General features: G+C 44.1%; 3 protein-coding genes across 4 annotated transcripts; all 3 read right to left on the bottom strand.

Moving 5' to 3' along the window:
* Positions 1 to 17,481: 17,481 nt before the first annotated feature.
* On the bottom strand, positions 17,482 to 18,620 carry cmlc1 (cardiac myosin light chain-1). The gene has a single exon (XM_042102313.1). It carries the CDS (start codon positions 18,493 to 18,495, stop codon positions 17,902 to 17,904), a length of 594 nt encoding a protein of 197 aa, XP_041958247.1. The 5' UTR covers positions 18,496 to 18,620; the 3' UTR covers positions 17,482 to 17,901.
* Positions 18,621 to 32,741: 14,121 nt separating this feature from the next.
* On the bottom strand, positions 32,742 to 58,021 carry ak5l (adenylate kinase 5, like). 2 transcript variants are annotated; one of them, XM_042102301.1, is made up of 8 exons: positions 57,011 to 58,021; positions 50,358 to 50,544; positions 49,817 to 49,996; positions 46,380 to 46,552; positions 45,689 to 45,802; positions 44,473 to 44,664; positions 33,222 to 33,312; positions 32,742 to 33,099 (listed from the first exon to the last, which is right to left on the bottom strand). In XM_042102301.1, the coding sequence occupies exons 1-8, from the start codon at positions 57,068 to 57,070 to the stop codon at positions 33,089 to 33,091; spliced, it is 1,008 nt and encodes a 335-aa protein (XP_041958235.1). In that variant the 5' UTR covers positions 57,071 to 58,021; the 3' UTR covers positions 32,742 to 33,088. The 2 variants fall into 2 exon arrangements, with proteins under 2 accessions (XP_041958235.1, XP_041958234.1); XM_042102300.1 differs by having other exon boundaries at positions 33,226 to 33,312.
* Positions 58,022 to 58,490: 469 nt separating this feature from the next.
* On the bottom strand, positions 58,491 to 63,474 carry gpsm1a (G protein signaling modulator 1a). Its single transcript, XM_042102316.1, has 3 exons — positions 63,282 to 63,474; positions 61,936 to 62,341; positions 58,491 to 58,766 (listed from the first exon to the last, which is right to left on the bottom strand). The coding sequence occupies exons 2-3, from the start codon at positions 62,263 to 62,265 to the stop codon at positions 58,542 to 58,544; spliced, it is 555 nt and encodes a 184-aa protein (XP_041958250.1). The 5' UTR covers positions 62,266 to 62,341; positions 63,282 to 63,474; the 3' UTR covers positions 58,491 to 58,541.
* Between the last annotated feature and the right edge of the window lie 8,615 nt (positions 63,475 to 72,089).

Raw genomic sequence — 72,089 nt, 5'->3', positions numbered from 1 at the left:
TACTGTGATGACTGGGGGAAACCTCTGTTCTTTCTGCAGTGAGCCCTTAGCAATTAGTCATAGCAACCAGCTAATCTGTTGAATGCTGGTTCATCAGTATGCATTGGTCACTGTTAATATTTTATGACTATATTGTATGCATGCCAATGTTAGCCTACTGGAGACTATTGCGGTGAGAAATAATTATTAACTAGTTGTGATGGACTTGTTGGGAAGGGCTAACTACAAGCAGAACGGAGGTTTCTGCGGTCATCACAGCAAATGAATGCATTTCAAAATGTGAGAGTACTTTTTTGTGTATCTAGTGACAACCCAGTCATGAACTCTCTCTCTCTCTCTCTGTCTCTCTCAACTTGGCACACACACCTAGTCAGTGTAAATAATTATGATAATTTTCATAATTTGCAGACAATCATGGCTCCAATGAGTAATGCTGAACGACAGTGACTATTCTGTGCTCGCCGCAATGCTGATCCAGAGAGGAGGCAGCAGTATCTAGAGATGGAGCGGCAAAGATGGAGACGAGATGTCGAAAGAGGGAAGAAGTTAGGGGCAGCCGTGGCCTACTGGTTAGCGCTTCGGACTTGTAACCGGAGGGTTGCCGGTTCGAACCCTGACCGGTAGGCCACGGCTGAAGTGCCCTTGAGCAAGGCACCTAACCCCTCACTGCTCCCCGAGTGCTGCTGTAGCAGGCAGCTCACTGCGCCGGGATTAATGTGTGCTTCACCGCAGTGTGTTTCACTAATTCACGGATTGAGATAAATGCAGAGACCAAATTTCCCTCACGGGATCAAAAGAGTATACTCATACTAAGTTGTTGATCAAAGATCTGAGTGAGAGGACCAATGACAGTTAAGGAAAAAGTGGAAGGAACAGAATGAGGCCCCGTCCATTTATTAGGGAAGTGCGGTGTAAGTTTAAATGTTACTAACGAAGGTATTATAGCAATATTATAAATGTGGCGACGGAATAGCCTAGAACTTGGGTAGGCCTAGCGTTCAGTAGCCTATGCACTTGCGGTGATAGCCAAAACTAATGTGAATCGCGGACTATCCTACAACCAAAGAAAGTAAAGCAGATTATTTGTACCTGCGTTAGCCAAATAAAGGACGGGACTGCACCCTTCACAAACCGTAAAAATGAAGTTTATTAGTTTTACAGTTGACTACAGTTGACAGTTCACTATCAGTCCACACAAACAATTCTGGTTTCCTTGCACTAGCCATTTTCGTCGTAGCCTATTCTGTCTGTTTGTATAGCCTACAGCATGCAAGCTTTGGTCAATTTCTGTAACAGAAACAGTGCCACCTCTAGGCCTGGGATATGAAGTAACGTGTTGAGTCGTGTTGAGATGGATCCGTTTGGACGCAAATATTCTTGATACGGTTCCAGGGAAGACGGAGGAAAAAAAGATCGGTTTGGTACGTGTGGACTAGCCCTGAAAGGAGAAAGCAGGCAAAGGCTAGCCTGGAAAATCCACACCCTGATAATCTAGAAAGATTAAGGGTCTGGCCACGAACAATCATGTAATGGCCCAACTCGAGGGGTGGCACCAAGCATGCATTTGAAAATCTCACTGCACGCAATTGGATAACACCAGACCAATGTTTACTCTGAATGATTCCGGACTTTGACGCAATTGGTTTTCCAACGTTGCAGCGCTGTCGTCATCAGTTTAGCGCGCCTCTGGCCCGCCTATGTCAGATACGATTTGATTGGTTCCACGGGATGCAAGGGGAAAAAATAACGTGCATTATTGCTCATTGCCAGAGTGTCTCGCAGAGACAATTCCATTGTGCTCTTGCGAGAACTCTGGATTTTCAGGGTAGGCGAAGGCTAGAATGAAGGCTTTTGACACCCCTCCTGAGAGTACTTTATCTTGTTCAATGTACCCAATTTTATGATCATATTTAAAAAATGAATGTACTCAATCTTCTGAAATCTATCCATGTTGAATGTAGTATTTCATGACATAAATTTGCATTTTAAACTTCATATCAATAAATATGTTTATATATACTTTGGATCTTGCCTTATTACGACATTAACAGTCCACACATATGTCCAGAACTAATCAAATTATTGTTAAATTATGGAAACAAACAAAATTAACCACCCCGTAACAGGATTTACCACCCTGTAACATGACTTACCACCCCATAACATGTGTGTTTTTTTTTTTTAAAATACTAGAGAGTGAGTGAAATAGCCCATAAATAAATGTTTGATCATAGTGTGATGAAGTGGGCCTATTTACACATGTAACTTTAATTTGACAATAGGGAGTAAAATAGCCAATATTGTTCAAAACACCAACCAATGGGCATGCGGAATTCACAGTTTGAAGATTAGAATCTAAATTCTGCAAATCTCCAATTAAAAAACAAACCTATAACTTTTAATATCAAATTAAGGACATTTCTATGACAGGAAAACATGAAATGTTCTGAATTCAATTTATGCATTATGTCTAAATGGAGCGCATCTTGTCCGTTACGGGGTGGTAAAAAAAAAGACACCTGGGCTACAATAAAAAGGAAAATATTAATAGGGATTTAAGCCTGAGGTGGGAAAATATTTTTTTATGCAGGTCATATATGTCTTATATCATGTGGATGTCTTAAAATATGGCTTGTCCTACATGATTTTTTTTAAAAATGTCAAAGTGAAAAGGCACCGGTTTCGTAGAATGACCCTGCTCCAATTAAACAAAGCTGCTCATTTTAAAGGTTCAGCGCACTACACTCACACGGACAAGCAAAAGAGAGAGAGATAAACAAGAGAGAGAGATAGACAAGAGAGAGAGAGATAAGAGAGAGATAGACAAGGAGAGATAAGAGAGAGATAGACAAGTGAGAGAGAGAGATAGACAAGAGAGAGAGATGGAGAGGGAGAGAATAAAAAAGTATATGAGCGAAAGGGATAGATAGAAAGAGGGAGGATGCTCTACCTTTTCCACCATTCACACCATATTCCTGTAGGAATCGATATTAGGCATATTCGATCTACGTAATAATCAGGCAATAACGTTCACCACGGCCATTTTGTTGATATAGAAAATGCGTAGGTCTCTACTGTACATCACTTTATAGCAGACTCCAGTACACCATATGCATTCTATACTGTCCTGTGCACCATATACATTCTATACTGTACATTACTGTATAGCAGACTCCAGTACATCATATACATTCTATACTGTCCTGTGCTTCTGTACTGTGCACCATATACATGCTATACTGTCCTGTGCTTCTGTACTGTACATCACTGTATAGCAGACTCCAGTACACCATATACATTCTATACTGTTCACTGTATAGCAGACCACAGATAGCACCGATGTATTGTCCTGAAAGGGGAGATTGCAACTGACTGGAATCCGATGGGAGAAGTTGGGAAGTGCCCTAACAAAAATCCTCTTTTATGAAAATAGTTTTGTTCCATATCGTGTGTTTGTGTGTGTGTCTGTTGTGAGTGTAAATCTGTAAATATTTTCCTGTTTCATGACCACACTTCTTCAGTAAAAATAAAGAGACCATTTGAGTGTGAGCTGCTGGATCTGCGTCCGTGTGTGGAACCGTGATGTGTGTGCTATGCCATGTTCCTTTGTGCTCCGGCATGTTCTATGTTCTTACACGAGCCCCCCCTCCTAACCCCCACACAACCCCCTGCTAACTCTCTACTGACTCTCTAAGGAACATGCTGTTTGTCCTCCTCTGGTAAGCCAGACTAAATCTGATGAGCACTAGCACCACTGCCAGACATCTCTCTCCTCTCCTTCTCGTCTTCCTCCTCTTCACCCCCTCCTCTTCTCCTCCTCTTCACCCCCTCCTCTTCTCCTCCTCTTCTCCCCCTCCTCTTCTCCTCCTCTTCACCCCCTCCTCTTCTCCTCCTCCTACCCTCCTCCTCCTCTTCTACAAGCTAGCATTGTAATGGGAATTCCTATAAGTAAGCTAGAGTAGCCTTGGCCTACTCCACTACAATAGTGATCAATTAGCTACTCATGTAGAGAAGCAATCAACACAAAGAAAAACACACATCTAAATGTCTACTCTCTTGAGTAAAACACATACAGTATCTAAATGTCTACTCTCTTGAGTAAAACACATATCTAAATGTCTACGTTGATTTAAAACATATCTAAATGTCTACGTTGATTTTCTTGTTTGGTGTTCTTTTCACAATGACTATTGTAGTGGTCTAGGCTACTCCAGCACAAACTTATCCTACATAGTATGGACACATTGTGGACATAGCCTCAGTGCCATCATAGCCTCAGTACCATCATAGCCTCAGTGCCATAGTGGACAGAGCCTCAGTGCCATAGTGGACATAGTCTCAGAGCCTCAGTGCCATAGTGGACATAGCCTCAGTGCCATAGTGGACATAGCTTTCACTGGTACCAGGCAGCCTCAGTACCTTCAGCAATCGGAGCGCTTCAAAGAGCCGTGTCTGCCAGTTACCTGTCTTTATAATCACCGATGCCCAGTCCCTCTCGTTACCTGTCTTTATAATTACCGATGCCCAGTCCTTCTCGTTACCTGTCTTTATAATCACCGATGTCCAGTCCTTCTCGTTAGCTGTCTTTATAATCACCGATGCCCAAACGTAGCGAGGAAAGCAAAAGTGCTGAGCTGGACGAAGCTCTCAGAGTGTAATTCTATTCATTAATGAGTGGAGCATAAAGCCAGGGGTCATTATATTTTACAAGGCTGTTTTCTCACGCTGTGTGATGCCGTTCCATGGACGACATGGTGTAGTGCGCTGTGGCGTGCGGGAGACTTGGATTGGGCCGGAGGCATCTGGGTTCAGGTTCTCTCAGATTTATGGCTGATTTTTATTTTACTAAACACACAGTCAGAGGAAATCTCATGAACACATCTGTGACTGTAAATATTGTTTATATATATATATATATTGTTTTCAATATTATTTTTTATGAGAGTTATGGGGCAAAGCTTCAATAAGACTGGTGTGTTGTTCTGATTCAGTTCAGATGGTTATGTCTATATGGTTATGAGATGTGTCTCCAGGCAAACAGCCCTGGGCCTCATTACGTCAGGAGAGGAACCTCACTGGGCACCATGGCACAGCCCACCGTGGAGAGGAACCAGATGCCCGGACAGGATGAGGACATGCCTTGCCCCACCCACTCTCTCTCGTAACGAGCCCGCTGCTCCTCCTCTGCATGTGCATTTAACACATTTTTCACGATTGTTGAAGGATTGTTGTAGCCTAGAAATCTAGACGCACCCTAGCGGCGGCAAATTAATTTGCTCAGCCTGTACGTCTAGTATCAAACCATAGGGATTTCTATTGGCTGACGCCGTGGACTTCATCCAATCACAGCGCTCTATTTTGTTAGGGAGTCTTAAGGCGGGCTTAACAGGATAACGACAGTCCTGCGACGGTGAACAACAAGGAGGGTGGCTATGGCGAACGAAGAGCGGTTGTTTGAATCGGCGTTGGCGTCAACTTTGGAGGAGTTGGACTTGTGCTTTTCTTTGAAAGTTGAGCAACACAATGCACTTAAGTCATTCTTTTCGAAGAAGGATGTATTTGCCGTTTTGCCGACCGGATACGGATATGGTCGTAGCGCTGGCCTATTGCATGCCTAGGCAGTTTGAAAGACAATTCTCTGCCCGCCCCTTGGATTAAGCGAGGTGAATGGTTAGATTCCAGACTATACATTTCAATGATATAGGATGGCCCGCCAAGCTAGGATTGTTGTTGCCACATAGAAGCATTGCATATAGAACACGGCGGGCTAAATTGCTATTAAATCCGCTTAGCATCGTGACCATGCTGCGCAAATTTGTTCAAAACTGCTAAATTAAACTCTGCTAAGGTCTTATCACAACATAATACATTGAGGAGACTAAACTAAGTTAAGTTATGTAATCAAGCAGTATCTCAAAGCTAACGTTAGAATACTGTTTGGATGTCAAGTTTAGCATGTTTACTTACAGCTGCTTGTCAATTTCGTTAGTCAAGCGGGGCTCATTTTATTGACTCTGAATGTTTGCAAAATCCCGATGTAAATGGAAGTGTTTTCCAAGACTCAAAAGTGCTTGTCCCAAGGAGAAGTATGAACCGTTATTTGAACTAACTATGTTACGAATTGCATCCACACATCAGCAGCCTTTTAACTGTGTTAATGTTAATTGCAAGGATTCCCTCACAAATGTCTTAAAGTGACAGGCACTCAATTAGACCTATACACTACTGAACTTTATTGAATGCTACCTCTGACTAAGAATGCATTACTTTGCACTTGTATAGTCTTTTATTTTGGAATCTTACGAGCTATAAACATATCATTTCCTACCAATCAATTCCTATCAGGTCCTACCAATGATAAATCAAGGCGCTGTCCCAATGATCAATCAAGATGCTGTACCAATGATCAATCAAGATGCTGTCCCAATAATCAATCAAGGCTCCAGACAACTTGGCAGCGCGTGTCTCCCCAGAGCCCCGAGCTCAGGAACACATTCTGACCTCGCCCTGACCTGGCTCTCATCCGGCTCAGCTAGGGCCAATGAGCCATGGCTACCAGTCTACCGTTCTCTGGGCTCCTCATTTGACAGCAAGTCAAGCACATGAGATGTGGCCCAGATGTGGCCCAGAGGCTAGTAGACATCAGGGCAATGGCTACAGGAGAGTGTGTGTGTGTGGCGTGGATGGGACGTTACAGGAGTCAGCTGCCCTCTGCCGTCTTTATATGACAGACATCCTAAACAGCCACTGACCCTGAAACAGGTTCTTCTCTCCTCTCCTTTTCTCTCCTCCTCTCTCCTCTTTTCTCCCCTCCTCTCCTCCTCTTTTCTCCTCTCCTCTCCTCCTCTTTTCTCTCCTCCTCTCCTCTTTTCTCTCCTCCTCTCTCCTCTTTTCTCCCCTCCTTCTCTCCTCCTCTCCCCTCCTCTCCTCCTCTTTTCTCTCCTCCTCTACCTCTCTCTCTCCCTCTCTCCTCCTCTTTTCTCCCCTCCTCTCCTCCTCTTTTCTCTCCTCCTCTCTCCTCTTTTCTCTCCTCCTCTCCTCCTCTTTTCTCCCCTCCTTCTCTCCTCCTTCTCTCCTCCTCTCCCCTCCTCTCCTCCTCTTTTCTCTCCTCCTCTCTCCTCTTTTCTCTCCTCCTCTCCTCCTCTTTTCTCCCCTCCTTCTCTCCTCCTCTCCCCTCCTCTCCTCCTCTTTTCTCCCCTCCTCTCCTCCTCTTTTCTCCTCCCCTCCTCTCCTCCTCTCCCCTCCTTCTCTCCTCCTCTCCTCCTCTTTTCTCCTCTCCTCCTCCCCTCCTCCTCTCTGCGCTTGCTCATGCCCAGCTGTTTGGTGTTAGGCAGGAATGTTGTTTTGGGAGAAAAACATGTTATGGAGAGTGGTGCACTTTCTGTTTTCTCTCCTCAATGGAAACCTCATGCGCGCCATCAGGTGAACCCTGGAGACGAGTCGCAGAGACAGACGTCCACGTGGGAGAGGAAGGACGACACGGGCAGGAGGGAGAGGAGGGCAGGAGGGCAGGGGGGAGAGGAGGGCACGAGGGAGAGGAGGGCAGGAGGGCACGAGGGAGAGGAGGGCAGGAGGGAGAGGAGGGCAGGGGGGCACGGGGGAGAGGAGGGCAGGAGGGAGAGGAGGGCACGGGGGAGAGGAGGGCACGAGGGAGAGGAGGGCAGGGGGGAGAGGAGGGCAGGGGGGCACGGGGGAGAGGAGGGCAGGAGGGAGAGGAGGGCAGGGGGGCACGGGGGAGAGGAGGGCAGGAGGGAGAGGAGGGCAGGAGGGCAGGAGGGCAGGGGGAGAGGAGGGCAGGGGGGAGAGGAGGGCAGGGGGAGAGGAGGGCAGGGGGGAGAGGAGGGCAGGAGGGAGAGGAGGGCAGGAGGGCACGAGGGAGAGGAGGGCAGGGGGGAGAGGAGGGCAGGAGGGAGAGGAGGGCACGAGGGAGAGGAGGGCAGGAGGGCACGGGGGAGAGGAGGGCAGGGGGGAGAGGAGGGCAGGGGGGAGAGGAGGGCACGAGGGAGAGGAGGGCAGGAGGGAGAGGAGGGCAGGGGGGAGAGGAGGGCACGGACGTGCATGAGGACGAGGGACAGACGTCCAGACAGGGAGAGGGAGGACAGAGGAAGGGGACGGACGTTGTGAGCCCAGCAACATGGACATATGCACTCTTAGTATACAGAGCAGTGAGCCCAGCAACATGGACATATGCACTCTTAGTATACAGAGCAGTGAGCCCAGCAACATGGACATATGCACTCTTAGTATACAGAGCAGTGAGCCCAGCAACATGGACATATGCACTCTTAGTATACAGAGCAGTGAGCCCAGCAACGGAGCCCTTCATGGACATGCAGCTTCTTCACTTGGGGGTGAATACACACACATACACACACTCTCTTTCTCTCTCACACACACACACACACGCTCTCTCTCTCGCTAACACACACACACACTCTCTCTCTCTATCTCACACACACACACTCACTCTCTCTCTCACACACGCACACACACACACTCTCTCTCACACACACACTCTTTCTCTCTCACACACACACTCTTTCTCACACACACACCTTTCAGATGTTGATCCATCACTGAGCTCTGTGTCCCTGATCGACCTCGTAGCCCAGCATCCCCGGATCTCCACGTTAACCAGACGAGAGCGATCTTACCTCTCGTTTCCACAGCGGTGAGGCGATGGTGCAGCCAGACAGACCCGGGTCTCCAAACCCCCGACAGCCAGGTGAGGACATGACCGAACTCATGTCTGGTCTGGTCTGGTCTGGTCTCGTCCTCACCACACCTTAACACATGGTAAAGGTGGGCACATTTATTTATAGAGCACTTTTCCCAGCACAATGGCCACTCAAAGTGCTTTGCACAAAATCAAGGACAAAGACAACATTTAAACTATCAATAACAAGACGAGGGAGAGCGAGGTGCTGTGGTCACCCCAGACTGAAAGGAGGTTTGTGTGACGTGTGTGTGTGTGTTTGTGTGACACGTGTGTGTGTGTGTGCGACACGTGTGTGTGTGTGTGCGTGACGTGTTACAGCAGCATGAGAGAGAGGTGCTGTGGTCACCCCAGACTGAAAGAAAGATATGCAGCTTTCAAGTGACAAAAACGGCAAATTCCCAAGTTCACATTAAAGAATCCCTATGCAACAATTTTAGCAAAAATGACCTTAATTATGCAGGTTGAGAGTCATTCTGATGGTTCTACAACACTTTCTGGGTCATTTGGTGGGTGCTTCGTCTCCCCCTATCGCTTCTCCGCGGATAAAACGAATATGCAACTTTCTGTTCCCGGACTCGGTAAATCCGGATGTGACTCAGTGGAAGTATCAAATCGCGCCTCGAAAATGTAGTCAGATTGTAGTTTCTAAGAAGACTGCAAAACGGACACCGACTTGGCTTTGCTGCTGTTGAAATTGTAAGTAGCCGACCCTTGGGTGAACTGTAAGTAGCCGACCCTTGGGTGAACTGTAAGTAGCCTACCCTTGGGTGAACTGTAAGTAGCCTACCCTTGGGTGAACTGAACTGTAAGTAGCCGACCCTTGGGTGAACTGTAAGTAGCCTACCCTTGGGTGAACTGTAAGTAGCCTACCCTTGGGTGAACTGAACTGTAAGTAGCCGACCCTTGGGTGAACTGTAAGTAGCCTACCCTTGGGTGAACTGTAAGTAGCCGACCCTTGGGTGAACTGAACTGTAAGTAGCCGACCCTTGGGTGAACTGTAAGTAGCCGACCCTTGGGTGAACTGTAAGTAGCCTACCCCTTGGGTGAACTGTAAGTAGCCGACCCTTGGGTGAACTGTAAGTAGCCTACCCTTGGGTGAACTGTAAGTAGCCTACCCTTGGGTGAACTGTAAGTAGCCTGCCCTTGGGTGAACTGTAAGTAGCCGACCCTTGGGTGAACTTCGTTTTTGTAATGGGGTTTGATAGTCTCTTGAACAATGTGTTTGCTCAACCATTTTATTGTGAGCCCTGTATGTGTTTAGCTCCCCTGAATGGCTGCCTACATGAAAGGCCACATGGACTACAAACGAACTACAACATGACGACAAAAGTGATGACGAGCCCCTAACTGGGCAACTCTGTTAGCAAAATCTAGCCCCATGGGAGTGAGCAGCAGCAGAGAGGATCATGGGAGTGAGGAGCAGCAGGCCTCAGCCCAGAGAGGATCATGGGAGTGAGCAGCAGCAGGCCTCAGCCCAGAGAGGATCATGGGAGTGAGCAGCAGCAGGCCTCAGTCCAAAGTTGTGTTCGCTATCGACCTCCTCAGCAATGCTCCAGCCAGTAACACCGGCACTGGGACCTGCCTCCACATCTTACGCTGTCAAAACAGCAGCAGAATCAAAACAAATGCACCTGATAGGGTTGGAAACAGCCATCAACGCCATACGGATCCACTGCTGGAACACCCGGCCCTGTCGAACAAGCCAAGCGCATTAGCAGCATATGAACATGCATTGTAAGCATATGGTGCATGATGAACTCTCTCACTTGTTCAATGTTTTCACATTAATCTACACACAATACTACACAATAATATTATTAGGATTATGAGGATTCCGGAGTCTTTTTGTTAAATCATAAAATATTAAGAAACTGAAATAACCCATCTTCATAAGCATTCAGATCCTTAGTATTGACACTTGTAACTGAGTTGTGGTGAAAACTAAGCCATGAGCTCAATAGAATTGTCCATACACCTGCAGTCTTGTGTCAAGGCACCCATCTGGGGAAGGATAATCTACGATAATCTACAACAACAAATGACCGCAGTGCTCAAGAGCAGGACAGCCTCCATCGTTCTCAAATGGAAGAGAATCAGAAGAACACACACAGGCGGTTTGGGGAGAGCTCTTTGAATGTCCTGGAGTGAGCCAGCCAGAGTCCAGACCTGCTGGAGCGTCTCTGGAGAGACCTAAAAATGGTTTTGAAAAGACCAGACTCATCCAAGCAGGTTGAGCCTAAGCTAAGTCATTGCTACGTGTTGTTCTTGCTTGGCCATTGTTACGTGCTGTTCTTGCTTGGTCATTGTTACGTGTTGTTCTTGCTTGGACATTGTTACGTGTTGTTCTTGCTTGGTCATTGTTACGTGCTGTTCTTGCTTGGTCCTTGTTACGTGTTGAAGACTGATGAGTCCAGTCTGAAATGCAGGAAAATGAACGTTCCAAACTGTACCTCCTGCGTGGACGCCTGCCAGACTGATAGCCTATCAGATACAGTAGGTACTTATACTCTCTCTCTATCACTCTCTCTTGCTCACTCTATCACTCTCTTTCAGTTTTCTCTCCCTCTCTCTCTATTACTCTCTGGGCCAGGTGTACGTACATTTGCGAACGTAGCGTTATCAGCCACTTGGACAAACCGCAGATAGTGAACGCTATAATACGTGGTATTTATCAAACTTTCACTTCATCGGCTAATCTGCGCCTTTCTCTGGCCTCTACCGCAATTTACGAACGTCCACAACTGAAGGAATAACCTGCATACAAGCGCAGTTGAATGAAGTTAACAGATGACAACATTAAAAAGAATCAAACGTTTAGCGATCATGAAATAATACCATACATGATAAGATGTCAACAAGCAGGGAGATAATGAAGATCAGTAGTTCTACTCAAACTACTTGTGCAGGTAGGCTATGGAAGATCTATCTAGATCTAGCAATCTAGATAACAATAAAAGTAGGAAAGTTTAAGTGGATGACGTGAAAGTGAAAGTAAGACATTCGAAAGGCCAACGAAAGTTAAGGTTGCTTTTGATATAGTACAAAGACACAAAACTGGTGCTCTAAATAGCGATTCTGTTGTCTTTGAAAGGTTCTCTTATTGGCGCATTTAACTGCAATTTGGTTTAACACCTGCTTTTACAAGGCGGAGATATTTAGGCGCAGAATAGACGTGCGCTTTCACAGGCAGTTTTTGTACATACCACGGAATACATAATTAGGTGCTCTTTACTCTTCCCCTCCCATCTTTTTACGCGCCATGATTTTACGTGCATGTTGCGAAACAAATACGCCTGAAATGGGCGCAAAAGCGTTAGTACATCTTTCTCTCTCTCCCTATCTCTCTCTCTTGCTCACTCTCTACCACTCTTTCTCTCTTGTTTCATTATTCTCTCTATCACTCTCTCCCTCTCTCTGTCTTCCTCTCTCTCCATCACTCTTTCTGTCTCACTCTGTCTCTCACGCACAAACCCACGCATGCATTTATATACACTATCCACAGGACAGCGCCTCGATGGAGGGAGGGCATGAGGGAGAAGGAAAAGGAGAAGATGAAAGAGAAAAAAAGAAATAAAAGATAGAGTGAAATAGAAAGATGGAAGGATAAGAGGGCAGGAAGGAAAGGAAGAGGAGAAAAGGACAGAAGAGGAGAGAAGGCAAGTACTGAAGGAGAGAGAGAAAAGAGAAATGAGGGAAAGAGAAAAATGCAAGAAAAGAGAGAGAGAAGAGTGAGTGAAGGTTCCGTAAAGAGAGAGAGAGAAGGTTCCGTAAAGGGAGAGAGAAGAGAGAGTGAAGCTGGCTCAGTGCCCGCGCTCCAATCTGCTGATGAGGGAGAACCTGGAGCCATTTTTAGTGATGATGTCATCCTTTAACAAAGAGAGAGCAAGACAGAGAAGGGAGAGCAGAGTGTGTGTGTGTGTGTGTGCCGTGCGCCGTGCGAGAGACAGGGAAGGGAGAGTGTGTGTGCGCGCGAGAGACAGGGAAGGGAGATTGGAGAGTGTGTGTGTGTGCGCGTGAGAGAGTAGCTGCAGTAAAAAGTGTAGACAGTCCCAGTCTGCCGGTCATCCTCCAGCAGGTGCAAGAGCTGCTCTCCTCTCTCTGGACATCCCCTTAGCCATGTCCACTCCACTGCACTCTGGACATCCCCTTAGCCATGTCCACTCTCCTCTGAACATCCCCTTTGCCATGTCCACTCTCCTCTTCTCTCTCTGGACATCCCCTTAGCCATGTCCAAATAAGACCACAGACACCAAAATAAGACCACAGACACAAAGATAATACTGACAATTATTGTAAGGGCTGTGGGGATGTCTGCCGAGAGAAAGAAATGACACCATTCTACTCATGCTGATTCGGATTAGTCTTTAATGTGAAGGCTCTCCCATCAAGAGCAGTCTAAAAATGTAAAAGTACATAGATCAGCAAGATAAAATAAGCTCTGTTTTTGTGAAACTGCAAATAATTGATTATCCTATTTATAGTTTGCTAGGGGGAGACGTAATGCCTCGCTGCCCGGTGTGTAGCGATAGCCTGGGTGTACAGCTCCATCTACAGGTGACTAGGTGACACTACAGGTTCCAACATGCAGCTGAAGTTCATTGTGTTCAAGTATAGCCTGAATCAAACCTGAACCTGATTGGTCAGCCCGATTCAGACTCGATCAGTAGCAGACAAGGCCCATATCCATCCCCAACTGAGCTGTTTGATTTGTGTGGTTATGTTCAGTAATATATACAGTATCTCAGGGTATCTACAATATCTCAGGGTATCGGGAGTTGTATTTTATTTGTTTGGTTATGCTCAGTAATATATACAGTATCTCAGGGTATCAGGAGTTGTACTTCTGCGTGTCCCATATTCCTCCTCAGAAAACAGCCCTGAGTTTTGTCCTCATAGCGGCTGAGCTGACCGTTGTCTGGATTTGACCCTGATCTGTTATGGATTTGATCCTGATTTGACCCTGATGAGCTATGAATTTGACCCTGATCTGTTATGGATTTGATCCTGATTTGACCCTGATGAACTATGGATTTGACCCTGATTTGATCCTGATTTGACCCTGATGAGCTATGGATTTGAGAGTGATCTGTTAATTTGACCCTGATCAGTTATGGATTTGTCCCTGATCTGTTATGGATTTGATCCTTTGACCCTGATGAGCTATGGATTTGACCCTGATCTGTTATGGATTTGATCCTGATGAGCTATGGATTTGACCCTGATCTGTTATGGATTTGATCCTGATTTGACCCTGATGAGCTATGGATTTGACCCTGATCAGTTATGGATTTGATCATGATTTGACCCTGATGAGTTATGGATTTGACCCTGATGAGCTATGGATTTGACCCTGATCTGTTATGGATTTGATCCTGATTTGACCCTGATGAGCTATGGATTTGACCCTGATCAGTTATGGATTTGATCATGATTTGACCCTGATGAGTTATGGATTTGACCCTGATCTGTTATGAATTTGACCCTGATCTGACCCTGATAAAAGTCTGAGGCGTGGTGCTCTAGATCAGTGGTTCTCAAATGGGGGTACGTGAAGGCACTCCAGGGGGTACGTGAGATTTTAACCTAGAAGCTAATTGACGCAAAGTGCGCATTCTCTGTTACATTGCTCCGCAACTGTTCATAGCAGCGAGAAGCCTTCATTGTGTGACAGAGCAGAAGTGGGGCTTTCCAACGATCATGCACTTGTCTGTACGTAAGTATGAAGATTAAAATAAATCATGAAATTAAATCAAACTGCATCATATTTACAGTCTCTGCGTTCACCTGCGCACCCATGACTCTCGTTTGAATTACCCACGAACCCGTGAATGCATAGATATGGCATATCAGATGAAAGAGGAGACACAGGGCTATCCATTGGTTCCAAGTATGTCGATCCTTCTGGCTTATGAAAACAGACGAAGTGACTGCAAAATAATAACGTCATGTACAAAAACCAACTGCACACCCATTACTCTCGTTTGAATTACTCACGGACCTGTGATCGGATAGATATGCCACACATGTCAGATGAAAGAGGAGAAACAGAGCTATCATTTGATACCAAGTACATCCTTCTGGGTTATAAAACAGATGAAGTGACAGCAAAATAATAACTTCATATAGCTCGACTTACCTCACGTTTTTGTCTGTTTTTGTGGCAAAGCATGTTTATAATCCAATGCTATTGTGTGTTTCTCTATGGCAAAGAATGTTCATAATCCGGTTTTGAGATCCTAGCAAATTCCTGCTTGGCATTCAATTCAAGGCTCACATTGCATCCCAATTTGTTCGACAAAGAAACACCGTTTTTGCCTTTACTTTGTTCATGGCAATGCAGTAAAAAGTTGTAAAGAATCATGAGTGCAGACAGGCACACACAGGCTAACACGTAAACTCGGGTCAAGTCAGGTCAGATCAGTTCGTGTTACAGATATGGAGCGCAGAAAGGTAATTTTTAATCACTAAATAAAAAATGTATTTCTGTAAAGCACACACCACATATGTCTTTAAATTGCTCAGCCCCAGAGAATCCCTCCACCGTGGCAATGATATTGCTAGATTCAGGACAGTCTACCCTACACACATATGAAATGCATGTAGAGCTATGAGCTTGCTGTGGTGAGATACATGTCAAAATATAATATTTTGTATAATACGCTTTTTATATTTTAATTCTTTAAAAATCAAAATAAAATCAATGTGCTACTAATACATGAAATGATGGCAGATCTGGATAGCCTAGTCTCTGCCGGAAAAAAAACAAAAAAAAAACCAATATATAATATGTGTGTGTAGCACTTAAAATGACCAGAATAAATCCTTATGAATAAAGGTAGTGAAAATGCCCTAAAAACAGCTTAGGGTACTAAGGGTTAAAATATACATATATTTAAAAAGTAGAATCCATGCAAAAATACTTAAAAACAATTACTTAATAAATATTTCAGGAAAATATAAGTTGTATGTGTTTATTAGTTCTAAAGTTTAATCAATTAGACACTGATGGCACAGTGCTCTGTTTTAAGTCTTTTTTTCTCAACTAAAAACTGTACTTGGCTGAAAAAATATTTCACAGGGGGTACATCACTGAAAAAAGGTTGAGAACCACTGCTCTAGTGGTCCAGCAGCAATGGTCCTCCCACTCAGAGCCTCCTCTCTGTGTTGGGTTCTAAAGAGCCTCCTCTGTGCTGGGTTCTAAAGAGCCTCCTCTCTGTGTTGGAGTCTAAAGAGCCTCCTCTCTGTGCTGGGTTCTAAAGAGCCTCCTCTGTGCTGGGTTCTAAAGAGCCTCTTCTCTGTGCTGGGTTCTAAAGAGCCTCCTCGGTGCTGGGTTCTAAAGAGCCTCCTCTCTGTGCTGGGTTCTAAAGAGCCTCCTCGGTGCTGGGTTCTGGGAAGTGTTACCGCTGCCTGAAAGCCAGAGAGAGGCTGAGGAAAAGCTTCTACCCGCATCTTGAATGAGGATATGATACACATGACATGATAGCATTACTTGTGCATGTCACAGTACTTATCTTCTAGCTTATCTTCTTGTTTCCTTTGTTAGGTTATACTGTATGTATAGATATTGCATTGTTTAGTTTATACTGCTGTTTTGCTGCTGATGGACAGCAACTCACTCTCTCCCAGGCAGTTCTATATGCTCTGCTCTCTCTCCCCCCCTCTCTCCCTCCCTCCCTCTCTCCCCCCCCCCTCTCTCTCCCCTTCTCTCTCTCCCCCCCCTCTCTCCCTCTCCCCCCCACCTCTCTCTCCCCTTCTCTCTCTCTCTCTCCCCTCTCTCTCCCCCCCTCTCTCTCCCCCCCTCTCTCCCTCCCTCCCTCTCTCCCCCCCCCTCTCTCTCCCCTTCTCTCTCTCCCCCCCTCTCTCCCTCTCCCCCCCACCTCTCTCTCCCCTTCTCTCTCTCTCTCTCTCCCCTCTCTCTCCCCCCCTCTCCCCCTTTCTCCCTCCATGTCATTAGTGGCGTAAAGTGAGTCCCTCTGACGGCCAATGGCAGCCAGTACGCTATGAACTCTGCACTTTGTAGAGACGACATTATGCACAGTATTCCCAAACCCAGTTAGTGTCTAATTGGAATCTGGACTGACGAGGGGAACGTAGCAGAGCAGAGGAACATGGGGAACGTATGGAACAGAGCAGAGGAACGTGGGGAACGTTGAGAACACTACGTCAGGGCTGGATGGGACACTGAGCAAGTATTCTCGCTAACCACAGGCCACGCCATGCTACGCAGCAGCAGACACATAGAGAGAGAGAAGAATGGAGAGAGAGAGAAGAATGGAGAGAGAGAGAGAAGCGTGCAGCTATTCGGAGAGGAACTGTCACGTCTGATGTCTGAGTGTCTTGATGTTAAAGACTGACACAGAACTTGTCTCACGCCTGATGTTAACTATTCATGATTACTATACACACATCACATCTGGCCCAGATCAGGCTCATGTCTGGCTCAGTTCTGGCCCTGATCTAGTGCAGGTTGTAGCTGGCTTGAATCTGAGTTCTATTCCTCACAAGACCATCTGCTGTTTCACCAAAGAGCTCTGGATACTGATGAACTTCAATTCATAAAAACTAATTGCTAAAACACCCCAGAGATGTGAGTACGGTCCCTTTATGAAATGAAGGATGGGATGGGTGCCACACTGCCAATAAGCAACGTCCTCAACAAATCCCTCAAATCCTTTTTTATTTTAAAGAACCAACTCCTGCTTGACTGACTAATATTATAGTCATGAAATGACTTAAGGAAGTAATGGAAAAGCCACCAACTATACTTTTATCAGAAGTTTTATTCAGAACATTTCAGAGTAGAGAGATCACATCTTTTCTTGAGAGTTGAGGCAGACTTTATGTCACATCTTTTCTTGTTTCATTATTTCTTTCTTGTATGATGAGTTTTTAATGTTGAAACACACAAACATTTACATTTTTCCACATTGTATTCATTTCTACAAAATCCAATTCATAATTATAATTCTTTTTTTTTTAATCCTGCTGATTATATTGCAAATATGACAGAGGAGAAATAGCCTACGATTGTTGTTCTTCCAGTTAACTGATTTCAGGGCATGTGCGGACAATATGCTCTGCTGCGTCATGGTCACCTCAGCGTGAGTCTGTGGGTCGGAGATGACGTCTGGCGTGTGGGCAGCGGAGGCAGCTGGACGTCGCCGCTCTGGCATCTGGGCCCTTCAGACGGACAGGACGTGCTTGACGAAGGAGGTGTAGTTGATGCAGCCGTTGGCGTCCTCCTGACCCTGCATCAGCCGGTCCACCTCGTCCTCGGTCATCCTCTCCCCGAGGGTGGCCAGCACGTGCCGCAGCTCGGCGCCCATCACCGTGCCGTTGCCCTCCTTGTCGAAGACGCGCAGCCCCTCCACAAAGTCCTCGAAGCTGCCCTGGTCCTTGGCGCGGGAGATGTGCTGGAGCATGGGCAGAAAGGTCTCGAAGTCCAGCAGCTCCACGTGCATCTTCTCGGGCTTGGGCTTGCCCAGCACGGTCAGCACCTCGGCATTGGTGGGGTTGTGTCCGAGCGCCCGCATCACGTCGCCGCACTGCGCGTACGTGATCTTCATCTCGCCCGCCGGCGTCTCGTCGAACAGCGCGAACGCCTCGCGGAACTCCTCGATCTGGTCCGGCGTGAAGTCCAGTGGCACGCTCTTCAGGTCCAGCTCGGGCTTGGGCGGCTCTGGCGGGGGCACTGGGGCGGCCGGCGCCGGCTCTTCCTTCTTGGGCTCCGGCTTCTTGACCTCGGCCTTCTTGGGTTCCACCTTCTTGGGCGCCATGGTGTGGAGAAACGCTACTACGCCGCGTAGAGAACCGAGGGAACAGAGGAAGGACACGGACGGAAGGGCAGAAGGAGAGAGAGAGCGAGAGTGATGTCTGCACGGAGGGAGAGAGCCATCCCCACGCTCTTATACCGGGGAGATAAGCTGTGTGTGTAGGGAGATCAGCTTTATCAGCCCGCAGGCCTTCAGCACTATAAAAGGAAGAAAACAGAAATAGAGTAACAGGGTTCTCTCCTCACGGTCTAACACAGCAGGCCCACTCCCGCACACACACACACACACACACACACACACACAGACAAACACACACACAGACAAACACACAAACACATTCCAGTGCTGCCCTGTCCACCACTGACTGATAACACAGCAGGCCCACTCCCATAAAGCTCTCATGAAAGGGAAGGTTTTATCAAGTCCGCCCTCTCAACTGACCTTCTTTTTGTTTTCTGATTTTCTTCATTGTCTTGCCACAGAAAGTGTCCATGTATCTGTGTGTGTGTGTGTGTGTGTGTGTGTGTGTGTGTGTGTGTGTGTGTGTGTGTCGTACTGGAGGACATGGGTGTATGGAGGCGGGGGGTTGTCTGGGTACTTCACAGAGAGATATGAAGTATACGTCTGGCATCTAGCGCTCAACACGCGCACAAGTTCATTCAAAATGGACACCAGGAAGCCAACCCAGCATGCATTGCCCCATTGAGAGTTTAGTACCAAAAGACGACTTTGAGAGCAGTTTTTTTTCTATGATGGCATTTTCCAACTACATAAAAATCCAAAGGATTCTTATCACAGTTAAGACACACACACAGGTACACTCACACACACACACACAGCTTCCCGCTGATTGGCTAGCATGCATTGTGACAGCTCTTTAATTAGTTACTCAGAGGCATGGCTGACTGGTTCACTTGATAAGGTTCAGATAGTGGATGGAGGTTATTCTCAGGACTGGCACCCCAACCTGCTCCCCACATAACTGTGACGCAGTCGCTAAAGTGAGACTTAGTGGCCATTTCACTTCTCAGAGCCATTTAAGGTGACCAGTGGCAACGGCATCCGAAGACAAACATTTTAAACACATGTTTTTCAAACATTTTAGCAGCCACTGATTGATATATTTAACTCCCAGGTGTGTGCAGTTTTCAGATCAGTTCCAAAGTCAGTAGTTTCTTCCTTTAATATACTGAGGACAACTGAGCTGATTCACTGTGTAGAATTGTTTTATAATATGTTACACATCTCAGTGAATATCTTTTAAACTTTTATTTATACATATTATTTATTTTATTATATGTTACATATCTAAGTGAATATCTTTTAAACTTGTATACAGATTAATTATTTTGTAAGATGTTACACATCTAAGTGAATATCTTTTAAACTTTTATTTATACAGATTATTTTATTTTATAATATGTTACATTATCTAAGTGAATATATTTTAAACTTTTATACAGATTATACAGCAAAGCTAGCGAAGCGGTCATATAGGGATTGTCAAAGTTTTTTTTTTTCCCCGTCATCTACTTCCTGAATTTTTGGTCAGCGATACCCGGGACACCGAACCACCGGGGCACATGAAATTTGGTGGGTGGGTGGATGACAAATAAGCCTGAAAAAAGGAATTTAAAAAAAAAACTTCAAATATCATCCCTAAAAAGTGTTTATATGTGTTGCTGTGAAATATATATTTATATGTGAATTTGTCATGTTAGTGCCTAAAATTGTCATATGGTGTGACGTGAAAATAATTTGAAATAAAATGAAAATTAGATACTTTTTTCTACTTTAATTTATGTCACTGTACATTTTAATCATGTTTGCTTTGATATGCAACATTTCCTTGTGAATATTTAGAAGAAAAACCTAACATTTAACAAGTTATTTTGTCAAGGTGGAGAATGCTCCTAAGTGTAACTAGATATTTTAGCTTAATTCTGATATTTCTTGTAAGAACTCACTCAAAATTCTTGAGGTTCTTGCAGATACCATTTCCTTTGTGTGCTATTGATGTTTTAATGATTTTTCAATTATAAAGTCTTTTTTTTTGTGACATTATTTAATGACCATGCCAATTACTCCTGACATTCTATTGTTACTTCCTGGGCCCCCCGAAACCCAAAAAAAGCAGTTTTTCCTAAATAACTACTTGAACCGTGGCACCGAGGATGAAGACATTTTTATGGTATGTTGGTCTCAAGGGCCCACATCAACCTAGCCCATAATCACTCATTTGTGATTTGCCCCCCCCGGTAAAAAATGAAAATGAAATATCATTCTGCTGCCCCTCTCTTCAGTTAAGATGTTCAGAACTGCACCAAATTTTATGTGTATGATTAACCTGACATTCTCTGGGGGTATGCCAAGTTTCGTAGAATTTCATCCATGGGGGGGTCTAAAAAAATTAAGTTATGTGTACATTTCACTCATTGGCCTGTAGATGGTGGAATTAAGTTAGTGACTGTTCACTCATTGGCCTGTAGATGGTGGTGCACACATATACACACGCACACACACACACAGGTACGCACATATAGGGTGACCAGACGTCCCGAAAAATTCGGGACAGTCCCGATATCCAAGCAGTTGTCCCAAATCCCGAATTCTGCCCTAATTGTCCCGAAAATTATACTCAATCAGAATACGGAGTAGTTATTTTCTGATAAACATTAAAAACTGTCCGTAGAGAGTCTGAGTCGACTGCATGCAGCCCCCCCCCGACGGCAGCTAAGTGTCTGGATGCAGCCCGGCTACTTTGTTTCTTTTTGACGTTCTATAATTAGGCGCGAATATGCACTGATTTCGCGAAGCCGAGGACATTGTGCAGGCAGCGCAGCAGACAGAGCCAGCGTGTGTGCAAAAAAATACGTCGGCAGTTCGGCCTAATGTCCATGTCGTTTTAACATAATCTACTTAATCTAACAATTATTTTGTATTCTTACTTAATGACCCATAATTTTGGCAAGGCTTGTTATTAGCGTTAGGCTATTATCCTTATTCTGAAAGGTCTGATTTGCACTGTTACACAGTCATTGTTTTTTTTTTTCTTTCCCACAATGACATTTTGAGTTCATGATTTCTCTGTTGTATTTTGAAGCAGACTTGATGTTTGAATAAAAATGTGTTTTGGTACAGGTTTGAAAATTCGCTGTAGGCCTACCCCCCCCCCCCGCGCGAAAAAAAAAACGGTCCCGAATTTCAGCCAATCTCATCTGGTCACCCTACGCACATACCATCAGTATCAACAATCAACAATTACAACGGCCGATACATAATTACAAATTCAGTAGGATTAAAGGAAAACCAAATATCCATCATAATAATTTAGCTGCATTTCCAGTATTGGCGTCACATAGTCGTTTGTCCACCAGATGGCGCATCGTTGCAGTGAGACGTAATTTTGTTGGAAGTTAATCTAAAGTGGGTTGGAAAGACACTACGCTTCCTACAAGGACAAGACTGTAGTTTACCGCAGAGAACGTCTAATAAGGGTAGGATGATTTCTGCATCACATGTAATTCCCAATTCTTCTTGAAGCCGAAATAAATCTGCGAATGTTTATCGGACATGCTTGGTTTTTACTGCAGGTAGGCTACGTTAATCTTAAGTTATATCAATAACCTAGAGTAGGTAAAATAATGTTACCATTAGCATTGGTTGAGTGATAGAGGCCAATTTCATTATTGATGTATTTGTAGAAAACCATAAATGCGGTTATAGGCTACCAAGAAAAATTGATAACAGCACTAATTGCATCTTTCGACTGTCATCTCATTTGCTTATAACCATAACCTAGGCTACTAACAGGAGCTAAGTGGGTTAGCCACAACACGTTCGCTACGTGATGGTTTTCTAATGGAAAATATAGGCTACCTGAAAGATAACCTGATGATGCAATCCTCTATTTTCAAAGGTGATTCAAGTAAGGAAGAGCATGGCTCACAGTGTGTGTGTGTGTGTGTGTGTGAAAGTGTATTTGGGCTACAAGATGGCTGTTTGGGATTGTATGCGTGTGTGTGTGTGTGTTTGTGTATGTGTATGCCTGTGTGTGTGTATGTGTGTGCCTGTGTGTGTGTGTGTGTGCCTGTGTGTGTGTGTGTGTATGTGTGTGTGTGTGTGTGAAAGTGTATTTGGGCTACAAGATGGCTTTTTGGGATTGTATGCCTGCATGTGTGTGTGTGTGTACTGTATGTGTACAGGCCAGGCCAGGACAGCTTCCTAGGCTTTAGGAGGAAAAGCAGCGGGAAACTGGACACACAAGCTGCAGGCTTTGGAGTCCGATCAGACTGGCCGGACCTAAATGATCTGTGCAACAGAATGTCAGTCAAACTGGAATGGACACGACACAACTCAGACACAGCACCACAGGCATCTGATGCAGTTGTCACAGACCCATCTGTAACAGCAGAGGCTACTGTATATCACAACGAGGCACAACACACACTACAGAATACAACAGCAAGGAGATTCCTTCTTAACATAAAACAAACAGACACCAAACAACACTGGACTGGACTCAGAATGCAGGGAAAGTTGGCATGTCTACACTTTGTCGACCACTCTGTCTCACACTCCATGTTTACAAATGCCGCTGTTGGGGAGGACATCCTCTGTTTCACTGTCAAAGCCAGACTGCAGGTGTTACCCACCAAATACAACCTTGCACTATGGGACCCTGCAATACCTTGCACTATGGTACCCTGCAATACCTTGCACTATGGGACCCTGCTCCTTCTGTACAAAAGCATAGTCCAGCCCATCCTCCTCTACTGCCTTCCCTGCTTTTTCAACATGCTAACTGCTGCCAACAGAAACAGACTCACACGCATCACTCATACCGCAGCCAAAGCAATAGGCCTCCCCACCCCTAATCTATCAGATCTCAACAGTAAATTCACCAAGAACAGAGCACAGACCATCGCTCATGACCCCACCCACCCCCTCAATCCCTTCTTCATTCTGCTTCCATCAAGACGCAGATACAGGGCTATGGGGTGGAAGCGAGTACGCTTTGGGAAAATCTTTGTGCCCTCTGCAATAGCAGCACTGAACAACACACAGCGGTGATGGATCACTGTGCCGCCCTCATTCCTCTGTAATGTCAACTGGTGATGGTTTTCCTGTTTGTATCGGTGTAATGTGATGTATATGTGCTGTATGTGTGCTGTTGTGATATATGTGCTGTGTATGTGCTGTTAACATCTATGTGGGTGGGGTATGTGGTAACAGGGTGGTGGGTGAAGAACCGTAACTGTGTGTATCTATGTATTTCATGTCTGTGAGGCTTGTATGGTATGTGAAAACAAATTTCCTATGTCTGGACAAATAAACAAACTACCTAACTAACTAACTAATCCACCATCCACACTGTATAATGCACTCAGACTCTGACCATCACCTCGAATCAGTTGCCCATATTGTCAATGGCTGTACTATGTACAAAGGACTTTATACTGCACGCCACGACCGGATTGTTGACCTTATTGCTAGCACTGTTAAGGATGTACTTCCAGATAATGTGACCATACAAACATTCGCGTATTATGCCAGAATGGTTTAACAGCTCCGCTGATGTGTTTTGTAACATCCCTAACACCCCTGATGTTGTGTTTTTAGACCGAGACAGAAGGGAAGTACTTATACTTGAAATAGGATGTGTGTACGATCTCTACATGGCTTTTAATGATAAAATCGTGAAGTACCAACCTATACGGACAAAACTATGTGATCTAAGCTATCAATGCAAGCTAGTGGTGTTGATCTTTGGCAGCTTGGAGCATGTCCACAATCTTGTTTCCAGTGGGTTAAGGCTGACAGGGCTCTCCAGCAGAAAAATAAAACAGCTAGCAAAGTTTTGCTCCATATCTGCAGTTATAGGCAGCCTTGCAGTATGGCGCAGGAGATGATTTTTGTACCCCTGAATACCGAGTGACAAAGCCCTATCTTATCTCTTGAAATATTTGAATCCTGTCTGTTGTAATATGATTTGTGGATTTAAATAAAGAATTAAAAAGTGTGACAGATGGCTTTTTGGGATTGCAAATTCCATACTGGTCAGCAGGGGGGGCTACTTGCTTGCTTAAAAAGATCTCCTGCTTGTTTCAATCTATTAGCACGAGAGAGCACGAGAGCCATGCATAAAAATGATATGATAATGAAATGATAAGTCATTTATCAGCCATTATGCACTGTTACTAGTACTACTAAAGTACTCTATAATAGACGCCCATGCATCCTAATTAGGCTCATTCCTGACATGTCTGCTGTTTGGGATTGTGTGTGTGTGTGTACATGCATCCTAATGACTTCCCATTCTCTGTGAAAGAGAAGGGAGTTCACAAATGTAATTAATTATTAGAGTGATTTGAATACATAATGAATACAAAAGTCATGTATCAACAAACTATAACAATAAACATTTATGTATATGTTATGCATGTAAATTATATCTAAATGTACACAGTTAAACTAAAAGTGTGTAGTTAATTTGAATTCAAATGAATAATAAAGTGGATATTTCACATTGCTTATTTTCACGCTATTAATTTGAGTGCAAATTCCACGACTGCAGGCAGAGGTGGCCGACTGGACCGTGTGCCTGAGGTAACTATCCTGAAATGGGGACGCAGGAGGCTGAGCACATGGACACAACTCTCAAGAACCCCAGCATTCCGCTCAGGAACCCCAGCAGGGCCCAGCGTTCCGCTCTGGAACCCCAGCAGAGCCCAGCGTTCCGCTCTGGAACCCCAGCAGAGCAGAGAAACATTCCGCTCACTGCAGCACTTCTGCTTCAAACCTCTCAGATTTGCCAGTTCATACATTTTCCTTCAGCCCCTCAAAGGTTTTCGTGGAGATGTGTGTGTATGTGTGAAAAAGAGAAAGAGTGTGTGTGTGTGTGTGTGTGTCCCAGTTGCCCTGGGAAAGATAGGTGGTTTCCAAAGATGGTTGATGTGTGTGTGTGTGAGAGAGAGAGAGAGAAAGAGGGAGAGAGAGAGAGAGAGAAAGTGTAAGTGTTTAAAGCGTAACTTTCGCCAAAATGCATCCTAGGGTGTTTTTGTGAATGTACCCGAGTCAAACTTTCGTTTAAAAACATAATTATGTCTGAAGCGCCACTTTTAAGCTCGTCCTGTTGTCCACGTTGACGTTTTCGGGTCAAATGGCCTTTTGAATGGGAATCGTAGGGGCACTACTATTTTGATACAAGATCGCGTCAAAATCGCTATTTTTAAAACACTAAGAAGGCTCGACATACATGTAACATAAATCGAAGTATCATCAGTGTCTCTACACATGAGCATTGAGAACATTGTTCGTGTATACATAGTTTACTAAAAAGAAAGGTTTTGGACAACTCACTCCTTGGCTGGCAAGATGGCGGTGAGCAGAAAAACCAAGTGAGTTGTTCAAAACCTCTTTTAGTGAACTCCGTGTACACCAACAATGTTCTCAATGCTCGAGTTCATGTGTAGTGAACTCCGTGTACACCAACAATGTTCTCAATGCTCGAGTTCATGTGTAGAGACATTGATGATACTTCCATCAAAGTTTCATGTTGTGTCGTAATTATGCTTTAAACAAAAGTTTGACTCGGGTACATTCACAAAAACACCCTAGGATGCATTTTGGCAAAAGTTACGCTTTAAAAGAGAGAGAGAGAGTGTGTGTGTGTGTGTGTGTCCCAGTTGCCCTGTCTAAATGACATTGTTGGTTCCCCATTAGCAGTGAGCAGGAGCAGCTCTCATAAGTGAGTCAATGACTCAATCTCTGGCTTTTAGTACCCCCCTTACACACACGCACGCACACACACACGCATTTAGTGGCTTTCAGTGAAATAATCAGCCGAACTCCTCTTCAGTTCGGCCCCATAAACTTCCTCACACTCATTAACACACACACTTAGCACAGCAGAGTCACTGAGCACACACATACACACTTAGCACAGCAGAGTCACTGAGCACACACACACACACACACTTAGCACAGCAGTCACTGAGCACACACTTTTTCCCGCAAGTTTTTCCCCTGAAGTATGACCCTTAAGGCTTAATTTCTTCTTAGGTAAGGGGTTTATTTACGGGTGTTGCACAGAATACCTTAAATTGTTTCTTTAGTTAAGGGATTCTGCATTGAAAGGGATTTACCGTCACGAAAATTCTATTGAGATTGTTCAACAGCTGTAACTAGCTGGCTAGTAGGCTACTGTAGGTGATGTCGTTAGTTAGCAATCCACCGAACACAGTGAAGTTTAATGATCTTACCATTCATCTCACCTTAAGAAAATTCGCTGAAATTATCCAGGTAGCAAGTAAAGCATGTTATAGACATGAACTGAGCAATACTAGCTGGCTAGTTAGAAATTATTCTGACTGTCATCAGTGCGTCATGTAAACCACACAATAGAGCTGGTAAGTCCCGCCCCTTCCGCTATCCCCGCTGGACCTCTAGATTGAAAAATTGTTAATGCAAGTGAATGTGAGAAAATAATTATTTTCTGGTCCCGTTTGAATTTTGCCATGAATGTCAACATATGTTGTCTGTGAAATTTTAATATAAATTTTCGTGTAAAGAATGCTACAATTTAGCGGGTAGAAGTTTGATGCGGTTAAACTTTGTGTGAGAGCACTGTGGACTACAGCTTTCCCCTGTTAGCGATTAGCTCACGTCACATAGGCGACATGTAGTCTTTCTCGTTATGTCTTTTCCACAACTGCTAGCCGAAGAATCATATAATATACTGTCAAACACGTAACATGAAAAATTATGTTAAAAATTCACAGACAACATATGTTCACATTCATGGCACAATTCAAACGGGACCAGAAAAAAAATATTTTCTCACATTCACTTGCATGGACGATTTTTCAATCTAGAGGTCCACTGGGGGTTTAGCGGATGGGCGGGACTTACCAGCTCTATAACAATAAGGCGTGTTTCTGATAGGCCTATTTGACAGAGTAAGCATATTAGCAGAGAGGTTTTATTTTAAATTGTATAATTTTCAAAAAAGTATAATTATTGCAAGTTGCACTACTTTTTGTATTGGTTTTATACAAGATGTTTGAAATTTGCACAGTAAAAGTTCGGTATTTTGTCTTTGCATTCTGATTAGATTCTTCAATAGAATCATGAGTGGCTCTTTGTAAACAGCATAATTTATTAATCTGGGGCCATGCAAAACTGCATTACCACTAGTGTGGAGTTATTCTACATCATGACAGTAAAATTGACTATCCTTAGTCAATCTACTGCAGCAATTCCTCTCTAAACCTGTAGAAACACACACACACACACAATACACCCTTATAGAGCCTACACATACACACAATACACTCTTATAGAGCCTACACACACACACACACACACACACAATACACCCTTATAGAGCCTACACATACACACAATACACCCTTATAGAGCCTACACACACACACACACACACAATACACCCTTATAGAGCCTACACACACACACACACACACAATACACCCTTATAAAGCCTACACACACACACAAACTACACCCTTATAAAGCCTACACACACACACACACACACACACACAATACACCCGTATAGAGCCTACACACACACACACACAATACACTCTTATAGAGCCTACACACACACACACACACACAATACACTCTTATAGAGCCTACACACACACACACACACACACATTACACTTATAGAGCCTACACACACACACACACTCTCTTATAGAGCCTACACACACACACACACACAATACACTCTTATAGAGCCTACACACACACACAATACACCCTTATAGAGCCTACACACACACACACACACACAATACACTCTTATAGAGCCTACACACACACACACAATACACTCTTATAGAGCCTACACACACACACACACACAATACACTCTTATAGAGCCTACACATACACACAATACACCCTTATAGAGCCTACACACACACACACACACACACCAATAATCTCTCTGTCCTTGTAGTGGCTTTACAATGCTCATACACAAAGCAAACATTCCCACTTCCCGTTGACAATAATCAACAAGTCCATCATTGTACATTTATGAAGATTTACATAACATCACAACAACCAGAATCAAAACAATACTCAGGGGACACAATCAACTCTGTAAGGCAACGTATCGGCGTTTGTCCGAATTATGACCTAAGACAAGCTTATTACTTAATCACTGTGGTTGATTGCGCAGGTTATACCACTTCATCCACAAAACAGTTATGTGAGTTACATACAAATCTAAACTGGCAAATTATCCAAATCTGGACACATAAAATGCAGCCTGTGGGTTTCTAGTGAGGGTTTGGAGTGCTAGCTCAAGGGCATTAGTCTGAGGGAAGGAGATGGATTCCCCTCGATTGGATCTGCTGTTCTGCTGGGGTGTAGGTGTCCATCCCTCAGACAACTCAGGTGTACTGATCTTAAATTTCCCCTTGGGGATCAATAAAGTATCTATCTATCTATCTATCTATCTGCACCAATGGGCTCTGGACATGGGACTAACTAAGAGCTGAACCTCTGACTGTAGAACCCTTATATGTCTATCCTTGGAGGTATCCTCGGTGGTAAACATTCTGATCCTATTCTAACATTCTTACATTTTAAAATAGCCCTATAGTTTTGTTTTTCAGGGAGAATGAGGAGGAACCATGGGGCCTATGCAGCCACACATGATTCATACCAGGCAGCAGGGTGGGCCGGCCCAGCTGAGGGCCTGATCTGGCTAAGGGTCCATGACTACCATGGAGATATTATATGGAACTGGAGAGAGGGAAGAAGTGCTGTCCCTATTCACCTCAATGGCCCATACTAGGCTAGTTAAGTCAATGGCAGAGGCTAGGCTAGTTAAATCAATGACCGTTGCTAAGCTAGTTAAATCAATGACCGATGCTAGGCTAGTTAAATCAATGACCGATGCTAGGCTAGTTTAATCAATGAATGATGCTAGGCTAGTTAATTCAGTCAAATATTAAAATGGCGGCAAACTTACTTACTTCCAGCCACATTTTCAGAAACATGGCAATTAGGTGCCACATTTTGGATGATCACATGATCATGATGTCTCCCATGTGAATTAGCTGATCCTCCGCGCCCTTTTGAATGGGAGTCGTAGGGGCATTACTATTTTGATGCATGATCGCATCAAAATGGCTATTTTTAAAACACTTAGGGCCCTATCATGACATTCTAAAGTGCATCGTCACTCGTCAAAAGCTTATTCAAATTTAGTAGGATGTCCAGTCCACATTGGAAGGGGTTTCGTTATCAAACGTGGAGCGCATGGCGCAACAAGGTGTTCCTAGGTTTTTTAATCAGTCATATGGGTGTGTTTGGGGCGTAACATCATTTAAACCAATGAGACTGACATCTGTCATTCCCTTTAACAGCGCAAAGCGCGATATGTCAAATAAATGCATCGTATTTTGGCATTCAACGGCGCATTTGAAGGAGGCTGCTTGCGAGACCGTATGGAATAATCATTCCACTAAACCATGCTTTACTAAAACTTAGCATAGCCTTCACACATTTGCACTCGTCTATAATTTGAACTCATTGGCAAAGTGAAACTAACTTCACCAAGGTGTCAGTCAACGACAAGACGCAGTTATATGCAGTTACTTTCAATATTGACTGACAATGGGTTACCATCGAAAAAATAGGCTGAAAAAAGCAACACTTACCCAAATATTACTCAAACGACTGAACAAAACAACATTTATCCTGCAGAGGAGTTGCTTATATCTTGTGACAGTGCTTCTTCAGCTGTGCTCCATACGTGTCTCTCGCCTCTCCCCTAATCCCTTTTAACCGTCATTACAAATTTGCAAATGATGGTGAATAACTACTCATCATGAGCATGGACGTGCACTGGTGTGCGTTCATGAATGATAGAAGGATGGTGCGTGCACCTGACAATACAACTGTTGACAATGCGCTCTTAAAATAACATATAAACAACTCGCCATAGACTTCTGACCAGGTGTACAATAACGATTTTTAGACAATGTGCCAGGCCCCTCCCTAGATTGTTAATTGCCACACCCCTGGGCGCATTGTTTAAAAAATAAACGTGCAAAATACCAAATTAAACTTTGCGCGGGTGGAAAACGAGTTTTACGCCATGCGCCAGTGTGCAAAATACAGCCCTTAGAAGGCTTGACACAACATGAAACTTTGATCTAAGTATCACCTTTGTCTCTACACATTAACTCGAGAACTCTTGGCTGGCAAGAGAAAAACCAAGTGAGTTGTTCAAAACCTTTCTTTTAGTAAACTCTGTTCACACAAACAATGTTCTCAATGCTTGAGTTCATGTGTAGAGACACTGATGATACTTCAATCAAAGTGTCATGTTGTGTCGAGCCTTCTTAGTGTTTTAAAAATAGCCATTTTGATGTGATGCGATTTTGATGCATTAAAATAGTAGGGCCCCTACGACTCCCATTCAAAAGGCCATTTGACCTGAAAACGACAATACGGTCAAGCTTAAAAGTGGTGCTTTCGACATAATTATGCTTTTAAACGTTTGACTTAGGAACATTCCCAAAAACACCCTAAGTTGCATTTTGGCGAGAGTTACGCTTTAAAGTTGGTGGTGGCTAACAGGGATGCTAACTGGGCTAAAGCTAATCCTCTAAACACTGACCCCCTAACTGGGCTGAAGAATAATGCTTGTTATGGTTCACTGCTGGAATAGGGAGCCACATCTAGGGGCAGGTTTGAGAATCACAAATGACCTCTGTGTCACCACCATACCAACAAGATGTGTTGCGTGTGTGTGTGTGTGAGAGAGAGAGAGAGAGAAAGATAGTATGTGTGTATGTGTAACTATGAGTAGGTGTTTATGAGTATGTGTGGGTTTGTGTGTGTGTAAGAGAGAGAGAGAGGAGTGTGTGTGTTTGCGTATATATGTAATTATGAGTGGGTGTCTATGAGTGTGTGTGTTTGTGTGTGTAAATGTAATTATGAGTGGGTGTCTATGAGAGTGTTTGTGTGTGTGTGTATGTAATTATGAGTGAGTGTCTATGAGTGTGTGTGTGTATGTAATTATGAGTGGGTGTCTATGAGTGTGTGTGTGTGTGTGTGTATGTAATTATGAGTGAGTGTCTATGAGTAAGTGTGTGTATGTAATTATTAGTGAGTGTGTGTGTTTGTGTGTGTGTGTGTGTATGTATTATGAGTGGGTGTCTATGAGTGAGTGTGTGTGTGTGTGCGTGTATGTATTATGAGTGGGCAGGCGCAGGTGTGAGCCACACTGGCATCCTTGGCCCCTCCTTGATCATTATCCAGGATGCTGCAGGGCATTCCATCCGTCAGACTTCTGGTGCTTCAGTCTGACAGGAGCCAGCTGACCAGCACACCAGATAATGAGGCTCTTACACAAGCGTGTGTGTGTGTGTGTGCAATTATATCAGTGTGTTTGTATTTGTGTTATTGTATGTGTGTGTGTGTGTGTTGGTGAGTGCATGCATTGCGAGTGTGGTTGTGTATCTGTCTATGTTTTAAACCAGAACTAGTGAACTAGTACATCTTTCACTTCCACATCTTGTCTTTCACATTCTTATCTCTAATTGCTAAGATGTGTTAGTAGGCTTGTGTGTTTGTTGTGTGTGTGTGTGTGTGTATGTTTGTGTGTGTGTGTGTGTTTTCTAAGATATTAACAGTGTTGTGGTGTTGGTGTTTCTCCTGGGCCCGCACGGTTCAAGGAGAATCTCTTTCTTGTGGTCAAACGCTGCCTGAGGGGCCCTGAGGTGAGAAAGAGGCACTGGCTGGACCCAAACACACGCACACACACACACACACACAGCAGCTGGGTCCAGGGAAAAACACGCTGGCAGCCTTTGCTCGCTTGTTGGCAGCCCTGATTGGTGACATTCTCCACAGGCCAGTGCTATGCTATTAGTGGTAGGATTCTCCACAGCCCAGTGCTATGCTATCAGGCCAGTGCTATGCTATTAGCCCAGTGCTATGCTATTAGTGGTAGGATTCTCCACAGCCCAGTGCTATGCTATCAGGCCAGTGCTATGCTATTAGCCCAGTGCTATGCTATTAGTGGTAGGATTCTCCAGAGCCCAGTGCTATGCTATCTGTGGTAGGATGCTGAAGGATTCCACTGACTAACTGAACACTAAACACATTGTGTCTGATGCACTGACTCAGAACAGAAGAGATGTTGAGACGTGTGTGTGTGTCTGTGTGTGTGTAGATGTAGCTGTTCTTCCACCATGTGAAGATAGTCTTTAATTAAAGCCCGAGTCAGTTCCACATTCTCTCCAGCATTCAATACCGAAACAAAGCACCCTTAAGCAGGAAGAATATGCAGAATGAGTCATCCTCTTGATCCCACCCAACCCTGCTGTTGAGCACAACCCTGCCCGCAAGATTAGATGGCTTAAAAGGTCATGCTATTAAAAACAGAAGAAGAGAGAGAGAGAGAAAGAGAGAGAGAGAGAAGTGAAGTTCGGGAGACAGAAGGAAGTCTGGAGGTTGATGGTGAAGCTTCATGAGGTTGCTGGTGAAGCTTCATGAGGTTGCTGGAAGCTGCTGTTCAGATGCTCCCACACAAGCATGTTCAGCTCTGACCTGCGCAAACAACAACAACAACAACAGAAGTCATCAGGGCACAAGCCATTACACTCACCCTCTGTCAATGATATTAGTTACGTGTGTTTGTGTGTGTGTGTGTAATGGATATAAGGCGTTACCTACAGCCTCCTCATCATTAGGGAAGAGTCTCTCTTGTACGACAGCACGGATGTCTGTGAAGATGTCATCCTCTCCGCGATCTGCGTCAATCTGCAGCACAAAACAGTGAAGGCCTCAATCCTACTGAGTACGCACAGAGCAAACACCATGTTTATTACACACACAGAGCAACATAAACATGTTTATTACACACACAGATTTATGTGCAAATCATAAGTACTGAAAACAATAAAACAGCAGGGGACGCAGGATGAATTCTAACGACCATAATTACAGATGCAGTTAAAAGCCAATCATTTGCGAACTAATAAATCACGTGAAGTCGTCACTCTGTGTGGAAACTCAAAAGAAGAGTGTGTTCCATCCAATGACCATGCACCCACTAATGGTTTCAATGGACCACAGGGTTTACCAGTGCAGCAAATCACTTGTTTTGCCTTGATTAATCAATCAGTTGTTTGGTCTCAAAGAAAATTGTGAAAAATGTTGGCCAATTTGTCTCCAAAGCCCAAATGTCTTTTTTTGTCCATAAAAACCCTCAAGACATTCAGTTCACTGTTATTAAGGAGTAGAGGAACCAGGCAATCTCTGTCTTCAGGGCTGGTTCTGATCCATTTTAGGGCCTGGTCTCTCTGGAACATTCATGACCAAATAATGTATTCCAACCAGTGGAAGCAGGCCTACAGGAGCATTCATGATCAAATAATGTATTCCAACCAGTGGAAACAGGCCTAGCAGGCCTACAGGTCTAGCCCTGGGAGCATTCATGACCAAATAATGTATTCCAACCAGTGGAAACAGGCCTAGCAGGCCTACAGGTCTAGTCCTGGGAGGCAAATACACGTTCAGATTTAAAAGGATTTAATAATTCAGATCCACACCGTCAGGGACACGGTCAGATGAGGACCAAAGGTGGCTCAGGGACACTGGCCACCTGGCCTTGTTGTTTCTGGAGAGTTCTACTGACAGTCCTGCACGGGTCATGTTATCATGACACCTCGGCCACCTCCAAATGCCAATGAGATGCAACAGGCTCCATTTTACACCAATGAGATGCAACAGGCTCCATTTTACACCAATGGGACACATTGTGTTCATTAAGCACCAGAAAGGCCACGTTTCATACCGCATTAATATAAAGCTCAGAGACACATGGCACTGTGCACAACACCTATCTCCTGACTGCAGTAAAACCAAACCAAGTAGCGTTTCATACTGCATTAATATAAAGCTCAGAGACACATGGCACTGTACACAACACTTATCTCCTGAGTGCATTAATATAAAGCTCAGAGACACATGACACTGTACACTACTTTCTTGAATTTACCCTGGGGATCAATAAAGTATCTCTCTATCTATCTATCTATCTATCTATCTATCTATCTACAACACCTATCTCCTGACTGCGGTAAGTAAGTTAAGAGACATAGAGGGGAGTGAAGAACATAGTCTGAGGCATCCGACAACCAATATGCAAATACCGCTATACATTATGCCATATACATTATGCCACACAACTAATATGCAATATAAATTATGCAATATACATTATGCCACACAACCAATATGCAATATACATTATGCCACCCAACTAATATGCAATATACATTATGCCACACAACCAATATGCAATATACATTATGCCACACAACTAATATGCAATATACATTATGCAATATACATTATGACACACAACCAATATGCAATATACATTATGCCACACAACCAATATGCAATATACATTATGTAATATACATTATGCCACACAACTAATATGCAATATACATTATGCAATATACATTATGCCACACAACCAATATGCAATATACATTATGCCACACAACCAATATACATTATGCCACACAACTAATATGCAATATACATTATGTAATATACATTATGCCACACAACTAATATGCAATATACATTATGCCACACAACTAATATGCAATATACATTATGCAATATACATTATGCCACACAACCAATATGCAATATACATTATGCCACACAACTAATATGCAATATACATTATGTAATATACATTATGCCACACAACTAATATGCAATATACATTATGAAATATACATTATGCCACACAACCAATATGCAATATACATTATGCCACACAACCAATATGCAATATGCATTATGCCACACAACTAATATGCAATATACATTATGTAATATACATTATGCCACACAACTAATATGCAATATACATTATGTAATATACATTATGCCACACAACTAATATGCAATATACATTATGCCACACAACCAATATGCAATATACATTATGCCACACAACTAATATGCAATATACATTATGTAATATGCATTATGCCACACAACTAACATGCAATATACATTATGTAATATACATTATGCCACACAACTAATATGCAATATACATTATGCAATATACATTATGCAATATACATTATGCCACACAACCAATATGCAATATACATTATGCAATATACATTATGCAATATACATTATGCCACACAACTAATATGCAATATACATTATGCAATATACATTATGAAATATACATTATGCCACACAACCAATATGCAATATACATTATGCCACACAACCAATATGCAATATACATTATGCCACACAACTAATATGCAATATACATTATGTAATATACATTATGCCACACAACCAATATGCAAATACCGCTATACATTATGCCACACAACCAATATGCAATATACATTATGCAATATACATTATGCCACACAACTAATATGCAATATACATTATGTAATATACATTATGCCACACAACCAATATGCAATATACATTATGCCACACAACTAATATGCAATATACATTATGCAATATACATTATGTAATATACATTATGACACACAACCAATATGCAATATACATTATGTAATATACATTATACAATATACATTATGCCACACAACCAATATGCAATATACATTATGTCACACAACTAATATGCAATATACATTATGCAATATACATTGAGGGTGTAGTGTATAGTGATGAGGGTGAGTGTAGTGCATAGTGATGTGGATGAGTGTAGTGTAGTGTATAGTGATGCAATATACATTATGCAATATACATTATGCAATATACATTATGCCACACAACCAATAAGCAATATACATTATGTAATATACATTATGCAATATACATTATGCCACACAACCAATATGCAATATACATTATGTCACACAACTAATATGCAATATACATTATGCAATATACATTATGGCACACAACTAATATACATTATGCAATATACATTATGACACACAACCAATATGCAATATACATTATGCCAGACAACTAATATGCAATATACATTATGCAATATACATTATGTCACACAACTAATATGCAATATGCAAATATACATTATGCCACACAACCAATATGCACTTCAGCCGTGCCTACTGGTCGGGGTTCGAACCGGCAACCCTCCGGTAACAAGTCCGAAGCGCTAACCAGTAGGCCACGACTGCCCCCATTATGCAATATACATTATGCCACAGAACTAATATGCATTATGCAATATACATTATGCCACACAACTAATATGCATTATACATTATGCAATATACATTATGCCACACAACTAATATGCATTATACATTATGCAATATACATTATGCCACACAATTAATATGCAATATACAATATACATTATGCCACACAAGTAATATGCAAATATATATTATGCCACACAACTACTATGCAAATATACATTATGCCACACAACTAATATGCATTTATGCCACGCTGGACTATGGCATTGCATTGTTAGCTGGCCAACCTGCTTGGGCAAAAAGACGATTACTGATTATTTAAAATGCAGCAGCACATTTGGTCTTTGAGCCAAAGAAGAGACATGAAACTCCTATGCTTATCTTCAGTTGACTTTCTGTAGCAGCCAGAAAAACTGCAATGCCAGTTGGATGATTTCCTTGTTTCCTGAATTTCCCAAGCTAACAGGCAAACACAGCCACTGCATCTGGCCCAAAGAACACCCTACTTGCCCTACCTGGCCCAAATAACACCCTACCTGCCTTACCTGGCACAAAGAACACCCTACTTGCCCTACCTGGCCCAAAGAACAACCCACCTGGCCCAAAGAACACCACCTGGCCCAAAGAACACCCTACCTGGGACTGAGAGAAAAATGTGTCTGAGCATTTCCTGACTGAAGTCAAATAAAATCAAGTATGTTGAGTATAGTGACAAGACAAGTGAAGTAAACTAAAGTAAAGTGAAGAAAACTAAAGTAAAGTGAAGTGAAGTAAACTAGTAAAGTGAAGTGAAGTGAAGTGAGGTGAAGTAAACTAGTAAAGTGAAGTGAAGTGAAGTAAACTAGTAAAGTGAAGTGAAGTGAACTAGTAAACTAAAGTAAAGTAAAATTAACTTAAAAATGTATGGATTTATTTACAAAGCAGGAGTGTTCCTCATTCATGGTAGTGCATAGTGATGAGGGTGAGTGTAGTGCATAGTGATGAGAGTGAGTGTAGTGTAGTGTAGTGTATAGTGATGAGGGTGAGTGTAGTGCATAGTGATGAGGGTGAGTGTAGTGTATAGTGATGAGGGTGAGTGTAGTGCATAGTGATGAGGGTGAGTGTAGTGTATAGTGATGAGGGTGAGTGTAGTGCATAGTGATGAGGGTGAGTGTAGTGTAGTGTATAGTGATGAGGGTGAGTGTAGTGCATAGTGATGAGGGTGAGTGTAGTGTAGTGTATAGTGATGAGGGTGAGTGTAGTGTATAGTGATGAGGGTGAGTGTAGTGTAGTGTATAGTGATGAGGGTGAGTGTAGTGCATAGTGATGAGGGTGAGTGTAGTGCATAGTGATGAGGGTGAGTGTAGTGTATAGTGATGAGGGTGAGTGTAGTGTATAGTGATGAGGGTGAGTGTAGTGTAGTGTATAGTGATGAGGGTGAGTGTAGTGTAGTGTATAGTGATGAGGGTGAGTGTAGTGCATAGTGATGAGGGTGAGTGTAGTGTATAGTGATGAGGGTGAGTGTAGTGTAGTGCATAGTGGTGAGGGTGAGTGTAGTGTAGTGTATAGTGATGAGGGTGAGTGTAGTGTATAGTGATGAGGGTGAGTGTAGTGTATAGTGATGAGGGTGAGTGTAGTGCATAGTGATGAGGGTGAGTGTAGTGTATAGTGATGAGGGTGAGTGTAATGTAGTGTATAGTGATGAGGGTGAGTGTAGTGTAGTGTATAGTGATGAGGGTGAGTGTAGTGCATAGTGATGAGGGTGAGTGTAGTGTATAGTGATGAGGGTGAGTGTAGTGTAGTGCATAGTGATGAGGGTGAGTGTAGTGTAGTGCATAGTGATGAGGGTGAGTGTAGTGCATAGTGATGAGGGTGAGTGTAGTGTATAGTGATGAGGGTGAGTGTAGTGCATAGTGATGAGGGTGAGTGTAATGTCTCATAGTGATGAGGGTGAGTGTAGTGTATAGTGATGAGGGTGAGTGTAGTGTAGTGCATAGTGATGAGGGTGAGTGTAGTGCATAGTGATGAGGGTGAGTGTAGTGTATAGTGATGAGGGTGAGTGTAGTGCATAGTGATGAGGGTGAGTGTAATGTCTCATAGTGATGAGGGTGAGTGTAATTACTCATGATGAGGGTGAGTGTAGTGTATAGTGATGAGGGTGAGTGTAGTGCATAGTGATGAGGGTGAGTGTAGTGTAGTGTATAGTGATGAGGGTGAGTGTAGTGCATAGTGATGAGGGTGAGTGTAGTGTAGTGTATAGTGATGAGGGTGAGTGTAGTGTAGTGTAGTGTATAGTGATGAGGGTGAGTGTAGTGCATAGTGATGAGGGTGAGTGTAGTGCATAGTGATGAGGATGAGTGTAGTGTAGTGCATAGTGATGAGGGTGAGTGTAGTGCATAGTGATGAGGATGAGTGTAGTGCATAGTGATGAGGGTGAGTGTAGTGTAGTGCATAGTGATGAGGGTGAGTGTAGTGCATAGTGATGAGGGTGAGTGTAGTGCATAGTGATGAGGGTGAGTGTAGTGTAGTGTATAGTGATGAGGGTGAGTGTAGTGCATAGTGATGAGGGTGAGTGTAGTGCATAGTGATGAGGGTGAGTGTAGTGTAGTGTATAGTGATGAGGGTGAGTGTAGTGTAGTGTATAGTGATGAGGGTGAGTGTAGTGTAGTGTATAGTGATGAGGGTGAGTGTAGTGTATAGTGATGAGGGTGAGTGTAGTGTATAGTGATGAGGGTGAGTGTAGTGCATAGTGATGAGGGTGAGTGTAGTGTAGTGTATAGTGATGAGGATGAGTGTAGTGCATAGTGATGAGGGTGAGTGTAGTGTATAGTGATGAGGGTGAGTGTAGTGCATAGTGATGAGGGTGAGTGTAGTGTAGTGTAGTGTATAGTGATGAGGATGAGTGTAGTGCATAGTGATGAGGGTGAGTGTAGTGTAGTGTATAGTGATGAGGGTGAGTGTAGTGCATAGTGATGAGGGTGAGTGTAGTGCATAGTGATGAGGGTGAGTGTAGTGTATAGTGATGAGGGTGAGTGTAGTGTATAGTGATGAGGGTGAGTGTAGTGCATAGTGATGAGGGTGAGTGTAATTACTCATGATGAGGGTGAGTGTAGTGTATAGTGATGAGGGTGAGTGTAGTGTATAGTGATGAGGGTGAGTGTAATTACTCATGATGAGGGTGAGTGTAGTGTATAGTGATGAGGGTGAGTGTAGTGCATAGTGATGAGGGTGAGTGTAGTGTAGTGTATAGTGATGAGGGTGAGTGTAGTGCATAGTGATGAGGGTGAGTGTAGTGTATAGTGATGAGGGTGAGTGTAATTACTCATGATGAGGGTGAGTGTAGTGTATAGTGATGAGGGTGAGTGTAGTGCATAGTGATGAGGGTGAGTGTAGTGTAGTGTATAGTGATGAGGGTGAGTGTAGTGCATAGTGATGAGGGTGAGTGTAGTGCATAGTGATGAGGGTGAGTGTAGTGCATAGTGATGAGGGTGAGTGTAGTGTAGTGTATAGTGATGAGGGTGAGTGTAGTGCATAGTGATGAGGGTGAGTGTAGTGCATAGTGATGAGGGTGAGTGTAGTGTATAGTGATGAGGGTGAGTGTAGTGTATAGTGATGAGGGTGAGTGTAATTACTCATGATGAGGGTGAGTGTAGTGTATAGTGATGAGGGTGAGTGTAGTGCATAGTGATGAGGGTGAGTGTAGTGTAGTGTATAGTGATGAGGGTGAGTGTAGTGCATAGTGATGAGGGTGAGTGTAGTGCATAGTGATGAGGGTGAGTGTAGTGTAGTGTATAGTGATGAGGGTGAGTGTAGTGCATAGTGATGAGGGTGAGTGTAGTGCATAGTGATGAGGGTGAGTGTAGTGTATAGTGATGAGGGTGAGTGTAGTGTATAGTGATGAGGGTGAGTGTAGTGTAGTGCATAGTGATGAGGGTGAGTGTAGTGCATAGTGATGAGGGTGAGTGTAGTGTATAGTGATGAGGGTGAGTGTAGTGTATAGTGATGAGGGTGAGTGTAGTGCATAGTGATGAGGGTGAGTGTAGTGCATAGTGATGAGGGTGAGTGTAGTGCATAGTGATGAGGGTGAGTGTAGTGTAGTGTATAGTGATGAGGGTGAGTGTAGTGTAGTGTATAGTGATGAGGGTGAGTGTAGTGTATAGTGATGAGGGTGAGTGTAGTGTAGTGTATAGTGATGAGGGTGAGTGTAGTGTATAGTGATGAGGGTGAGTGTAGTGTATAGTGATGAGGGTGAGTGTAGTGCATAGTGATGAGGGTGAGTGTAGTGTAGTGTATAGTGATGAGGGTGAGTGTAGTGCATATTGATGAGGGTGAGTGTAGTGTAGTGTATAGTGATGAGGGTGAGTGTAGTGCATAGTGATGAGGGTGAGTGTAGTGTATAGTGATGAGGGTGAGTGTAGTGCATAGTGATGAGGGTGAGTGTAGTGTAGTGTATAGTGATGAGGGTGAGTGTAGTGTATAGTGATGAGGGTGAGTGTAGTGTAGTGTATAGTGATGAGGGTGAGTGTAGTGTAGTGTATAGTGATGAGGGTGAGTGTAGTGCATAGTGATGAGGGTGAGTGTAGTGCATAGTGATGAGGGTGAGTGTAGTGTATAGTGATGAGGGTGAGTGTAGTGCATAGTGATGAGGGTGAGTGTAATGTCTCATAGTGATGAGGGTGAGTGTAGTGTATAGTGATGAGGGTGAGTGTAATGTCTCATAGTGATGAGGGTGAGTGTAGTGTATAGTGATGAGGGTGAGTGTAGTGTATAGTGATGAGGGTGAGTGTAGTGTAGTGTATAGTGATGAGGGTGAGTGTAGTGCATAGTGATGAGGGTGAGTGTAGTGCATAGTGATGAGGGTGAGTGTAGTGTATAGTGATGAGGGTGAGTGTAGTGTAGTGTATAGTGATGAGGGTGAGTGTAGTGTATAGTGATGAGGGTGAGTGTAGTGTATAGTGATGAGGGTGAGTGTAGTGTAGTGCATAGTGATGAGGGTGAGTGTAGTGTAGTGTATAGTGATGAGGGTGAGTGTAGTGTATAGTGATGAGGGTGAGTGTAGTGTATAGTGATGAGGGTGAGTGTAGTGTAGTGCATAGTGATGAGGGTGAGTGTAGTGTATAGTGATGAGGGTGAGTGTAGTGTATAGTGATGAGGGTGAGTGTAGTGTATAGTGATGAGGGTGAGTGTAGTGCATAGTGATGAGGGTGAGTGTAGTGCATAGTGATGAGGGTGAGTGTAATTACTCATGATGAGGGTGAGTGTAGTGTATAGTGATGAGGGTGAGTGTAGTGTATAGTGATGAGGGTGAGTGTAATTACTCATGATGAGGGTGAGTGTAGTGTATAGTGATGAGGGTGAGTGTAGTGCATAGTGATGAGGGTGAGTGTAGTGTAGTGTATAGTGATGAGGGTGAGTGTAGTGCATAGTGATGAGGGTGAGTGTAGTGCATAGTGATGAGGGTGAGTGTAGTGTATAGTGATGAGGGTGAGTGTAATTACTCATGATGAGGGTGAGTGTAGTGTATAGTGATGAGGGTGAGTGTAGTGCATAGTGATGAGGGTGAGTGTAGTGTAGTGTATAGTGATGAGGGTGAGTGTAGTGCATAGTGATGAGGGTGAGTGTAGTGCATAGTGATGAGGGTGAGTGTAGTGCATAGTGATGAGGGTGAGTGTAGTGTAGTGCATAGTGATGAGGGTGAGTGTAGTGCATAGTGATGAGGGTGAGTGTAGTGTATAGTGATGAGGGTGAGTGTAGTGTATAGTGATGAGGGTGAGTGTAGTGTATAGTGATGAGTGTGAGTGTAGTGTAGTGCATAGTGATGAGGGTGAGTGTAGTGCATAGTGATGAGGGTGAGTGTAGTGTATAGTGATGAGGGTGAGTGTAGTGTATAGTGATGAGGGTGAGTGTAGTGCATAGTGATGAGGGTGAGTGTAGTGCATAGTGATGAGGGTGAGTGTAGTGCATAATGATGAGGGTGAGTGTAGTGTAGTGTATAGTGATGATGGTGAGTGTAGTGTAGTGTATAGTGATGAGGGTGAGTGTAGTGTAGTGTATAGTGATGAGGGTGAGTGTAGTGTATAGTGATGAGGGTGAGTGTAGTGTAGTGTATAGTGATGAGGGTGAGTGTAGTGTATAGTGATGAGGGTGAGTGTAGTGTATAGTGATGAGGGTGAGTGTAGTGCATAGTGATGAGGGTGAGTGTAGTGTAGTGTATAGTGATGAGGGTGAGTGTAGTGCATAGTGATGAGGGTGAGTGTAGTGTAGTGTATAGTGATGAGGGTGAGTGTAGTGCATAGTGATGAGGGTGAGTGTAGTGTATAGTGATGAGGGTGAGTGTAGTGCATAGTGATGAGGGTGAGTGTAGTGTAGTGTATAGTGATGAGGGTGAGTGTAGTGTATAGTGATGAGGGTGAGTGTAGTGTAGTGTATAGTGATGAGGGTGAGTGTAGTGTAGTGTATAGTGATGAGGGTGAGTGTAGTGTAGTGTATAGTGATGAGGGTGAGTGTAGTGCATAGTGATGAGGGTGAGTGTAGTGCATAGTGATGAGGGTGAGTGTAGTGTATAGTGATGAGGGTGAGTGTAGTGCATAGTGATGAGGGTGAGTGTAATGTCTCATAGTGATGAGGGTGAGTGTAGTGTAGTGCATAGTGATGAGGGTGAGTGTAATGTCTCATAGTGATGAGGGTGAGTGTAGTGTATAGTGATGAGGGTGAGTGTAGTGCATAGTGATGAGGGTGAGTGTAATGTCTCATAGTGATGAGGGTGAGTGTAGTGTATAGTGATGAGGGTGAGTGTAGTGTATAGTGATGAGGGTGAGTGTAATGTCTCATAGTGATGAGGGTGAGTGTAGTGTATAGTGATGAGGGTGAGTGTAGTGTATAGTGATGAGGGTGAGTGTAGTGTAGTGTATAGTGATGAGGGTGAGTGTAGTGCATAGTGATGAGGGTGAGTGTAGTGCATAGTGATGAGGGTGAGTGTAGTGTATAGTGATGAGGGTGAGTGTAGTGTAGTGTATAGTGATGAGGGTGAGTGTAGTGTATAGTGATGAGGGTGAGTGTAGTGTATAGTGATGAGGGTGAGTGTAGTGTAGTGCATAGTGATGAGGGTGAGTGTAGTGTAGTGTATAGTGATGAGGGTGAGTGTAGTGTAGTGTATAGTGATGAGGGTGAGTGTAGTGTATAGTGATGAGGGTGAGTGTAGTGTATAGTGATGAGGGTGAGTGTAGTGTAGTGCATAGTGATGAGGGTGAGTGTAGTGTATAGTGATGAGGGTGAGTGTAGTGTATAGTGATGAGGGTGAGTGTAGTGTATAGTGATGAGGGTGAGTGTAGTGTATAGTGATGAGGGTGAGTGTAGTGTATAGTGATGAGGGTGAGTGTAGTGTAGTGTATAGTGATGAGGGTGAGTGTAGTGTATAGTGATGAGGGTGAGTGTAGTGCATAGTGATGAGGGTGAGTGTAGTGTAGTGTATAGTGATGAGGGTGAGTGTAGTGTAGTGTATAGTGATGAGGGTGAGTGTAGTGCATAGTGATGAGGGTGAGTGTAGTGTAGTGTATAGTGATGAGGGTGAGTGTAGTGTAGTGTATAGTGATGAGGGTGAGTGTAGTGTATAGTGATGAGGGTGAGTGTAGTGTATAGTGATGAGGGTGAGTGTAATGTCTCATAGTGATGAGGGTGAGTGTAATTACTCATGATGAGGGTGAGTGTAGTGTAGTGTAGCGTAAAGTCTCACCCTGACGATGAGGCTTCTCTCCTGATAGTACTTGGCGATGAGGGTGATGTTGTGCTTGAACGTCTCCAGGCGCTTCTCGATGGCGTGGGTGTTGTCGTCGGGGCGACCCTGCTGGGCAGCCCTTTTCTCCAGCCGCTGACGAAGCTGCTGATTGGAGCAGGCCAGCAGAATCACCAGGTCCGGCGAACCGATCTGGACACACACAGAACCACTCTGAACACACACAGAACCGATCTGGACACACACAGAACCACACAGAACTAATCTGGACACACACAGAACCGATCTGAACACACACAGAACCGATCTGAACACACACAGAACCACTCTGGACACACACAGAACTAATCTGGACACACACACACACAGAACTAATCTGGACACACACACAGAACTGATCTGCAAACTGTAATCTGTAATTTGCTGTTTAACTGCTAACATGCAAGTCGATGTTTCCAAAAGCAAGTGTAATGGCTGGACATATCTGTCTATCTGGTTCCTACTAAATATCCATATTTAGTCTGTTCATGTAATATGATAGCTATAGAATATAAGTAAGGGATAATGTATAGAACTCCGGGAAATTGGGAAAATAAGTCCCGACAGAGCGAACCGGACCCTGACACACCAGCGGACCAGAATTATTTTCCCAATAATGACCGGCGTTCTATACATTATCCCGCTTATTATATAGCTACTTGCCAAAACGAAAAAATAAACTCCATGATAAGTCTTTTTACATTTATTTGTTACCGTTTCATTGTGGCTTTTGCTGAGAAACAAATAGTTCTACAGCACAAGATTTAACGAGTGTTGAGACCAGCCAGTGGCTGTCAAAGAGCCATGTATGGAGCTTTGCTTGTTGTTAATTTGCTCAAGGTCCAGTTGCTAGGACTCAAAACCATAGAGTTGGGACACGTGTCCTGGACATCATTGATATCATCAATGCTAATTAAGCAATATGTCTACAGGCTGATAGGTATAGCCATATGCACCGTGCAGACTTCTCTAATCATTTTTCAGGGGAAATGAGTTAAAGCAGTCCAATGCAGTTTCTGGGTGAGCTCCCCCTACAGTTGTGGAGTATTTGTACTTTACACAAGTGTCATAAATACCACTCACGGTTTGCACCATAGATATTAGAAAGCTAGATACCGCATTGTGGTATTATTATTATTATTAGTGAGAATAAACAGTGACCCTGCTTTGAACGCACCTGTTCCTCGAAGGTGAATGCCTGCGCGATCTCCCGTGGGAAGCCATCCACGATGAAGCCCTTGACATCCTGCTTCTTTATGAACTGGTGTTTCAGCTCCTCAATGGTCGTCTCCTGGAAGATCAAGCAAAAGGTGCTGTGTGGAGTTTATCTTGTTTAAAACATTTAAAAAAAATAACTAGAATTACCAACAGAATGTGCAGAAACAACTGTTTTGACATAATGTAAAGGTTATGCCTAAGGTCTGTATCGTCCAGATATCCGCTGAAGTTAGCATGCAAACCAGCTAGTGCTGGGCCGGCACTCTTGTAATACCACGTTGCACCAGATATGGCGCATTAACTAGAATGCAAGTCAGTGGGAACGTTGCGTTTGGCTGTGCTAAATTATCATCACTGTTCTAGTGCCCTCACCTGAGTTATCATCTGTTCTAGTGCCCTCCCCTGAGTTATCATCACTGAGTTATCATCACTGTTCTAGTGCCCTCACCTGAGTTATCATCACTGTTCTAGTGCCCTCCCCTGAGTTATCATCTGTTCTAGTGCCCTCACCTGAGTTATCATCACTGTTCTAGTGCCCTCACCTGAGTTATCATCACTGAGTTATCATCACTGTTCTAGTGCCCTCACCTGAGTTATCATCACTGTTCTAGTGCCCTCCCCTGAGTTATCATCTGTTCTAGTGCCCTCACCTGTGGTGCCAGTTCTCCGTTGGCGATGATCTGTGCGATGAGCTCCCACTTCCTGTCGGTGGTGGCGTGGTGGAGCAGCTGGGTGCGGAGGATTTCGCCCACCGACACACACTCAAAGCCATAATGAGTCGCCATCTTCAGAGTCTGAGTACCCTTCCCACTGCCAGGGCCACCTGGGGGTGACTCACACACCCACACACACACACACACACACGCAGGCATGCATGAACACACACAAACACACCCACACCCGCACACGCAGGCATGCTTAAACACACACACACACCCGCAGGCATGAACACGCGCACACACACGCACACACACACACACACACACACACACACACACACACACACGCAGGCACACACACACACACGCAGGCACGCATGAACACACACCCACGCAGGCACACACACACACACGCAGGCACGCATGAACACACACATACACACACACACACAACGCTCTACCACTGCCACTGCCAGGGAGGAAGCATACTTATGTTCCCAGGGCCCTATGTTGATATTCCCAGGGCCATATGTTGATATTCCCAGGGCCCTATGTTGATATTGCCAGGGTCCTATGTTCCCAGGGTCCATGACCCTCAGTTCCATTTTCTAATAACACACAGTGGCTGTCCATTTAATGCCCCCCCTACCCCCTCAAGGACTCACTAACTTTGATGTATTATATGCTCTCGGAATATAGGACCCTGGGAATATAGGACCCTGGGAACATAGGACCCTGGGAATATGAACATAGGACCCTGGGAAACATAGGACCCTGGGAATATAAACATAGGGCCCTGGGAACATAGGACCCTGGGAATATTAAGGTTTTGCACCTCCGTTCTAATGTTACGTCACCGTTTGTTTACAACTAGAGTGGTAGGCAAGGCACTGCAGAGTGGTAGGCAAGCCTACAACAGTCGGGATGCATAGGCTACACATAGTTACAAATAGCTTCAAAATTGAAATTTTGATTATCAAATATTGACCGGGATGCCGACCACTTGTGTAGGCCCTAACAGTCGACGAGGTGACCTGTTCGATGGAAATAAATTTGATTTCACACAACTATCAAAGGGCCCACTAGAATAACCTCATTCTCAAAAACTTAAATTGACTTGATATTCACCAACAAACCTGAAAGGGTGACAAAATCCTTTAATATGGTCTGTCTGACCATAACCTCACTTACAGTATAGCCAGAAAGCTCACTAAATCCCGCTTTCATTTAAAACCTAACACCAAATCTAGCCAGTTAAGAATACCCAAGTGTGATGTTGATGAATTTGACAGGGAAATAAAAAATATTAACTGGGACCAAATCATAGCTTGTGTAGATGACACAAATGTCCTAATATCCACAATCCAAAACATAACAAAGTGATTCCTCAAGAAAAACATATCTAAAGGAAATAGTAGATATATCCTCCCTTGGATCTCTAGTGACATAAGGAGATTAATGAAGGAGAGAGATAATGCTTTAAAGCACTCTCTCAAGTCCAACTCATTGACTGACAGGCCAACTCATTGACTGACAGGCAGACAGGCATATATATATTTGGAGTAATAAAGGAAATCAGGCAGCTAAATGGAACTTCTTTGTTGACCTCATACGGGACGCTAAGAGTAATCATAAACAAGTCTGGGACTGTCTGCATAAACTAACAGGGAAAGAACATAATACAGCAACAAAGCAGCTGGAGATCAAAGTCAATGGTACCCTATAAAAGGAACCAGCTGAAATAGTGACTATTCTTAATAGCCATTGTGTCAATTCTGTGCGATTGACTGTGCATAGTCCCATAAGTGGTCCACTACACTCCTTACCATGTATCACAGCCAGTCTTCACTCTGACTGAAATTTTTGAACCCAAGGTTAAGTCTATAATTACTTCTATTAAGAACTCCAAATCAAAAGAAAATATTTGGACTGGATTCCATGTTTTTAAAGAAACATGCTGCCTCCTTCACAGGGCCTGTTACTAAAATCATAAACACCTCTTTTAAAGAGGGAAAATTCCCAAACGACTGGAAGTCAGCCATTGTTGTGCCAGTCTATAAATCAGGAGATACAACTGATATGAATAACTATAGGCCAATTAGTATTTTACCCATCATGTCTAAGATCGCTGAAAAATGTGTGGCTGAGCAAAATGACTGAGCATCTTAACAGTAGTCCTTTTAAACTGCACCCCATACAATTTGGCTTTAGAGCCAATCACTCCACAGAGACAGCTAATTGTTTCTTTGTGGAAAACATTAAGTCAAAATTGGACTAAGGAGGCATAGTTGGAGCAATTTTCTTAGATCTGCCTCTATAGTTTAGCTGTCCTGTAACCCATGGTGTATGTATGATGGATAGATGGATACTTTATTGATCCCTTAAGGGTTGTATGGTTATATGTCTTATGTTCTAAATGTTTTAATGGAGCCAGTCCTATGGCATTATGTTTTATTGCTGTATATCAATTGCTATGTGATTTAATATGTTATTTTTGTTAGCCAGCATGTGCCTAGTATAACATCTTGCCAATGGACTACAGTTGAAAATTAGCCTGCTGGCTAACACTGGCACATTTACAGAAATGTTGATCAATGTGCACTGTCCTTTAAATAAATAAATGAAATAATGGCGAGGTGGAGGCTTAGAACTCCGGCAACGTGCGCAGCCGAGACATTATTTCCATCGAACAGGTCACCTGAAGGCCGTTATCCCGCTTATCTCTAGGTTGCCGATATATGCAATAGTCATTGCCTTTATAGCACTATATGCAATAGTCTTGCCTTTATAGCACTACAGTATATGCAATAGTCTTGCCTTTATAGCACTATATGCAATAGTCATGCCTTTATAGCACTATATGCAATATATGTAATAGTCATGCCTTTATAGCACTATAGGCAATAGTCATGCCTTTATAGCACTATATGTAATAGTCATGCCTTTATAGCACTATATGTAATAGTCATGCCTTTATAGCACTATAGGCAAGTCATGCCTTTATAGCACTATAGGCAATAGTCATACCTTTATAGCACTATATGCAATATATGTAATAGTCATGCCTTTATAGCACGCAATGGAAACAAGTGGTTCCGTTTAAAATGAAGCCAACTTGTTCTGTTTGTTGTACAACTTTCAGTTTACAGTTGATTCATTGTTGCGAAGCCTGCTTCCAGGCTCAACCGTCGTCCTACTATGGTAATATAGTTACCATTCATAAGCATTGATATGTAACAGTGATTAAATGGTTTTTTACCAGATCTACTTCAAAGGTAGCCTGTTATACGAAGTTAATGGCCACCCCATCAGCCTATCAGAGAAGAGAATCCCATTGTTAAGGGAGTTAAATACTTCATAAGATGCGTTCAAATCCTGATTGAATGGCATCCATAGCTGTGAGGATGACTTATTATGGGATTGCTCACCGATGACGAAGATGATGTGCGGCCGCGGTTTGGCCGGGTCAAAGACATCGTACTCCTGGATTAGGCCGGACGACTCGGTCATGTCCGAGTCACTCTCAATGGAAAACTGGGCCTGGATGGGTGGCAGACGTTCATACCGTCGATATGGTCCTGGTCCTGGTCCTGGCCCGCTGGCACCCTCTGAGATAACGTTTAAGACCACTTAACATTTAACATTGTTGAACGTTTAAGACCGCTCCCATCATCTGATATAGGGTTTAATGTAACGTTTAACATTTAAGGCTGTTGAAACCATGAGATAGCGTTTAAGATCATGTTTAACATTTAAGACCGTCACCATCATCTGATATAGTGTTTAATGTAACGTTTAACATTTAAGGCTGTTGAAATGAATACATGTAATGAATACATGTAAATTAATGTATGGTGTATGTACTTTGTTTGTCAATGGGTCAATCAACTAACTCACTCAATCAATCAAAATCAATCCATCAATCAATCAGAGCTCATACACATGCTCAGAGACAGACACGCATCTCACCGAGTTTCCCAGCAGCCTTCTTGGCTTGAGGGGCGTTGATGGGGGGCAGTGGGCGGCGGTCAGGCGTGATGAAGGTGTCCCAGGCCACGCCCTCGACCCCGCCCAGCTCTCGTGTCTTCTGCAGGCAGGCTTCCAGGAAGTGCAGCGGGTCGTCCGGTCGGTGGAACATCAGACCGGTCAGCATGCTCTAGGGCACAGACAGGAGAGCAGTGAGCATGCTCAGTAGAGCTGGTCCACTGAGCATGCTCAGAGAGTGACAGGAGAGCAGTGAGCATGCTCAGAGAGGCAAGTTGAGGCCTATTGAGCATGTTCTGTGAGACAGACAGAGACAAAGTGAGCATGCTCAGAAGCATGATGCCAGTAAGCGTCCGATAGAAGGCTACTGAGCATGCTCAGTCCTACAGAGGGCTACTGAGGATGCTCAGTGCCATAGAGCCCCAGTGAGCATGCTCAGTAGAGAGACAGGAGAGCAGTGGGCATGCTCAGTGGAGAGACAGGAGAGCAGTGAGCATGCTCAGTGCAATAGAGCCCCAGTGAGCATGCTCAGTGCCATAGAGCCCCAGTGAGCATGCTCAGTGCCATAGAGCCCCAGTGAGCATGCTCAGTGCCATAGAGCCCCAGTGAGCATGCTCAGTGAGACAGCCCCGTGGTCTAAGCCCAGCTGTTGGCCTCTACGAATCGAAAGGGTCAATTTCACGGAACAACACTGCACGTTTAAATAACTCAGAAACAATGTGGTCATTCACCCTCCACAGTTCATTATAGCCTACCCTGCTGAAACACTGCGAGTGTGTGGAAGCAGAAGCCTCAGAGGTCTCAGGGTGTGTGTGTGTGTGTGTGTGGAGGCAGAGGTCTCAGGGTGTGTGTGTGTGTGTGTGTGTGTGTGTGTGTGTGGAAGCAGAAGCCTCAGAGGTCTCAGGGTGTGTGTGTGTGTGTGTGGAGGCAGAGGTCTCAGGGTGTGTGTGTGTGTGTGTGTGGAGGCAGAGGTGTCAGAGGTTTTAGGGAGTGTGTGTGTGTGGAGGCAGAAGCCTCAGAGGTCTCAGGGAGTGTGTGTGTGTGTGTGTGTGTGTGGAGGCAGAGGTGTCAGAGCTAATGACCTGGCCAGGGCAGAAGGAGGAAGAGAAATTATCATGCAAATCTCCTCGTCTTCCCTAAATGTGTCTGTGAGCTGCTGGAGCCATGTGCCCTCAGCTGGACCTGTCTGTCTGCTCCTGGCTCCGAGGGGATGCTAATTGAGCGGAGGGCCGGGGCGTAATGGAGAATTTACATGTCAATCCTCGCAGAGGAAACCAGCTCTTTGGCACCAGAACAAACAAGCACGCTTCAGCAGAAACCGCCGCTTTCCAAAATGGAGGCTTGATTCTAATGATCCTCAACTCACTGCCACTGGTGACCATGAGTGCAAATCTAAACTGACTAATAAGCTCTCCTTTTCCTCAGGATGGGGTTATGGGGTTAGAGCAAAACCAGAAAAACTTTTCTTTCTTTTTTTTTTATCTCAGATCAACTCAATCCTCCACCCCGGCACTGGACATTTCCTGGCTTCATCTACAGAACGGCTATTCCAGAACGTTCTCGTGAAGGACGGGACAACCCCTGTGTGCTTACGTGAACAGAGGCTCAGTCCCAAGACCAATGACCAATACTGACCTTCCTATTGGCATCCTTACTACAGTAGAGGAAGAAATGAAACATGTTTTGACTGTCTCAAGGATTAGTGGGAAAGTCTTTTCTATTGATGTTGTATTTACTACAGGACAGCGCTGTTTATCAGAGGCTTGAGTTCTCATCTAAAAATAGCCTTTATTTATCCACTCTGTTTATTTGCGGTGCCATTCCTTAAGAGACACAGTTCTGACACAAAGCTTCCAGAGCGTGTTTAGTTTTTTTAATCATGATCTAATTTGAGTCCATAGTACTACCCTGGCAGTATGAGATGGGGGCATCTGCCTTCAGCAGCCAGCACACCAGCACAACTGGCAGTGTCAGAGGGGGGCATCTGCCTTCAGCAGCCAGCACACCAGCACAACTGGCAGTGTCAGAGGGGGGCATCTGCCTTCAGCAGCCAGCACACCAGCACAACTGGCAGTGTCAGAGGGGGGCATCTGCCTTCAGCAGCCAGCACAACTGGCAGTGTCAGAGGGGGGCATCTTCAGCACACCAGCACACTCAGAGGGGGGCATCTGCCTTCAGCAGCCAGCACACCACTGGCCTGCTCACCAGAGTCACTTAATTTGACAGCAGAGGAGACCTCTAGTGAATCCATTGTTTTTCTCAGCCTGCTGATGGATGGAGAGTCATTAGGGTATGTCAGCCGCATCCAGGCCAGATCAGAGCCGGACGTGGGCAAGAGTGCTCTGACCTGTCTCTCTTATAGCCTGTCTCTTATATTCTGTTCTTCATGCACATTCATTCTTGCATCCAAAATGAATAATTTAATATGATGAAAATCCTAAAAGTGCATGTGAATTACGACAATACATTATGAGCTCTCTGCCTTTCTCTCTCTCTCTCTCTGTCTCTCTCTCTCTCTCTCTTTCTATTTATCTGATGAATCATAAGCAGCAAAAAGGAACTCTGTTGCCAAGGTGACAGCAGACCGCTACATGTGCTTGAGCTGGAACTTCATGTTTTCATAATCAATAATATCAGAACACAAAGCAGCGCATGCTCACGTCTCTCGCGTCAGTTTTACTGGCGGAGGAGAGGATATGCACACACACACACACACAGATGTAGTGGTAAAATAAGAGGTGGGTAAACTATGAATTCTGTGATCTCGGTGAGGTGGACTGCCATGCGGTGTCAGCTTTTTTAAAAAAAAGGCATTCAGAACATGTTTGATGATGGTGGAGGTTATTGTCCAATGTTTATAACAATACCAGTGGTAATGGTTCCTAGAGTGTTGATGAGTGTACATATTGTGTATGTGGATAATAATGTGAGTTTTGAATGTTAAAAGTTGCAATTTGTGAATAAACTCTTTTGAGAGGTGGATAAACTCTAATAAGAGGTGGGTAAACTTTATTTCTGAAATTTCAGAGGTGGATAAACTGTGTTTACTTGTGTTTAGCCACCACTACATCCCTGTAGGCAACGGATATAGTTTCATGAAATTTATTTTTTGTGAGATATTGAGGTCACTAAACCGTTGTCTGTGTTTTCAAAGAAAGCCGTCAGCAGCAGGCATAGGCTACTCCAACGATAGTGGTTAGAGCAGGGGTCTCAAACTCCCGGCCCAATTCCGGCCCGCGACGTATGTCAAAATAATAATGTAATCCGGCCCTTGAGGGTATTTTTAATTGCGACAAACAACGATACTGATTAAAATAGACGATAGATCCAAGTGACAAATCCCATTTGTACTCTCCTCCACTATTTGCTAGACATCCAGAGCTTGATTCAAACCCAAAATCGCTGCACAAAGTTTTCAGGAAATAGGCTACTTACATGCGAGAAACAAGAAGACGTGCATGACGCGGAAGCGATGCAGGCCATAGTTTTGCACAAATTGAAGCAGAAATAGGCCTACATCAAATGTTGAAAAACGTTCACGTGTGATGAAGTCGTAGGTAGGCTATGTTATTCACCTATTCTGATTCTGAAGGAGAATATCCTTTTGGAGATTATGATCAATAGTCTATTGACAGTGATGGTGCGTCTGTGAATGGAGGTGCGTCTTTGCGTACAGTATACGACGGTGTCCACTAAGCATACCATGCTTATTACCCTCTGCCCAACATAGCTTGGAGGTTGCAGTGGTAATCGTGATGATAGTGTTCGTAATGAACGTGCAGCAGGGCTAGGGCTCTGAAGAACTACAAAGTCACCCGCGATAGGAACTAATTTGACCAGGATACTTTATTGTAGGCCTTGTGGTTATAAGCTAGTAATAGTTTACTATTGGTATACATCTGATGTGTTTTCCTGTGTTATGTGGGTTATATGACAAAAAAGAAATTAAACCTACTCAAATATGTATTTACTGAAAGGTGCATAATCTGAGGTGCTTGTCATCCAGTGGCAAATTAGATGGGTAAATTTAACCCCTTCATAAACGTTTGTTTATAGTCAAAGATTTTTACATTTACAGTAGGACTTAATCTCTGACCACTTTCAAGCCATGGCCTTTTGAAATTTTGATATAAACATCCAATGGTGTTGCTTTCTTAAACCTGACGCCTAGTTTGCCAGGTTTAAAAAAGTTATGAGAAAAATATTTTTATTTGGTGTGAAACACACACATATACCTACCTGTTTTTATGTTTTTTTGTTTGTTTTTATAATTTGTATTAATATTTATTTTATCATTATTTTATTTATAAGCTAGTTGCTAGCACAGGTGTCTAAAAATAGATAAAAAGACTTGCACTTTCTGTTTGTAGTTTTGTGTTTGAAAATACAGTATTTGAAAAAAAAACATTGCATTTTAGGAAATAGCCGTTGTTTTTTTGTATTATTCTTTAACACTGACGTGGCCCTCCAATCAGATGACATTGGCAGAAGTGGCCCCCAGCTCATTTGAGTTTGAGACCCCTGGGTTCATGGAGCTAAATTTGTCTCAATAATATTTGTATATGCGCAGAGGGGGATCCACAAATATTTCTTGATTTGCATGTGTGTTTTGATATCTACAAATAAAAAAATCATATTTGTAACTCGTATATTGATTTTTACAAATATAGATGTGCATTTGTAAATAAAATGCCATTTGTAAAACCGAAAATTTCATTTGTGAAATGTGATTCTGCATTTGTGGATCACCAGCACACGCATTCTTCGCTTTCCAAAGTTACGTGTTTTTGAGACGTTCTTCACATGAAAGTCACACAATTCCACATGTAAATAGGCCTACTTTAATTCACCGGCACACAGAAATCGCAAATAAAAAAATCATATTTGTAACTTGTAAATTGTTTTTTACAATTGTAGATGTGTATTTGTAAATTAAATGGCATTTGTAAAACTGAAAATTGCCTTTGTGAAATCTAATTTTGCATTTGTGGATCACCAGCACACACAGTTTTCGTTTTCGTATTTGTGGATCAGCATTTGTGGATCACGTATTTTTGAGACAAACTTTGCGGCAGAGAAGCCACCCAGATCCACAAGTAGCCTGCTGACACTTTCTAATCCAGTAGATGGCAGTGTTGTTCTATGGGACTCATGACCAAAGATTCTTTGCTCATAACACACAGAGCTAGCGAACCTAGTTCTTAAATCTAACAAGTTATGCCTTTTACAACAAGCTTTTTGATGGAAAAGTGGTGTTTAATTTCCATAATCTTTGTTTAGTAAACGCATAAAACCGTCAGTTTGCAAACAAAATCAAGAATTACGATCTTTGAGTTTGTTTATAGTTCTTTTGAATCTTTCGTTATGAGTCCCATAGAACAACACTGCCATCTACTAGATTAGAAAGTGTCAGCAGGCTACTTGTGGATCTGGGTGGCTTCTCTGCCGCAAAGTTTGTCTCAAAAATATGTGATCCACAAATGCTAATCCACAAATGCGAAAACGAAAACTGTGTGTGCTGGTGATCCACAAATGCAAAATTAGATTTCACAAAGGCAATTTTCAGTTTTACAAATGCCATTTAATTTACAAATACACATCTACAATTGTAAAAAACAATTTACAAGTTACAAATATGATTTTTTTATTTGTGGATGTCAAAACACAAATGCAAGTCAAGAAATATTTGTGGATGTCGCCATCTACTGGATTGCGATTTCTGTGTGCCGGTGAATTAAAGTAGGCCTATTTATGTGTGGAATTGTGTGACTTTCATGTGAAGAACGTCTCAAAAACACGTAACTTTGGAAAGCGAAGAATGCGTGTGCTGGTGATCCACAAATGCAGAATCACATTTCACAAATGAAATTTTCGGTTTTACAAATGGCATTTTATTTACAAATGCACATCTATATTTGTAAAAATCAATATACGAGTTACAAATATGATTTTTTTATTTGTAGATATCCAATCACACATATGCAAATCAAGAAATATTTGTGGATCCCCCTCTGCGCATATACAAATATTATTGAGACAAATTTAGCTCCATATTGGGTTAGAGGCAGGACCAAGAGCGGTTTGCTACATTTAACAGTGTTGGAAACTACTTATTGGGCATCACATCATCAGCTCTTGTGTAGGCTACAGAGGGTTAACCCTGGCAGACGCCGAGCACGGCTTCGTTTTCTGCGGGGAGAAAGTTGCCTTTTGCGGCCAAACTTAAGGCGCTCAGCCTAGCAATCACTGCAGCCTACTTGAGGATCACCATAGTGACAACTTGAAGTGTCTAATTTCCCATGCAATTATCGGGGCTCAAGCGACACGGACACTTGCCAGCATGTTAATCAAATAGCCTACTCATCAGCTTGGCTACCTTTTTGAATTGGTTGCGTTCAAACCAAATGATCCTCAATTAGCGACAAGAAAACAAAGCCTCTAAAAACGGTTAACAAAGGCGAATTCTTGATAACAATGTTTGATTAATTCATTTCTGATGTACCAGCACCATCTTTAAGTCCTCTTATTTCTCTCTCTGTCTTTTCCTGTCAACTAAACATTATCTCATGGGATTACCAGCATTGGGTTGTGCCCTTACAAAACTTCTAGCAGACAAAATAAAAATCTAGGAACCTTACCTCAAACAGCTGGGGAATTTGTCGCTTGGAGAGATATTCCTTCGCATCATTTGTGTTCATTTTTCCGTTGGTTGATTGTCCGCCGCCCGTGAGTAAAGGCGCAGCTGTTTTCAGGATGCTCAGGCACGGACGCTCTCGATCGCACGCAGTTTTGAGAGCGCGCGTGCATTTCTGACAGCCCTCTGACTGCCTTCTCTTTTATCGCGCGCACAGCACCTCCCGTTCTCTTCTTTCCCCTCCCCGTCAGGCTCGCTCTCTTATTTCAGTTTACTTTCTCCGAGTTCAGTTAGTTTAGTAGTTTACTGTAAATGCTAAGTGAGAGACATTTCTCCGAGTTCAGTTAGTTTAGTAGTTTACTGTAAATGCTTGGTGGGTATAAAAAAAACAAACGCTCAGAAGATTTTATGTGTCGATTCCACAACATTTTACAACGACACAAGATTGTAAAGGGACTGCAATATACCAGTTTTCTTCATTCAGTAGTCTGTTAATCACTCGTTACAGTAGAGATGGGACATTGACAGAACATTTTCAGAATACCAAAGCATTTATATGTTCAAGTTAACTCTGCTGCTCTGCTTAAAGAGGACATCCTTGTCTTGTACAGAGATCAGTGATGAGAGCACATGGTCCATCTAACACATCACTTAAAGAGGACATCCTTGTCTTGTACAGAGATCAGTGATGAGAGCACATGGTCCATCCAACACATCACTTTCAAATTCATTGTGCTGTGGCATATTTTGTATTTTTTCCAAGACTTCATTTGGAGAGGGAACTATACCAAAGTGCAGCTGAGAACTGCATATAATCTGCCTGGCTTTGAAGTCATAGTAGTTAATAATGTTATCTCTAAAACATCAGTACAGTGTGGACTGGGAGTCCATTTCGAGATCACATGTAACATATGCAGAAAATGACCTCATGTAACGTGCAGAAAATGGCCCAATGGCAGATGCAAACACGGATGTTTTAACTTTCACATTCAGATCACCCTCGTCATGAACGCAGAGCAGCTAGCCTCCCCCCCCCCACCTCACACACACACACACACACACACACAGAGTCCTGCCACACCACACACATTAGGCTACATGAAATGCCCCCCCCCCCCCCCCCCCACACACACACAAACACAGAGTCCTGCCACACCACACACTTTAGGCTACATTGTCCAGGGACCCTGTTCCATATGTGTCTGTGTGTGTGTGTGTGTGTGTAGCATTGTCCAGGGACCCTGTTCCATATGTGTCTGTGTGTGTGTGTGTGTGTGTAGCATTGTCCAGGGACCCTGTTCCATATGTGTGTGTGTGTGTGTCTGTGTCTGTGTGTGTGTGTGTGTGTGTGGCATTGTCCAGGGACCCTGTTCCATGCTAGGGCATCAACATCTTTTAGTGTCCCCCATTATCTGTACACTAGGTGGCAGCTCTCTCTTTTGTCCTGGTTGTGGTGGGGACTGTTGTTGTTGTGTATGTGTGTGTGTGTGTGTGTGTGTGTGTGTGTGTGTGTGTGTGATGGCGTCTGGTAGACTTTAACTAGAGCCGGAGGTGGGGCGTGACGAGGGTTTGTGCTCGTGCTCGTGGTGGGCGGGGCCGCTGGCCTCAGGGCCGTCGCAGTAGAAGGACACGCGCTGCTCGTCCATGCGCTTGGCCTGCACTCTCTGGATCAGGCTGAAGAAGGCCTCGTCAGCGTCCGACGCTGCCGCGCCCGGTACACACTCCGGTAGAGAACACCTCTGGTCATTCAGCCTGCAGGACTGAGGATGGAGAGAGAGGGGAAGAGAGAGAGAGAGGGAGAGGAAAGGAGGGAGAGAGAGGAAGAGAGAGAGGGAGAGAGAGAGGGAGAGGAAAGGAGGGAGAGAGAGAAAGAGAGAGAGGGAGAGAGAGGGAGAGGAAAGGAGGGAGAGAGAGGAAGAGAGAGAGGGAGAGGAAAGGAGGGAGAGAGAGAAAGAGAGGGAGGGAGAGGAAAGGAGGGAGAGGGAGGGAGAGAGGGAGGGAGGGATGGATAGCACAAGGAGAGTAAAAAAGGAGGATGGGCAGAAAGAGATAGAGGGAAAGGCAGGGGATGGAGGGAGAGAGAGGGGGAGACAGAGAGAGGGAGAGGAAAGGAGGGGTGGAGGGAGAGAGGGATAGAAAGAAAGCAAAAGGAGAAAGTATAAGGAGAGTAAAGGGAGATGGGAGAAGGAAGGAGGGGAAGATACAGAGAGAGTGAGATGAAAGGATAGAGAGTGAATGATGAAAGGAGAGAGAATGGAATGGAATGAAAACAGCAAAGAGAAAGAGTGCAGGTGAGAGAGAGAAGTAAGAAGGGAGGGGAAATATGGGATAGAGAGAGAGAGATGAAGGGATAGAGTGAGACAAAGAGAGGGGCACATTTATGAGTCATTCGGTTGTAATATTCATCTGTCTGTTTCCTGTGGTGACGATTGCTTTTAAACATATCACGTTACTAATGCAGCCTGTAATTTGAATTTGTTACTGAGAGAGAGAGAGAGAGAGAGATATGCTTATTTTCAAACTCATCACATTGTCTGCCCATTTTCATATTGACTGCATTATTTTAATGTGTAAGTGAAGCCATCACTGTTCAATGATTCAAGGAAGAAGTGTTCACTTTTGAAACCATCTCCTCTGATGTTGCTTCTGCCCTTGGGCTGCCATCCCAGCGGGCCTTAAGGTGACGGGGGGGGACTATGCAGGTCATAAAACAGCATCCGTCGCAACCAGGAGCACTCAGGCCTGGTTGATGAAGTCGAGCTGCAGCTGGCGGGCTTGCTGGGTTATTAGATTACTGCTTCTGCTGTGCATGTGTTGCAGAACAAGATAAGAACACCACCATGGGCTCAACTTGTAGTGCTAGATAGTAACACCTCCATGGGCTCAACTTGTAGACGGAACACAAGCTGTTATTCATGCATTCAACAATAAAAAGTAAAAAAAAGTGGATAAACGTGTCTTTGAAATGACTACATGTAAATGAACACTCCCATTATTAGAATGTGTCGCCACCTGGCGACAGAACCCCGACATGGCAACTGGACCGACCCTCGCCTCAGTCTGAATAGTTACCGTGTCCTTCAGCAGGACCATGACCTTCACCTGCACCTGCATGACCTACACACTAGTGCCCCATCTAACACTAGTGCTATGAGCGGCCAATCTCATCCCAGATAACAAGAGGCTGGCGGACCACTGGGTCCATTGGGGGCATAGCTGGCGGTCCGCTGGCATTTTTCTCATCGGTTCTCTGGCGGTCCGCTGGCGGACAAATTGCCCAATATTTGCCACTATTGGTATAAAATTTGTTCAGTTATACTCCATATACCATTTTATTAACTTTTCTTAATATTAATTTCAAGTTAAATTTAAAGAGATTGTGGTCCACCGGCGGACCACAAGTGGCATACCACCAGCGGTCCGCTATCTGCCAATCAGATTCTGCTATCTGGAATGCCCCATCTAACACTAGTGATATGAGCAGCTCTCCTGGTGTTGCCATGCTAACAACTGTCCTATTTCCATGCTAGCAGCTCTCCTGGTGTTACCATGCTAACAACTGTCCTGGTGTGGTCATGCTAGCAGCACTCCGGGTGTTACCATGCTAACAACTGTCCTGGTGTGGTCATTCTAGCAGCTCTCCTGGTGTTACCATGCTAATAACTGTCCTGGTGTTACCATGCTAACTGTCCTGGTGTGGTCATTCTGGCAACTCTTCTGTGTTGCCATGCTAATGTTGCTATGGAACTGTCTTGAGTTTCAGGGGTTGTATAAAGCACAATGTGATTACAGGACCAGTGGCGCAAGAGAAAGCAGTGGCTGTGCTATCAATAACTGAGCACTTTTACGTTTTTACACTTTTACATTTCCAGTTGTCACACTTCCAGCTTGCTGACCAGGTATATATTATAGTTGACCAGGTGTTTTGGGGATATAGACTACTGTAGCTGACCAGGTGTTTTGGGGATATAGACTAATGTAGCTGACCAGGTGTTTTGGGGTCACCTGTCCTGGAGCACAGCACTAATCCTGGACGCTTCATATGACTAAGTTCATTCCAAAACTAATTAGACTCAATAGACTTTAAAAAGGGGCACATTGTTGCACACAGTGCTGCTTCAAATGAATGAAAGTCAATGTGAGTGAAAGTCAAAAGAATTGAAAATCAATAAGCGGATCTCAAATGAATTAAAAGCCAAAATGAATGAAAAGTGGATGCGAGTAAGGTGAATATGAATGGAGGTCAGTGTGAGTGTGGCTAGGCTACCTGGTGGATCAGTGTGAGTGTGGCTAGGCTACCTGATGGGTGAGTGTGGCTAGGCTACCTGGTGGGTGAGTGTGGATAGGCTACCTGGTGGATCAGTGTGAGTGTGGCTAGGCTACCTGGTGGGTGAGTGTGGCTAGGCAACCTGGTGGGTGAGTGTGGCTAGGCTACCTGGTGGGTGAGTGTGGCTAGGCTACCTGATGGGTGAGTGTGGCTAGGCAACCTGGTGGGTGAGTGTGGCTAGGCTACCTGATGGGTGAGTGTGGCTAGGCTACCTGGTGGGTGAGTGTGAGTGTGGCTAGGCTACCTGATGGGTGAGTGTGGCTAGGCTACCTGGTGGGTGAGTGTGCGTGTGGCTAGGCTACCTGGTGGGTCAGTGTGAGTGTGGCTAGGCTACCTGGTGGGTCAGTGTGCGTGTGGCTAGGCTACCTGGTGGGTCAGTGTGCGTGTGGCTAGCTAGGCTACCTGGTGGGTCAGTGTGCGTGTGGCTAGGCTACCTGGTGGGTCAGTGTGCGTGTGGCTAGGCTACCTGGTGGGTCAGTGTGAGTGTGGCTAGGCTACCTGGTGGGTCAGTGTGCGTGTGGCTAGCTAGGCTACCTGGTGGGTCAGTGTGCGTGTGGCTAGCTAGGCTACCTGGTGGGTCAGTGTGAATGTTGCTAGGCTACCTGGTGTTTGATGAGCATGTTGAAGAAATCATCGGTGGGCTCCTTGGGGTTGCAGGCCTCGCACAGGTGTCGGATGTTGTTCTGAGTGATGGCGAAGGTGAGGCGGTCCCCCACGCTGGCCCTCTGATCGTCTAGGCGACGGCTTTGCGAGCTGGCGATCAGGTCGAACAGCTCCTCCGTCTGGGCCAGCGATGCCAGCGAGGGCGACTCGGACAGCACAGCGGTGTCCAGCGACGCGGGGGAGCGGCCCAGGGGGGGGCGTCTCTGCTGCCCGTTAAGTTGCGGCTGGGGGGGGGTCATGGGGGGGCGAGGGCAGCACTGGCTATCCATGCGGCTGATAGGACGTGCGTTGGATGGGGGGGGGGGAGCGGGTGTGGGAGCCTCATCAGAGGAGTGAGGCAGCAGTCTGGAAACACACACACACACAATCACACACACACACACACACACACACAATTACGATTAGCTGGCTTTCCAACAAAGTCCATACTCAAAAGTTTTGGAAAATCAGATTCACACTTTGTGAAATATAAGCCCAAGCCTAAGATGTCCTAACTTGGAATGAGTGCCATCAGTGTTCTCAGTTCTCAGAGTCAGTGCAGTGAAGAAGGGGCCATGACATAAACTGAATTAAAATCTGAAAACGTATTACTTACTGTATAACACATGAGAATATAAGTATGTGAGAATCTTCCCTGATTAATAATATTTTAAAAATGAGAAACAGGTGTTCTCCTGCAAAATGACAGCGCCGAGGCTGAATTTGAATAACTTCAGAATTCTTGCTTACTTTGTAATTCCGACAGAAACGGGCAGAGCTCTGCCTGAGCTCAGGAGTTTGTCATGTTTATTTAATGCCAAGCAAAGACACTGCATTAAGCAAAGACACTGCATTAAGCAAAGACGCTGCATTAAGCAAAGACACTGCATTAATGCATTCCTGTAAACTATACAGCGCCAGGTCTTTGCCCGCATCAATAAAAACTAGGTCATGGACAATACGGCCGGGGAGCTGGCCGTCTCATTTGATACGGTCCCAACTTCTGATCCAGACGGAAAACAAGTAAATACAAACAGCTCAACAATACTCAAATCTACGGCTGCACATTGCATTATTTAAGACACTTAAGTTTCTTCATTAGTCAGATTAGTAAAAACTATTTAAACAAATGATTTAGAAAAGTCTTTAGCATGATAGCAGCTAAGAAAAGATTTGTCTTTGTGGAGACAAGGGAGTTAGCTGCAGTGTCAAGAGGAGAGCAACTGCACAAACACAAGACACACACACACACACTCACACGTACACAACACACACAACACACTTAGTCCAGAGACGGATAGCGCACCTTTCTCTTCCTAGCGCACACAGGGGTGTTTGCGAAGTTGAAGGAAGCCCAGAACATGTTCCGCTGCTCCACTCGGTCAGACCAGAGTCCACGGCATGCGCAGAGAGAAAGCCTGGCCACTCGTCCACATACTCTACACACCACCGGCATAATAGAGAGGCAGAGAGAGAGAGAGAGAGAGAGAGAGAGAAGGGGCTAGGTTGCCCCTCTCAGCTTACATCATGGTTGCTATAGGAACTGGAAATCGGCTTCCAAATCTCGCCTCTCTAGTGCTCCCGCACACACACACACACACACACACACACACATGTACACACACACACACACACATGTACACACACACACACACACATGTACACACACACACACACACACATGTACACACAGACTCACACACACACACTCATCCACAGACAGAGAGAGAGACAGTTGATGTGTGTGTGTGTGAGAGGGCACAATGTCTGTGTGTGTCTGCGTCTTTGTGAAATAGTGTGTGATTGGGGGGGTGAGTGTGTGAGAGAGAGAGAGAGAGAGAGAGGTGGAAGGAAAGAGAGACTGAGTGTGTGCTTATGTTAGTTAGAGAGAGTGTGTGTGTGTGTGTGTGAGAGTGAGCGAATGGCATTCCTTCATTGTTGAGTCCCATTCATGGGCTCCCTGTAGCTCAGATGCCTGCGCCTTTAGCCACTCCGCACAATGTGGGCCGTTTCCTTTCAGGAGGGTTGCCCCCGCACCTCCCTCACACACACACCTCCCTCACACACACCCAACACACACACACACCCCACTGCACCCCCCCCCTCGGGCCTGCACGGTGTCATTTAGCGGGGCTGCAGGAACGGGCAGGATCAACCATGCTTGGAAGAAAGAGAGAGAAAAACCCCCACAAAGCTAGAAGGGGGGGGGGGGGTATTGGGGGAGTTTGGGAAAAGCAGCATCGTCTCTCTGCATGGCCCATGTCCAGCTGGAATCAATGGGTGAATGGGAGGACACTGTGAATGGGCAAGAGAGAGAGAGAGAGAGTAATAAAGAAAGTGCAAGAGTGAAGTAAAGATGGAGAGAGAGAGAAGTAGAAAGAGGGATAAAAGAGGAGAGTGAGAGACGGGACATGACAAGAGAGAAAGAGTAAGAGAGAGAGAGAAAGAGACGGAGAAAAAGCAGGATAAAGACAGACAAAGTGAGAGAGAGAAACAATACAGGCCAGGAGAAGAAGGGGGGAAAGTGTAAAGGGAGTGAGAGAAAGAGAGAGAGCATTGGAGAGAGAGAGAGAGAGAAAGAGAGAGAGCATTGGAGAGAGAGAGAGGAAGACAGAGCGTGAGAGGAAGAGAGAGAGTGGCAGAGAAAGAGAGGAAGAGAGAGAGGAAGAGAAAGAAAGTGAAAAGAGAGAGAGTGAGGGGGAAGAGAGAGAGAGAGAGAGAGAGAGAGAGGGAGAGAAAGAAAGTGAAAAGAGAGAGAGTGAGGGGGAAGAGAGAGAGAGAGAGAGAGGGAGAGAAAGAAAGTGAAAAGAGAGAGTGAGGGGGAAGAGAGAGAGAGAGAGAGAGAGAGAGAGGGAGAGAAAGAGGGGTCAGTCTTGCGGGATTCCCCGAGCACACGGCCAGCAGGCAGCTGCCAGAACCACAGAGGCCGGCACCGTCCCAGCATGCAACAGGAGCACAGTGTCCTCCCCACACGGCCACCAGCTGCAAGAGTGTGTGTGAGTGTTAGTGTGTGTGTGTGTCCTTCAATCAATGCAGAATCTGCAGCATACATTCACACACACACACACACACACAAACACTGCTTCTGTCAATTATTATCTGAGCTCTGGTAGCCTGTAGTCAGCCTCATGGGTTGTTTAAGAATGTGAGTAGTTACACCTGAGTACCTCCTGTATGTACAGTACATGTTACTGTTTGTTCATTCTGTGGGGGGGTGTTTGTATTTATTGTTTGTTTATTCTGTGTGTGGGGGGGGGTGTTTGTATTTATTGTTTGTTTATTCTGTGGGGGTGTGTTTGTATTTAATTACTTGTGATGCTGTACAGTATATGTGACACGTGCCCTGGTTTCCTATAACATTAATCATTGTTCATTTATGAGATCATACCGTAATCCTGTTCATTTATGAGATCCATACCGTAATCCTGTTCATTTATGAGATCATACCGTAATCCTGTTAATTTATGAGATCCACACTGTAATCCTGCCTGCAGCTACTTCCTGAACCAACTGAGCGAGCATGACACATCAACAGAGGTTCCTGGTGTTGCTGTGGACTAACTATATACAGTCCATATCAAATTTTATTTCTTATATCAAATGTTATCTAAATGATTTTCCCTCATTTTTTTCTCTCATATCAAAATCTTCTATCGCACATTGTTTTAATTGTAAAAATGTTGTCCTCGGCTTGCTACTCATGTTACTGTGGATGAGAGCGGCTCTATATGCTAGTGAATAAGAGCGCTACATGCTAGTGGATAAGAGCGCTACATGCTAGTGGATAAGAGCGCTACATGCTAGAGGATAAGAGCGCTACATGCTAGTGGATAAGAGCGCTACATGCTAGAGGATAAGAGCGCTACATGCTAGTGGATAAGAGCGCTACATGCTAGTGGATAAGAGCGCTACATGCTAGAGGATAAGAGCGCTACATGCTAGTGGATAAGAGCGCTACATGCTAGAGGATAAGAGCGCTACATGCTAGTGGATAAGAGCGCTACATGCTAGTGGATAAGAGCGCTACATGCTAGAGGATAAGAGCGCTACATGCTAGTGGATAAGAGCGCTACATGCTAGTGGATAAGAGCGCTACATGCTAGAGGATAAGAGCGCTACATGCTAGTGGATAAGAGCGCTACATGCTAGTGGATAAGAGCGCTACATGCTAGAGGATAAGAGCGCTATATGCTAGTGGATAAGAGCTCTATATGCTAGTGGATAAGAGCTCTATATGCTAGTTGATGAGAGCGCTACATGCTATTGGATAAGATCATCTCTATATGCTAGTGGATAAGAGCAGCTCTATATGCTAGTGGATAAGAGCTCTATATGCTAGTTGATGAGAGCTATATATGCTAGTGGATGAGAGTGGCTATATATGCTAGTGGATAAGAGCTCTATATGCTAGTTGATGAGAGCTATATATGCTAGTTGATGAGAGCTCTATATGCTATTGGATAAGATCATCTCTATATGCTAGTGGATAAGAGCAGCTCTATATGCTAGTGGATAAGAGCTCTATATGCTAGTTGATGAGAGCTATATATGCTAGTGGATGAGAGTGGCTATATATGCTTGTGGATAAGAGCGCTACATGCTAGTGGATAAGAGCGCTACATGCTAGTGGATAAGAGCTCTATATGCTAGAGGATAAGAGCGCTATATGCTAGTTGATAAGAGCTCTATATGCTAGTGGATGAGAGCAGCTCTATATGCTAGTGGATAAGAGCTCTATATGCTAGTGGATGAGATCAGCTCTATATGCTAGTGGATAAGAGCGCTATATGCTAGTGGATGAGATCAGCTCTATATGCTAGTGGATAAGAGCGCTACATGCTAGTGGATAAGAGCTCTATATGCTAGTGGATAAGAGCGCTACATGCTAGAGGATAAGAGCGCTACATGCTAGTGGATAAGAGCGCTATATGCTAGTGGATAAGAGCTCTACATGCTAGTGGATAAGAGCTCTATATGCTAGTTGATGAGAGCTATATATGCTAGTGGATGAGATCAGCTCTATATGCTATTGGATAAGATCATCTCTATATGCTAGTGGATAAGAGCAGCTCTATATGCTAGTGGATAAGAGCTCTATATGCTAGTTGATGAGAGCTATATATGCTAGTGGATGAGAGTGGCTATATATGCTAGTGGATAAGAGCGCTACATGCTAGTGGATAAGAGCGCTACATGCTAGTGGATAAGAGCGGCTCTATATGCTAGTGGATGAGAGCTCTATATGCTAGTGGATGAGATCAGCTCTATATGCTAGTGGATAAGAGCGCTATATGCTAGTGGATGAGATCAGCTCTATATGCTAGTGGATAAGAGCAGCTCTATATGCTAGTGGATAAGAGCCCTATATGCTAGTGGATGAGATCAGCTCTATATGCTAGTGGATAAGAGCGCTACATGCTAGTGGATAAGAGCTCTATATGCTAGTGGATGAGAGTGGCTATATATGCTAGTGGATAAGAGCTCTATATGCTAGTTGATGAGAGCTATATATGCTAGTTGATGAGAGCTCTATATGCTATTGGATAAGATCATCTCTATATGCTAGTGGATAAGAGCAGCTCTATATGCTAGTGGATAAGAGCTCTATATGCTAGTTGATGAGAGCTATATATGCTAGTGGATGAGAGTGGCTATATATGCTAGTGGATAAGAGCGCTACATGCTAGTGGATAAGAGCGCTACATGCTAGTGGATAAGAGCTCTATATGCTAGAGGATAAGAGCGCTATATGCTAGTTGATAAGAGCTCTATATGCTAGTGGATGAGAGCAGCTCTATATGCTAGTGGATAAGAGCTCTATATGCTAGTGGATGAGATCAGCTCTATATGCTAGTGGATAAGAGCGCTATATGCTAGTGGATGAGATCAGCTCTATATGCTAGTGGATAAGAGCGCTACATGCTAGTGGATAAGAGCTCTATATGCTAGTGGATAAGAGCGCTACATGCTAGAGGATAAGAGCGCTACATGCTAGTGGATAAGAGCGCTATATGCTAGTGGATAAGAGCTCTATATGCTAGTGGATAAGAGCTCTATATGCTAGTGGATGAGAGCAGCTCTATATGCAAGTGGATAAGAGCTCTATATGCTAGTTGATGAGAGCTATATATGCTAGTGGATGAGATCAGCTCTATATGCTATTGGATAAGATCATCTCTATATGCTAGTGGATAAGAGCAGCTCTATATGCTAGTGGATAAGAGCTCTATATGCTAGTTGATGAGAGCTATATATGCTAGTGGATGAGATCAGCTCTATATGCTATTGGATAAGATCATCTCTATATGCTAGTGGATAAGAGCAGCTCTATATGCTAGTGGATAAGAGCTCTATATGCTAGTTGATGAGAGCTATATATGCTAGTGGATGAGAGTGGCTATATATGCTAGTGGATAAGAGCGCTACATGCTAGTGGATAAGAGCGCTACATGCTAGTGGATAAGAGCGGCTCTATATGCTAGTGGATGAGAGCTCTACATGCTAGTGGATGAGATCAGCTCTATATGCTAGTGGATAAGAGCGCTATATGCTAGTGGATGAGATCAGCTCTATATGCTAGTGGATAAGAGCAGCTCTATATGCTAGTGGATAAGAGCCCTATATGCTAGTGGATGAGATCAGCTCTATATGCTAGTGGATAAGAGCGCTACATGCTAGTGGATAAGAGCTCTATATGCTAGTGGATGAGATCAGCTCTATATGCTAGTGGATAAGAGCTCTATATGCTAGTGGATAAGAGCTCTATATGCTAGTGGATAAGAGCGCTACATGCTAGTGGATAAGAGCGCTATATGCTAGTGGATAAGAGCTCTATATGCTAGTGGATAAGAGCTCTATATGCTAGTTGATGAGAGCTATATATGCTAGTGGATGAGATCAGCTCTATATGCTATTGGATAAGATCATCTCTATATGCTAGTGGATAAGAGCAGCTCTATATGCTAGTGGATAAGAGCTCTATATGCTAGTGGATAAGAGCGCTACATGCTAGTGGATAAGAGCGGCTCTATATGCTAGTGGATGAGATCAGCTCTATATGCTAGTGGATAAGAGCGCTATATGCTAGTGGATAAGAGCTCTATATGCTAGTGGATAAGAGCGCTACATGCTAGAGGATAAGAGCGCTACATGCTAGTGGATAAGAGCGCTATATGCTAGTGGATAAGAGCGCTACATGCTAGTGGATAAGAGCTCTATATGCTAGTGGATAAGAGCGCTACATGCTAGTGGATAAGAGCTCTATATGCTAGTGGATGAGAGCTATATATGCTAGTTGATGAGATCAGCTCTATATGCTAGTGGATGAGATCAGCTCTATATGCTAGTGGATAAGAGCTCTATATGCTAGTGGATGAGATCAGCTCTATATGCTAGTGGATGAGATCAGCTCTATATGCTAGTGGATAAGAGCTCTACATGCTAGTGGATAAGAGCTCTATATGCTAATGGATGAGAGCGGCTCTATATGCAAGTGGATAAGAGCTCTATATGCTAGTTGATGAGCGCTCTATATGCTAGAGGATGAGATCAGCTCTATATGCTAATGGATAAGAGCTCTATATGCTAGTTGATGAGCGCTCTATATGCTAGAGGATGAGATCAGGTCTATATGCTAGTGGATGAGAGCGGCTCTATATGCTAGTGGATAAGAGCTCTATATGCTAATGGATGAGAGCGGCTCTATATGCAAGTGGATAAGAGCAGCTCTATATGCTAATGGATGAGAGCGGCTCTATATGCTAGTGGATGAAAGCGGCTCTTAATGCTAGTGGATAAGAGCATTAAAATGCTGCCAGCTTTGCTGGTGAAGACTTCAAAGGGGCGTCTGAATGGACATTGAAGCATTGTGTAGCAGCTCCGGGCTAGGGCATGTCCCAAAGGCCCTGCCTCGCTAAGCGGCATGAAGAATCTCTCCAACACATTTGCATATGCACTCAGAGACATACAAACCCCCCGATCGGTCCACCGGCTATTTCCTAAAGCATGGCGTGGAATCTCTCCAGTTCTGCACAAATAAAAGCTTAAATACATCATGCTCATCATAATGTGTGATTTGGGCTTACTGCACATGTGGTATGTGTGCATGTGTGTGTGTACGTGTATGTGTGTGTGTGTGTGTGTGTGTGTGTGTATTGCATCATGCTCATCATGATGTGTGATTTTGGCTTACTGGACATGTGACATTCAGAGAGATTCAAAGAGTTCAAAGAGTTCAAAGATGTGTGGCTGCATATGGAACATGCATGTGCATGTGTGTGTGTGTATGTGTGTGTGTGTGTACGTGTGTGCATGTGTGTGTGTACGTGTGTGTGTGTGTACGTGTGTGCATGTGTCTGTGTACGTGTACACTGTATGTGTGTGTGTGTGTGTGTGTGTGTGTATTGAATCATGCCCACCGTGTGTACACTGCATCGTGTTCACCCATCCTGCGTGTGGTTTGGAGAGCCATCCACACAGAATGCATGGTATGTGGAGAGTCTGTCATTCATACTGGAGCTTCTATTGTGGCTGGGCTGAGCAGAAGCTGTGGAATGTCCTGACTAGCGGTCTCCCATTGTCCACGTCCACTCCCACTGAAGTGAATGGGCTCGAGAAACAGAGAGAAACCAGCGACATGGTGACCACTATCAGTGACAAGCCGCAGTGGAGAACAGGCCTGAGTTAGCATAGCATAGGCCTGAGTTAGAATAGGCCTGAGTTAGAATAGCATAGGCCTGAGTTAGAATAGGCTGTGCTGTTAGAATAGGCCTGAGTTAGAATAGGCTGTGCTGTTAGAATAGGCCTGAGTTAGAATAGGCCTGAGTTAGAATAGGCTGTGCTGTTAGAATAGGCCTATAGTCCGTGCTGTTAGAATAGGCCGTGCTGTTAGAATAGGCCGTGCTGTTAGAATAGGCCTATAGGCCGTGCTGTTAGAATAGGCCTGAGTTAGAATAGGCCGTGCTGTTAGAATAGGCCGTGCTGTTAGAATAGGCCTGAGTTAGAATAGGCTGTGCTGTTAGAATAGGCCGTGCTGTTAGAATAGGCCTATAGTCCGTGCTGTTAGAATAGGCCTGAGTTAGAATAGGCCGTGCTGTTAGAATAGGCCGTGCTGTTAGAATAGGCCTATAGGGGGTGCTGTTAGAATAGGCCTGAGTTAGAATAGGCCTATAGTCCGTGCTGTTAGAATAGGCCTGAGTTAGAATAGGCCGTGCTGTTAGAATAGGCCATGCTGTTAGAATAGGCCTATAGGGGGTGCTGTTAGAATAGGCCTGAGTTAGAATAGGCCTATAGTCCGTGCTGTTAGAATAGGCCTGAGTTAGAATAGGCCGTGCTGTTAGAATAGGCCATGCTGTTAGAATAGGCCTATAGGGGGTGCTGTTAGAATAGGCCTGAGTTAGAATAGGCCGTGCTGTTAGAATAGGCCTATAGGCGTGCTGTTAGAATAGGCCTGAGTTAGAATAGGCCTGAGTTAGAATAAGCCATGCTGTTAGAATAAGCCTATAGGCCATGCTGTTAGAATAGGCCTGAGTTAAAATAGGCCGTGCTGTTAGAATAGGCCATGCTGTTAGAATAGGCCTGAGTTAGAATAGGCCTATAGTCCGTGCTGTTAGAATAGGCCTGAGTTAGAATAGGCTGTGCTGTTAGAATAGGCCTGAGTTAGAATAGGCTGTGCTGTTAGAATAGGCCTATAGGCCGTGCTGTTAGAATAGGCCTGAGTTAGAATAGGCTGTGCTGTTAGAATAGGCCTATCCATGCTGTTAGAATAGGCCTGAGTTAGAATAGGCCGTGCTGTTAGAATAGGCCTATCCATGCTGTTAGAATAGGCCTGAGTTAGAATAGGCCGTACTGTTAGAATAGGCCGTGCTGTTAGAAGGCCATGCTGTTAGAAGGTAAAGAAGACCGAGTAGGAAACATACCGACCAGGAACATGCCCCCAGGGCAGTTAAAGCAACACCAAAGAGTTTTTTGTACCTTAAAATAATGTTTCCAAAATCGTTTCAGTGGTTCATTAACTAACAGGGTGGTTCATCAACTAACAGGGTGGTTCATCAACTAACAGGGTGAACGGCACTTCTGAATTCGCTTTGCGGCCCTCTATCGGCTATAACCGCAC

This window comes from Alosa sapidissima, chromosome 8 (assembly GCF_018492685.1).
Source record: "Alosa sapidissima isolate fAloSap1 chromosome 8, fAloSap1.pri, whole genome shotgun sequence".
Classification (NCBI taxonomy): Eukaryota; Metazoa; Chordata; class Actinopteri; order Clupeiformes; family Clupeidae; genus Alosa; species Alosa sapidissima.
This window is presented reverse-complemented; position numbering and strand designations above follow the sequence as displayed.

What these genes read in the sequence shown, in the direction of transcription:
- cmlc1 (XM_042102313.1), bottom strand. Translation starts at nt 18,495, where the DNA reads ATGGCGCCCAAGAAGGTGGAACCCAAGAAGGCCGAGGTCAAGAAGCCG.
- ak5l (XM_042102300.1), bottom strand. Translation starts at nt 57,070, where the DNA reads ATGAACACAAATGATGCGAAGGAATATCTCTCCAAGCGACAAATTCCC. An exon ending in GAAGGCTGCTGGGAAACTCG is followed by an intron (nt 49,997 to 50,357) that starts GTGAGATGCGTG and finishes ACGTTATCTCAG; the next exon opens with AGGGTGCCAGCGGGCCAGGA. An exon ending in AGAGAAGCCTCATCGTCAGG is followed by an intron (nt 33,313 to 44,472) that starts GTGAGACTTTAC and finishes TTTGTGCTGCAG; the next exon opens with ATTGACGCAGATCGCGGAGA.
- gpsm1a (XM_042102316.1), bottom strand. Translation starts at nt 62,265, where the DNA reads ATGGATAGCCAGTGCTGCCCTCGCCCCCCCATGACCCCCCCCCAGCCG. An exon ending in ACATGCTCATCAAACACCAG is followed by an intron (nt 58,767 to 61,935) that starts GTAGCCTAGCAA and finishes CTCCATCCTCAG; the next exon opens with TCCTGCAGGCTGAATGACCA.